At 43.3% G+C, this 72,089-nt stretch overlaps 1 protein-coding gene across 1 annotated transcript; it reads left to right on the top strand.

Moving 5' to 3' along the window:
• Positions 1-12,858: 12,858 nt before the first annotated feature.
• On the top strand, positions 12,859-68,946 carry LOC140069254 (NACHT, LRR and PYD domains-containing protein 12-like). The gene is made up of 12 exons (XM_072114738.1): positions 12,859-12,920; positions 34,598-34,649; positions 40,520-40,683; positions 43,751-43,922; positions 44,608-44,673; positions 45,582-47,277; positions 48,995-49,165; positions 54,944-55,114; positions 56,187-56,357; positions 61,295-61,465; positions 63,436-63,606; positions 68,322-68,946. Exons 2-12 carry the CDS (start codon positions 34,625-34,627, stop codon positions 68,407-68,409), a joined length of 3,066 nt encoding a protein of 1,021 aa, XP_071970839.1. The 5' UTR covers positions 12,859-12,920; positions 34,598-34,624; the 3' UTR covers positions 68,410-68,946.
• The last annotated feature ends 3,143 nt before the right edge of the window (positions 68,947-72,089 follow it).

The following is a 72,089-nucleotide window of genomic DNA, read 5'->3' as shown; positions in this document are numbered from 1 at the left end:
AAGCTGCAGGGCTGACCCTGGATCTCTCACTGCTGGCTAGTAGCAGGTGTGCTTCTCTGTCAGAAGCTGGATCCTAAGAGCTTGTGTCACTTCCTGTCTAGGGGTTTTGTTACTCCCTCTGGTCAGGTGGTGGCTCACTCATCAATCACACTCCAGTTCACAATTAAATGCATTGAGGTATATCATTGGATGACAACATTAAATAATGTTAACCTTTTCCTATCCAGGCAGTATCTACCGCTGCACAATTACCTCTTTATGTACTGTATGGTACAAGGGGCTTATTCACAACTACTCCTCTGCCTATGCATTGGCAGGGGTGTTCCATTATCTCCTGCATCTGAGCTCTGGTGCTGTTTGCTCTACATTCTGGATACAAAAGTTTCCCAGTTACTATCCACCAGCCAGTTACACCTTCAATTGCCTTGTATGGGGACAGAACAGAAACATAATTTTTCTCTTCCTGTAACACCTTCATGAGATGTGGATTACTAGTACTTGACAGTGCCTTTTCCAAATTCGTTGGGTTTTCGTATGGCCACGCCCCCCCCCCCCCCCCCGATTTCCGCCGCGCAAAATGGAAAAATTTGCGTACCCGACGGAAAACTGCGATTCGGACCCTTAGTAAATGACCCCCACAATGTCAGCACTACTACATCTCTGCTATTCCACAAAACACTACATCTGCTGTGGCTTCCTGCCATGCCTCTCCAGATAAACAATTTATCTCTCATTAGCTTGTAGTAGTTCTCCTCTTGCTGCTGCCCGCAGGAGCTCAAGATTCTGTGTAAGTAAGATATTGTCAAATTGTACACAGGACTGTGCTTAAGGGAAGTACAGCTACATGCACATGAACATGTGTAATGGATGTGTGCCAGCATGACAGTCTACTTTGCTTTTATGGGACTGCTGCCTCTTCCTCTATGTCAGGGAGTCATACATAAAGTATAGCACAAGTATGCACACAAATAAAACGCAATGGGAGGGAAACGACAATGCAAAACACTGGTGATCATTCCCAATCACTAGCATTTAGGTCTAGTCAGGCACATATACATTTGGGAGTAACCTCTACCCCACAGACGTGGCATTTGTATTGCATTTCAAAAGGCAAATCAAAGGCTATGCATGAAAACAGCCTTATAATAGTTATATTCTTGTACATAGGGGCAGTATTCTAGTAGTTATATTCTTGTACATAGGGGGCAGTATTATAGTAGTTATATTCTTGTACATAGGGAGCAGTATTATAGTAGTTATATTCCTGTACATAGGGGGCAGTATTATAGTAGTTATATTCTTGTACATAGGGGCAGTATTCTAGTAGTTATATTCTTGTACATAGGGGCAGTATTCTAGTAGTTATATTCTTGTACATAGGGGACAGTATTATAGTAGTTATATTCCTGTACATAGGAGGCAGTATTATAGCAGTTATATTCCTGTACATAGGGAGCAGTATTATAGTAGTTATGTTCTTGTACATAGGGGGCAGTATTATAGTAGTTATATTCTTGTACATAGGGGGCAGTATTATAGTAGTTATATTCTTGTACATAGGGGGCAGTATTATAGTAGTTATATTCTTGTACATAGGGGGCAGTATTATAGTAGTTATATTCTTGTACATAGGGGGCAGTATTATAGTAGTTATATTCTTGTACATAGGGGCAGTATTATAGTAGTTATATTCCTGTACATAGGGAGCGGTATTATAGTAGTTATATCCCTGTACATAGGGGGCGGTATTATAGTAGTTATATTCGTGTACATAGGGGGCTGTATTATAGTAGTTATATTCTTGTACATAGGGGGCAGTATTATAGTAGTTATATTCTTGTACATAGGGAGCGGTATTATAGTAGTTATATCGCTGCACATAGGGGGCGGTATTATAGAAGTTATATTCCTGAACATAGGGGGCGGTATTATAGCAGTTATATTCTTGCACATAGGGGCGGTATTATAGCAGTTATACTCTTGTACATAGGGGGCGGTATTATAGCAGTTATATTCCTGTACATAGGGGGCGGTATTATAGTAGTTATATTCTTGTACATAGGGGGCAGTATTATAGTAGTTATATTCTTGTACATAGGGGCAGTATTATAGTAGTTATATTCTTGTACATAGGGGGCAGTATTATAGTAGTTATATTCTTGTACATAGGGGGCATTATTATAGTAGTTATATTCTAGTACCTAGGGGGCAGTATTCTAGTAGTTATATTCTTGTACATAGGGGGCAGTATTATAGTAGTTATATTCTTGTACACAGGGGGCAGTATTCTAGTAGTTATATTCTTGTACACAGGGGCCAGTATTATAATAGTTATTTTCTTGTACATAGGGGGCAGTATTATAGTAGTTATATTCTTGTACATAGGGGGCAGTATTATACTAGTTATATTCCTGTACATAGGGGGCAGTATTATAGTAGTTATATTCCTGTACATAGGGGGCAGTATTATAGTAGTTATATTCCTGTACATAGGGGGCAGTATTATAGTAGTTATATTCCTGTACATAAGGGGTCAGTATTATATTAGTTATATTCTTGTACATAGGGGGCATTATTATAGTAGTTATATTCTTGTACATAGGGGGCAGTATTATAGTAGTTATATTCTTGTACATAGGGGGCAGTATTATAGTAGTTATATTCTTGTACATAGGGAGCGGTATTATAGTAGTTATATCGCTGCACATAGGGGGCGGTATTATAGAAGTTATATTCCTGAACATAGGGGGCGGTATTATAGTAGTTATATTCTTGCACATAGGGGCGGTATTATAGCAGTTATACTCTTGTACATAGGGGGCGGTATTATAGCAGTTATATTCCTGTACATAGGGGGCGGTATTATAGTAGTTATATTCTTGTACATAGGGGGCAGTATTATAGTAGTTATATTCTTGTACATAGGGGCAGTATTATAGTAGTTATATTCTTGTACATAGGGGGCAGTATTATAGTAGTTATATTCTTGTACATAGGGGGCATTATTATAGTAGTTATATTCTAGTACCTAGGGGGCAGTATTCTAGTAGTTATATTCTTGTACACAGGGGGCAGTATTATAGTAGTTATATTCCTGTACACAGGGGTCAGTATTATAGTAGATATATTCCTGTACATAGGGGGCAGTATTATAGTAGTTATATTCCTGTACATAGGGAGCAGTCTTATAGTAGTTATATATCTGTACATAGGGGGCAGTATTATAGTAGTTATATTCCTGTACATAGGGGGCAGTATTATAGTAGTTATATTCCTGTACATAGGGGCAGTATTATAGTAGTTATATTCTTGTACATAGGGGCAGTATTATAGTAGTTATATTCTTGTACATAGGGGGCAGTATTATAGTAGTTATATTCTTGTACATAGGGGGCAGTATTATAGTAGTTATATTCTTGTACATAGGGGGCAGTATTATAGTAGTTATATTCTTGTACATAGGGGGCAGTATTATAGTAGTTATATTCTTGTACATAGGGGGCAGTATTATAGTAGTTATATTCTTGTACATAGGGGCAGTATTATAGTAGTTATATTCCTGTACATAGGGAGCGGTATTATAGTAGTTATATCCCTGTACATAGGGGGCGGTATTATAGTAGTTATATTCGTGTACATAGGGGGCTGTATTATAGTAGTTATATTCTTGTACATAGGGGGCAGTATTATAGTAGTTATATTCTTGTACATAGGGAGCGGTATTATAGTAGTTATATCGCTGCACATAGGGGGCGGTATTATAGAAGTTATATTCCTGAACATAGGGGGCGGTATTATAGCAGTTATATTCTTGCACATAGGGGCGGTATTATAGCAGTTATACTCTTGTACATAGGGGGCGGTATTATAGCAGTTATATTCCTGTACATAGGGGGCGGTATTATAGTAGTTATATTCTTGTACATAGGGGGCAGTATTATAGTAGTTATATTCTTGTACATAGGGGCAGTATTATAGTAGTTATATTCTTGTACATAGGGGGCAGTATTATAGTAGTTATATTCTTGTACATAGGGGGCATTATTATAGTAGTTATATTCTAGTACCTAGGGGGCAGTATTCTAGTAGTTATATTCTTGTACATAGGGGGCAGTATTATAGTAGTTATATTCTTGTACACAGGGGGCAGTATTCTAGTAGTTATATTCTTGTACACAGGGGCCAGTATTATAATAGTTATTTTCTTGTACATAGGGGGCAGTATTATAGTAGTTATATTCTTGTACATAGGGGGCAGTATTATACTAGTTATATTCCTGTACATAGGGGGCAGTATTATAGTAGTTATATTCCTGTACATAGGGGGCAGTATTATAGTAGTTATATTCCTGTACATAGGGGGCAGTATTATAGTAGTTATATTCCTGTACATAAGGGGTCAGTATTATATTAGTTATATTCTTGTACATAGGGGGCATTATTATAGTAGTTATATTCTTGTACATAGGGGGCAGTATTATAGTAGTTATATTCTTGTACATAGGGGGCAGTATTATAGTAGTTATATTCTTGTACATAGGGAGCGGTATTATAGTAGTTATATCGCTGCACATAGGGGGCGGTATTATAGAAGTTATATTCCTGAACATAGGGGGCGGTATTATAGTAGTTATATTCTTGCACATAGGGGCGGTATTATAGCAGTTATACTCTTGTACATAGGGGGCGGTATTATAGCAGTTATATTCCTGTACATAGGGGGCGGTATTATAGTAGTTATATTCTTGTACATAGGGGGCAGTATTATAGTAGTTATATTCTTGTACATAGGGGCAGTATTATAGTAGTTATATTCTTGTACATAGGGGGCAGTATTATAGTAGTTATATTCTTGTACATAGGGGGCATTATTATAGTAGTTATATTCTAGTACCTAGGGGGCAGTATTCTAGTAGTTATATTCTTGTACACAGGGGGCAGTATTATAGTAGTTATATTCCTGTACACAGGGGTCAGTATTATAGTAGATATATTCCTGTACATAGGGGGCAGTATTATAGTAGTTATATTCCTGTACATAGGGAGCAGTCTTATAGTAGTTATATATCTGTACATAGGGGGCAGTATTATAGTAGTTATATTCCTGTACATAGGGGGCAGTATTATAGTAGTTATATTCCTGTACATAGGGGCAGTATTATAGTAGTTATATTCTTGTACATAGGGGCAGTATTATAGTAGTTATATTCTTGTACATAGGGGGCAGTATTATAGTAGTTATACTCTTGTACATAGGGGCAGTATTATAGTAGTTATATTCTTGTACATAGGGGGCAGTATTATAGTAGTTATATTCCTGTACATAGGGGGCAGTATTATAGTAGTTATATTCCTGTACATAGGGGGCAGTATTATAGTAGTTATATTCCTGTACATAGGGGGGCAGTATTATAGTATTTATATTCTTGTACATAGGGGCAGTATTATAGTAGTTATATTCTTGTACATAGGGGACAGTATTATAGTAGTTATATTCCTGTACATAGGGGGCAGTATTATAGTAGTTATATTCCTGTACATAGGGGGCAGTATTATAGTAGTTATATTCCTGTACATAGGGGGGCAGTATTATAGTAGTTATATTCTTGTACATAGGGGCAGTATTATAGTAGTTATACTCTTGTACATAGGGGCAGTATTATAGTAGTTATATTCTTGTACATAGGGGGCAGTATTATAGTAGTTATACTCTTGTACATAGGGGCAGTATTATAGTAGTTATATTCTTGTACATAGGGGGCAGTATTATAGTAGTTATATTCTTGTACATAGGGGGCAGTATTATAGTAGTTATATTCTTTTCACATCAGCAAAAAAGCCAGAATCTTCCCGGTGCAGCCAGTTATTCATGATTATTACTTGCTGCATGGGTTCAGACAATTTCCATAATCATTATTGTGGTCTTGTTTGTACGCTGCATTGTAGTCTGCTCTGGGGTCTATGTTACTTGTTGTACAAATACAGTATTATGCAGTAGTGGTTTCTGGGGGAAATTCGCTCTGTACTGAGGGGTTTGGAGGAGGAGGACAGAGGGGTCTGGAGGAGGAGGACAGAGAGGTCTGGAGGAGGACAGAGGAGTCTGGAGGAGGAGGACAGAGGGGTCTGGAGGAGGAGGACAGATGGGTCTGGAGGAGGAGGAGGACAGAGGAGTCTGGTGGAGGAGGACAGAGGAGTCTGGAGGAGGAGGACAGAGGGGTCTGGAGGAGGAGGACAGAGGGGTCTGGAGGAGGAGGACAGAGGGGTCTGGAGGAGGAGGAGGACAGAGGAGTCTGGTGGAGGAGGACAGAGGAGTCTGGAGGAGGAGGACAGAGGGGTCTGGAGGAGGAGGACAGAGGGGTCTGGAGGAGGAGGACAGAGGGGTCTGGAGGAGGAGGACAGAGGGGTCTGGAGGAGGACGACAGAGGAGTCTGGAGGAGGAGGACAGGGGTCTGGTGGTGGAGGACAGAGGGGTCTGGTGGTGGAGGACAGAGGGGTCTGGTGGTGGAGGACAGAGGGGTCTGGAGGAGGAGGACAGAAGGGTCTGGAGGAGGAGGACAGAGGGGTCTGGAGGAGGAGGACAGAGGGGTCTGGAGGAGGAGGACAGAGGGGTCTGGAGGAGGAGGACAGAGAGGTCTGGAGGAGGACAGAGGGGTCTGGAGGAGGAGGACAGGGGTCTGGAGGAGGAGGACAGATGGGTCTGGAGGAGGAGGAGGGCAGAGGAGTCTGGAGGAGGAGGACAGAGGAGTCTGGAGGAGGAGGACAGAGGGATCTGGAGGAGGAGGACAGATGGGTCTGGAGGAGGAGGAGGACAGAGGAGTCTGGTGGAGGAGGACAGAGGAGTCTGGAGGAGGAGGACAGAGGGATCTGGAGGAGGAGGACAGAGGAGTCTGGAGGAGGAGGACAGAGGGGTCTGGAGGAGGAGGACAGAGGAGTCTGGAGGAGGAGGACAGAGGAGTCTGGAGGAGGAGGACAGAGGAGTCTGGAGGAGGAGGACAGGGGGGTCTGGAGGAGGAGGAGGACAGAGGAGTCTGGAGGAGGAGGACAGAGGAGTCTGGAGGAGGAGGACAGAGGGTTCTGGAGGAGGAGGACAGAGGAGTCTGGAGGAGGAACAATGTGGTTTTGTTATTGAGGATGTGTGTTTGATATATGTGGGGGCACAATATGGTCAGTTGGTGGGTGGGTATTATTTAGGAGCACATTTTGGTACATTGCAGTGACATCCAGGTGATATTATACTGTAAGTGACTGCACAGATATGTGGAGCTTTGGAGCCGAAAACATCAAGACAATTGGTGGAAAATTCTGCAGCCAGAATAGGGAGAAGTCATCAGCACTTCTGGACCCAAAGGATAAGACGTATCACCTGTGAGGTAACAGATCCGATTGGAGCTGACACTTACATCCCTGAACACAGCCCGGCACCTAGCAGGATGCCCACAATATCAGGGGTAACTGTTATAATATCCCCAACATTAATGCCCTGACATATGGCCCCTGCAGCCTCAGTTGCAGCCGAGCCGAGCTCTGAAAGAGGGGGAAGGAGAACTTCTATATCCGTTATTTCATTGCCGCCCAACTAGTACCTAAATATTCCCAGACTCTTGCAATGTAGGTAAGTAGCATGAGGGTGGGCCCCCGAGAATCAATTCCTCTGGTGGGCCCCAGGCAGCCCAGTCTGACCCTGTATCTGACACATCGAGTCATGACATGGATATAAAAGACAATGACATCTCTACTCACCTCACCTAATGAATCAAATTCATAGTCAGCACTGCTATTCCCTCTCCCTTGGATCAAGACCTTATCGTGTGTAGAGCTCTAGAGTTTGTAGGTCTCCTCTACACACTGCTGGACAGAGAGTGCTTCAAGCTCTAGTGCTCTCTGACTCCTGACCCTCCCCCTGCAGTGTAAGAGAAGCTATTCATGAGAGAGGACCAGACACAAACATCTGCCCGATCATCAGGACTGAGTTGTTACTGACTAGTAGTTATAGTCTTGTACATAGGGGGCACAAACAGGCATTCACCACGACTTCAGCATTCTGTGGACACGGCATGGATCTTACACATAAACGTGTGTGATACATATGCAACATCCCCCACCGGGGCCTAGCCTTTTCTTGGTGGCCTGGTGGCAGCGGGGACCAAGATTACCAGAGTGGCTGGCTAGTGCGTCCTTAGGCATGCTGTGGTCATGGTGCTTGGTAAGGGGACAGGAGGGCTGTCCTACAGCCTGGCAGGTCTCCAGCAGGTGGTGTGTGCAAAAAATATGGAGGGAGAGGCTGATGCAATGGTTTCTCCCTAGGTGATGGATGGGGGAGCCTGTGGTAGTAGGCAGCCGTATCCAGGGATCAGACGGAGGGAACGTTGTGCAAATAAACTTACAGTTCTTTATCGAACAACAGGCAGTAGGCAATGGCCAAAACAACAACAGCAGATTCTTAAGCTATTAGCGTCATGGAGAGCCTGTCCACAGGAAGGTTACACGCAGCCTGATAGTAGCTTCAGGCTGTGCTGTTGCAAATGGAACTCAGTCCAGGTGGTGGATCTCAGTTCTGGGCTTAAGTCTCCGGCAGAAATGCTAGACAGTAGGCCTGAGGCACCTGAAGTTGGAATTAGGAGAAGAGCTGTGGTTGACAGACCTTGAAGTCTGGTTCTGACTGCAGACTCTAGCAAGAGACTGACTCCAAGATGGAGTACCCTTACTCTGACCATGTGCTTATGCCCTGCAGGGGTTTATATTCTCCCTGGTCAGGTGGTAGCACTTCTCCAATCACTTCCAGCTTGCATTACAGAAACACATCACACATCACAATGTTAACTTTTGCCTTACCAGGCAGTAGCTACAGCTGCAGTTACACAATATCCCAAGTTCTAAAAACATCCGAGAGGGTTCATGACTCCCCCTAACAGCTTCTGACCTGGAAGCTCCCTCTATTCGCAATTAACAGCCTGCCTATGCATTAGCAGGGGTGTTGCACATATATATCACACATATGTGTATGTATGAGTAAACTGTAATTGCATGATGTGTGTCTGTGTATTATATGCATATGTGTATGTATATTTGTGCAACATCCCCCACCGGGGCCTTTTCTTTGGGGCCTGGAGGCAGCCGGAGCCCAGAATACCGGAGTGGCAGGCAGTTGCGGCCTAGGCATGCTTTGGTCACAGTGCTTGGTATGGGGAGCGGAGGACTGTCCTACAGCCTAGCAGGTCTGCAGCAGGTAAAATGTGCAAGAAATATGGAGGGAGAGGCTGAAGCACTGGTTCTCTCTGGGGCAACTCCTGAGTATCTATAAGATAAGTCCCAGGGTTATGGATCGGAAAGCCCGTGGTGGTAACAGCCGAATCCAGGGATCAGATGGAGGCAATATTGTGCAAATCAACTTACAGTTCTTTATTGAACCTCAAACAGCAGGCCAAACGCGATTAACATCAGTAACATTCTGGTTACTGGAGCGATCATGGATAGTGGTCCGCAGGAATGGTGCACACAGCCTGGTAGTAGATGCAGGTTGGGATAGTTGAGGTGGAGCTGTGTCCAAATTGTGGAAGCTGCAGCTCTGAGCTAGAGTCTCCTGACTCAGTTCTTGGGATTAGACCAAGACCAAAGGACCATGTGCTCTCACTGCATAGGGATTTTATACTCCCCCTGGTCAGGTGGTAGCACCTCTGCAATCACACTCCAGCTTACAATACAACCATATAATTGGATAATTACTTACACCCATTTAACTGTTGCCTTTCCAGGCAGCTGCAATTTAACTAAGTTCTTCTAGCATTATACTCTGGGTGAGTTGCACAGCCTAACCAGATAGATCCTGACAGGGAGAGGGCGCTATTCGCAACTACCACCTTGCCTATACGTTGGCAGGGGTGCTGTATACCCCCTGGGGGGGGGGGAATCAAAAAGCAGCAAATGTCATATTTACGTCCTGATAAAGGGCTTCAGCCTATCAGGGAGTTACTCACTGTCTGAGTCAGCAGAAATCGGCTCCAGATCCCTCAATGGTGCTGCAGCCAGCTGGGGACACCCGATGGTGGTTTCAGGAACTTCAGGCCCCTCAAAGTCATCACTGGTCTCCTATAGCTCAGGAGCGGGAACGCTGACCTCCAGAATGTCATCCTCACCAGCCGGTTGATCTGCAAGACCCGGGACCATAGTCGGGTCTAGGAACAAGTAAATGGGAGCTTGTGGGAGCGCTGTAGCTTCCTCCTCCTGCAAATCTTCTTGGGCCGGGTCATCACCCCATTGGTATGCAGCTGCTGGAAGGGGGTCCCTTGCCGGGAGAGGCTCAACCGCTGGACTGTCTCCCGCCACAGAGGACCCAGGGGATTTGACAACAATGGGGGCTGGGGAAGAGGCGGCGGGTGCTGCCCTGGACCAGGACTGGTCCATGGATGGTGATGGGACCCACACTGACGATCACAGTAGATGGAGCACATACGTGGGTCACCACCTGGGCAGTTCCAGCCTGGGAAGAGATGGGAGCCTCCAACCAGAAGTCCTCTGGAGGGTGGCTGTAAAAGAGTTGTTCCTTGGGCAGCCCAGGGCTCCCATGGCCCCTCTTGCAGGCTGAACTCGATCCACTCCCCTGGCTTGAGATTGTCACTCCAGGAGGTCGGATCGCTTGAAAGAGCATCAGAGGATGAACACCTCCCACCCGGTATAGTCCTCGGTGGCGAACCTGTACCCCTTCTTGATGTCAAAGGCCCTTACTTGTCCCATTGTATGGTCCTGCTGCACCCAGGTGCCTTTGGATCGACCAGCCATGAAGCATCGGGCCACCTGCTCTAGCTGACGCTGGTCTGAGATGGCATCTTGCAGGTTCCTGCGGATGGTCTCCCTGCACCAACATGGCTGCTGAGGTGCTGGGTGTGATTGCTGGGCTGTAGGCTTGGGCCTTGCAGGTGTGGGGACAGGGGCTTCCACCGGTGGATCGACAGTCGGGACTTGCTGCGGGCCTACCAAAGGCTTTGGCACCTCAGGGGTGGCTTCCAGCTTTGAAGCAGGGGTCACGTCTGCTGTCGCTTGTCGGAGCTCTTGCCGGAGGACTCCAGCCCCAGCGTTTCTGGGAGAGGTAGCAGGAACCGCCCAGGCAGGGAACCCTGTTCCGTCACTGACCGCAAGTAAGTATTCGGGACAGAGGCCAGGGTTAGTCCTCTCTGAAAACGGTGATAGGCGGATGGCCGCAGGATGGGTTGGGCAGCCAGCACGATGACCATTTAAAAGTCCTCAAGGAATTTAGGAGTGTCTTACAGGGAGAGGAGTCGTGGTCTAGCCATGATGCAAACTTCCTGGTCACTGCACGTGGCACGCTGGAGCTCCTCTCTTGTATCGAGGTAGAGCAGAAGGTCCTCCCACCAGGGGGTGGAGCTTGGGTACTTCCGCCAGGAGCTATGGCGGGCTCAATTTTCTCCTACGGCACAAAGTCCTCATGCAGGATTCACGCCATTTGTGCAGGGGGTGGAGCTTAGTGAACAGCCTGGGTTTACCGCCGGTGAGGATTTTGGCGGGCTGGAATTCTTGCTGTGCCACACAGTCTTCCAGAGGTAAATGCCTTAGGCACTGCAGTGCCGGATGTAGCAGACTTAACACAGTTCTTTTGCAGGGAACAGCACTCGACAGAACGTGGCGATAAATAACACAGTGGGGCAGATTTACTTACCTGGTCCATTCACGATCCAGCGGCGCGTTCTATGCGGTGGATTCGGGTCTTCCGGCGATTCACTAAGGCAGTTCCTCTGACGGCCACCAGGTGTTGCTCCTGCGCTGAAGTCCGCCGGAATGCACGAGCCTATACTTGGTGAAGGTAAGTGCGTGTCCCGCGACACTTTTTTTTTTTAATTCGGCGGTTTTTCCGAATCCGTCGGGTTTTCGTTCAGCCACACCCCCCCCCCCCCCGATTTCCGTCACGTGCATGTCGGCGCCGATGCGACACAATCAATTGCGTGCGCCAAAATCCCGGGGCAATACAGGGAAAATCGTCGCGATTCGGGCCCTTAGTAAATGACCCCCAGTCTGTCTTGTAGATCACAATTCTGGACCTTAACTTGGATGGCAGCAGGGTTTTTGTAAAAGGACAATTTAAAGTGCCAGTATAAGGCACAGAAGTAATAAACAGAAGCATAAACACACACCATACACTAAAATACACACATACTACCACATCCATATAACACACATACACACACAATGGGGCTCATTTACTAAGGGTCCGTGGGACTGCGATTCTGTCGAGTTTCCTGAATATTTCCATTTTGCCTTGAATTGCGCACGCGACAGAAATCGGGGGCGTGGCCGTCGGACAACCCAACGGATTCAGACAAACTGCGCAATTTAAAAACGGAATTGTGTTGCAAGATCAAGCACTTACATGCACCGGGAAGGGGAAGGTGAAATGCAGACAATAAGGGGGAGGAACCGACCGCAGCCAAGATAGACCTACCTTCTCTGATACAGCAGGGGAAGGCAAATTCTCTAACTAGATGTCTAGAACTTGCTTAACAATCATGGTGTAAAAAACATATCCTGCATATCCTGTCCTGTATTGTGCAAGTTTAGGTGTATTTGAGATAAGTGTAGATAATAACCCAGACTATACCCATCATTCATTCTACCTGCATAAAACCATTAAAAATAAATGTAAATAATGTCAGAAATGCAGAACAATAATAATAATAATAATAATAATAATAATAATAATAATGTGATTACAAATCATCTTCTGTAAGGACGCTCCAATAATAAACTGTGACATAAACCGTTCATGGTCCATGTAAAAGTTAAAGATTGATCTGAAGTGTAATTTATATGTCACTTCCTTGTAGAGTGAAGAGAAGATAAATCCCCCGAGTGTCCGGTCATTGACTCTGAAGACTCCAACAATCCAGGGAAGACGATTCCACAGGAAAACGGTAAAAACTTCTGAATCCTTTTCATTTAATAACAAAATCATCTTCATTCAGTGATCAGTCCGTGTCACTGGGGATCAGATCAGTAATTGTTGTTGTCACATTTATTTTGTAAATTAAGAAATTATTATCCAGAGGGGTAACTAGACAGTCTATACCGAGTGCTGAGATACATCCAGAGGGGTAACTAGACAGTCTACACCGAGTGCTGAGATACATCCAGAGGGGTAACTAGACAGTCTATACCGAGTGCTGAGAAACCTCCAGAGGGGTAACTAGACAGTCTATACCGAGTGCTGAGATACATCCAGAGGGGTAACTAGACAGTCTATACCGAGTGCTGAGATACATCCAGAGGGGTAACTAGACAGTCTATACCGAGTGCTGAGAAACATCCAGAGGGGTAACTAGACAGTCTATACCGAGTGCTGAGATACATCCAGAGGGGTAACTAGACAGTCTATGCCAAGTGCTGAGAAACCTCCAGAGGGGTAACTAGACAGTCTATACCGAGTGCTGAGAAACATCCAGAGGGGTAACTAGACAGTCTATACCGAGTGCTGAGATACATCCAGAGGGGTAACTAGACAGTCTATACCGAGTGCTGAGATACATCCAGAGGGGTAACTAGACAGTCTATACCGAGTGCTGAGAAACCTCCAGAGGGGTAACTAGACAGTCTATACCGAGTGCTGAGATACATCCAGAGGGGTAACTAGACAGCCTATACCGAGTGCTGAGATACATCCAGAGGGGTAACTAGACAGTCTATACCGAGTGCTGAGATACATCCAGAGGGGTAACTAGACAGTCTATACCGAGTGCTGAGATACATCCAGAGGGGTAACTAGACAGTCTATACCGAGTGCTGAGATACATCCAGAGGGGTAACTAGACAGTCTATACCGAGTGCTGAGAAACATCCAGAGGGGTAACTAGACAGTCTATACCGAGTGCTGAGAAACATCCAGAGGGGTAACTAGACAGTCTATACCGAGTGCTGAGATACATCCAGAGGGGTAACTAGACAGTCTATACCGAGTGCTGAGATACATCCAGAGGGGTAACTAGACAGTCTATACCGAGTGCTGAGAAACATCCAGAGGGGTAACTAGACAGTCTATACCGAGTGCTGAGAAACATCCAGAGGGGTAACTAGACAGTCTATACCGAGTGCTGAGATACATCCAGAGGGGTAACTAGACAGTCTATACCGAGTGCTGAGATACATCCAGAGGGGTAACTAGACAGTCTATACCGAGTGCTGAGACACATCCAGAGGGGTAACTAGACAGTCTATACCGAGTGCTGAGAAACATCCAGAGGGGTAACTAGACAGTCTATACCGAGTGCTGAGATACATCCAGAGGGGTAACTAGACAGTCTATACCGAGTGCTGAGATACATCCATAGGGGTAACTAGACAGCCTATACCGAGTGCTGAGAAACATCCAGAGGGGTAACTAGACAGTCTATACCGAGTGCTGAGATACATCCAGAGGGGTAACTAGACAGTCTATACCGAGTGCTGAGATACATCCAGAGGGGTAACTAGACAGTCTATACCGAGTGCTGAGAAACATCCAGAGGGGTAACTAGACAGTCTATACCGAGTGCTGAGAAACATCCAGAGGGGTAACTAGACAGTCTATACCGAGTGCTGAGATACATCCAGAGGGGTAACTAGACAGTCTATACCGAGTGCTGAGATACATCCAGAGGGGTAACTAGACAGCCTATACCGAGTGCTGAGAAACATCCAGAGGGGTAACTAGACAGTCTATACTGGGTGCTGAGAAACATCCTTTGAATCTTTGCTATGAGTGCACACAGGGAAGTATCTAGGTCATGTAGAAGCCCTCTGTCTATGGTGATAGTAGTACAGCCTCTCCTCTAGGTATAAAGGATGCCCCCTTTCTATGGTGATGATAGAACTGCCTCTCCTCTAGGGGTAGAGGATGGCCCTTGTCTATGGTGATGGTAGAACCTCCTCTAGGTGTAGATGATGTCCCCTGTCTATGGTGATGGTAGAACCTCCTCTCCTCTAGGTGTAGAGGATGTCCCCTGTCTATGGTGATGGTAGATCTTCCTCTCCTCTAGGTGTAGAGAATGTCCCCTGTCTATGGTGATGGTAGAACCTCCTTCTCCTGTAGGTGTAGAGGGTGCCTCCTATCTATGGTGATGGTAGAACCTCCTCTCCTCTAGGTGTAGAGGATGCCTCCTGTCTATGGTGATGGTAGAACCTCCTCTCCTCTAGATGTAGAGGATGCCCCCTGTCTATGGTGATGGTAGATCTTCCTCTCCTCTAGGTGTAGAGAATGTCCCCTGTCTATGGTGATGGTAGAACCTCCTTCTCCTGTAGGTGTAGAGGGTGCCTCCTATCTATGGTGATGGTAGAACCTCCTCTCCTCTAGGCGCAGAGGATGCCCCCTGTCTATGGTGATGGTAGAACCTCCTCTCCTCTAGGTGTGGAGGATGCCCCCTGTCTATGGTGATGGTAGAACCTCCTCTCCTCTAGGTGTAGAGGATGCCCCCTGTCTATGGTGATGGTAGAACCACCTCTCCTCTAGGTGTAGAGGATGCCCCTGTCTATGATGATGATAGAATCTCCTCTCCTCTAGGCGTAGAGGATGCCCCTTGTCTATGGTGATGGTAGGACCTCCTCTCCTCTAGGTGTAGAGGATGCCCCCTGTCTATGGTGATGGTAGGACCTCCTCTCCTCTAGGTGTAGAGGATGCCCCCTGTCTATGGTGATGGTAGAACCTCCTCTCCTCTAGGTGTAGAGGATGCCCCCTGTCTATGGTGATGGTAGGACCTCCTCTCCTCTAGGTGTAGAGGATGCCCCCTGTCTATGGTGATGGTAGAACCTCCTCTCCTCTAGGTGTAGAGGATGCCTCCTGTCTATGGTGATGGTAGAACCTCCTCTCTTCTAGGTGTAGAGGATGCCCCCTGTCTATGGTGATGGTATAGAGAGTAATGGTAAAGACAAAAAAGCGCTCATAGGATAGTATTGTTTGATTATGGATGTTTGATAGGTAAGGTAATTTGCTCACCTGATCGAGTTGTGCTCATAACAGGGCACAACTCCAGTGTAGGTATGTAGTGAAAGAGGTCTGTGGCAGCCTGTGCTTCAAAGTGGTCTCCAAGTTGGGCGACTAGACCGGTTGGAGTTAGGCAGTAGAATCGAAGGTAGGATGGAAGCGGTGGGCGCACAACAAAACTCGATGTAAGTATTCTCCAGGGAATTTTTATTTAGGATGAAGGAAATGGATCACAGGTCATCACAACGCGTTTCGGGGAACGCAAGTCCCCTTTTTCAAGTGAACAATTATCTAAAAAATGGTAAAAGAGCAAGTGTACATAAAAAGGGGAGGGGGGGGGGATATGTAGAGTGGTACATGGGATAAAGTAATTGATAGTAAAACCAAAACTAAAGCATGAGTTGGTGTGTGCATTAATGTAGGAAACTAATGCATGAGTTGGTGTATGCATTAATGTAAACATGAATAATAATTAATTTAATGACCTATTTGGTCAGAAATAAATAAATAGATAGTTAAAAATAGGATCAATTAATTTAGTGGCATATATGGTCAGATTATGAATAAATAGATAAATGTGTTGAGAGGATGGAATTGCAAATGTATATCTATGAAGACAAAAGGAAATATAGCATAAAAGGTGTTACAAATGTGGCATAACATATGTAAAGACCCGATTCAAAGATAAATACTTAAAAGTTGTGAGGGGCACATGACAAAAAAGAGAGAATGATAACATGGAATCAATTCATTTAAACATACATTTGAAAACATATTAAAATAGAATCAGAATTCATTTGAAAATACATTTGAGAACATATTAAGTCAATATAAAGGAGGTGGGATGATGGGAGTAGGCCAATTATGAAAGATATATAATTGGTACAAAAGTAGCAAGAGCGTATGTGGAGACACGATTACAAAGAATTAAATAAATAAATACATAAATAGATAATTTCAATTAATTGAATGAATATTACACAAGGAATTACTGTGTGTCCGAATATAGATTGTGTCTTACCGGTCTCCGGGGGTTGAGGGGAGAGCGTCCGGAGGCTTTGGCGCGCGTTGTGGCGCTCGTGTTTAAATGCCCGCCGGAGTGTCAGTCTGACAGGGATGCGCGATGTGTGCGCATGCGCAGTGGATGTCGGGAGCGGGTGACGTCAAGGGGAACCCGAGAGTCAGATGGACCAATGTGAAAATGGTCTGGGAAAGTTGTCTGAGGTATCTTATGTATGCAAAAGTTGGGACTTGTATATGGATCATCGCTGGATATGAGGGGGAAAGTCTGGTGATTGTTGGAAAAGGGATGACTATGTGGTAAGGGGGGATAGGGAGAGGTTTGCTATTAGAGGTGATGGGGATGGGAAAGGGGAAGGGGGGAGGGGGAAGGGGGGAGGGGGCGGGGGGGGGGAACTTGAGAGACTCCATAAAAATAAATAGGTTGGATATATAAAAAAAGGATAGTAAAAAATGAAAATTGAGATTAAGAATTAAAAATTGAAATTGAAAAATTAGAAATTATCTTCAAACATTTCGTTCAAGCCTGCTGGGTGCAGACTGTTTAATTTGAATATCCAGAACATTTCTCTTTTTCTTAACCGTTGAAAACGGTCGTGTTGTGTTTCTGTGATTTGTTCAATAGGTGTGATAGAAAAAGTTGCAAAATCTTTATTGTGACATGCTAAAGCATGTCTGGAGACACTATGTTTCGTGTATCCATTGGTTACCTTACTTCTGTGTCCGTTCATTCTTATGTGTAAGCTCTGGCAGGTTCTGCCGACATATTGGAGTCCACATGGGCATTCCAGAAGGTAGATTACAAAGGTGGAGGCGCAGTTGATAAATTGTTGAATTTTGAAAGTTTCCCCTGTCTGGTTGCTGATGAAGGTTTTTTTCTTATGTTGGATATTGAGACAGCATTTACAATTTTTGCGGCCGCATTTGTAGCTGCCTGTTAAATGTGGAAGAAGGCTTGTCTGTCTGGCTTTTTCCTTTTTGATCCGAAGCTTGGTCGGGGCTAATAGGCCTTTGAGTGTTTGGGATCTTCTGTATATAATCTTTGGTTGTTTTGGTAAATCTTTTTTCAAGAAGGGATCATTGAGGAGGATAGGCCAGTGTTTATTGAGAATATTGGTAAGCGTATGATGGTTCATATTGTAGTTTGTGATAAAGGTTGGGATATTAGTAGTAGTTGTGGAGTCTCTTTTTGGTTTGGTAGATGGTTTTAGACATTCTGCTTGAGAGAGAGAAAGGGCTCTGTTGAACGCTGCTTCGACTAGAGGTTGAGGAAAGTTCTTCTCTTTAAATCTCTTTTTTAAAAGTTGACTCTGGGATTTATACATGTTTATATCTGTGCAGTTTCTGCGGATCCTCCTGAATTGGCTGAATGGGATATTTGTTTTCCACTTGTTGTGGTGTGAGCTCTTGTAGTCCAAATAGCTGTTTGTGTCAACTGGTTTGAAGTATGTGCTGGTCGAAATTCGGTTATTTTCTGAGGAGAGATGGAGGTCCAAAAACTCAAGTTCTATGGGAGAAAAGTTCGCCGTGAAGGATAGGCCGCAATTGTTGTTATTGAGGTATTTGATGAATTCTTCGATGGAGGTTGGGGAACCTTTCCAGATTAGTAGAAGGTCGTCTATGTACCTTTTGTATAAGACTATGTTTTGTTCCCATAGTTTATTGTTGTAAATATATTCTTCCTCAAACCTCCCCATGTACAGATTGGCAAAGCTGGGGGCAAAACGTGTCCCCATAGCCGTTCCTTTCACTTGCCGATAGACGGTGTTCTGGAATGTAAAATAATTGTGGGTGAGTATGTAGTGGATGGCTTCAAGGATGAAGTTACTTTGCGTCTCAGGCATAGTTGGGTCATTGTGAAGATAGTACTTGACCGCTTCGATGCCTTTTTGATGGGGAATATTAGAGTATAGTGCCGCTACATCGAGCGATAGCCACACAAAGGAAGGTTCCCATTCGATTTCTTGGAGTGTTAACAGGACACTTGTGGTGTCACGGAGATAAGATCTGAGTTTGGTGACATGTTTCTGAAGCAGAATGTCTACATAATGAGATAAATTACAGGTGAGGGACGATATTCCCGAGATGATCGGTCTGCCGGGTGGGTTGGTGACATCTTTATGCACCTTTGGAAGGTGATAAAAGGTTGGCGTAACTGGGGCTTCTATCCATATGTAAGATTTTTCCTTTTTGGTGATGATGCCCAACGTTAGGGCTTTGTCTAACAGGGTTTTCAATTCTGTGGCATATGTGTTGATTGGATTGCATGGTAATGTTTCGTAATACTCCGTATCTGAGAGGATTCTGGAGGCTTCAGATAAATAGGCTTCTTTGTTTTGTATAACGACACCCCCGCCCTTATCTGCATTGCGGATGACTAGATCAAGATTGTTGGTGAGATTTTTGAGGGCTAGTCGTTCTGAGGGTTTTAGGTTATGGCTCGTTTTTGGGTTCCTTTTGGTGTTGTTGTTCTTGTTAATGTTCCTGAACTCGTTTTCCACCATAGAAAGGAAAGTCTCGATATGACTGCCTCTATGGTGTGTGGGGTAAAATTTTGATTTTGGTTTGAGGCCTGTTTGTATCATGGGGACATCAATCGGAGTTATTGTAGCGGTTTCGGTCGGATTTACTTGTGAGGGAGGATCTAATTTAGATGCTCTGTTTGCTTCAATGTTGAAATGGCGGGTAAGGGTGAGTTTTCTGATATAGGAGTGGAGATCGTTGAAAAGGTCAAATTCACTGAACTTTGTGGTAGGGCAAAAGGATAAACCTTTAGTGAGGAGGGAAATTTCGTTTGGATTTAGTGTGTATGTTGATAAATTGAAAATCTTTACTTTAACTTCTTGTTCTTTTTGGTTTTCTGTATGGGGACTTGTGGTTCTGGCGGTATGAGAATTGGATTTGGATTGGCCTCCTCTACATCCTCTTCTACATTTTTTCTTTTTTGGCTTTTCATGGAGCCCTGGTGAAAAAAATGGTGGATGGTATTTTGTCTTGGTGGGCTTTTTCCAAGGAGATTTTTCGGAGTTATGGATTCTGGCAGGGGTATATAAGGAGCTGAATTCGGAGTTAGTGGAATGTCGAGGTCTATTTCAGTGTCATCAGATGGAGACTGGGTTATTGGGATGGTGACTTCATGGGTGGTGAAGTCTAGGGGGGTAATCTGATCAATGTGGCAGAAAGTTGTGGGTGGTAGGCCTAGGGGTTGGCCGGTTTCTAAGCGGTGGGATGTGTTGGAGATGGGGGGAGTGAAGAATAAAGGGGTGTCCTTGTTGTCGCCTGAGGGAGTGGTGGAGGTGAAGCAGATGGCGTCAAACTGTGTGGAAGTATGGTGTTGGATCTTGGGTGGTTCAACTGAAATGGAGAGCACGGGGCGTGCTTGGGGGTTGACCATGGACATTATTGTAGGTCCAGTGTGCGTATGTCTGGGTTTTTTGTTTCTGGTGTTAATAAATATATTTCTAGGTTTGTTCTGGTGGGGATGCGAAGGTGGTTGATGATGGGGGGGTGGTGGGCGGCCACTGTTTGTGTGGGTTGTGGTCTGTCGTCTATTGGATTGATTGGATCTGGTGGAGTTGTGAGCTGTATCGCTGTTGGAGGTATGGCAATTTGTAATTGTGGAATCAGTTTTGGTTGAAGTCCAAAATTTGATGTTACCTGTCTGGAAATCATTCCTATCTCTTTTGAGTTTTTTGAGTTTAGTTTCGATTCCCTCTTTTTCAAAGGAAAGGATTCTATTGGTGATGAGTCTGTCAAATTTCGTAAATTCAGGGTGTGTTCGATGGGTCTCGAGAGTTTGGTGGCAGAAGGATATCTCTCGGTTGAGGGTATTGGTGAGTTCTTCCCTCTTTGAGATTAACATATCTATTAGATTGTTGGCACAATCCAAGAGATAGGTGTCCCATTCTTTTTGAAAATGCGTGTCATTTTTAAAACAGCATTCAGTTCGGATTCTGAGACCGCGAGGGACCAAGCCCTCTTTGCGGTACAGTCTTAGAAATAGTGCATCTAGATGATGTTGGATCTCGTCTTTCAAGAGTTTCTCCAAATGGTGGAATAGTTTCAGGAGTTCTGGGGTGGAGATCCCTGTTGTGTTCTGGATGTCGTTTTCATGGGTTGATTTCGGTACTGGTTTGTCGTTGATCCATTGAGCTATGAGGAGTTCTCTTTGTTGGACTCTCTGGATACAGTAGTCCATCTTGTTGGTGTTTTCAGTGCAGGATGCCTAGAGCAGCTAGAAACTGGGTGGAAGCCAGTGATAGATCCGGTGCTCAGTTGGGAGTGCCGGTAAGGTATAGAGAGTAATGGTAAAGACAAAAAAGCGCTCATAGGATAGTATTGTTTGATTATGGATGTTTGATAGGTAAGGTAATTTGCTCACCTGATCGAGTTGTGCTCATAACAGGGCACAACTCCAGTGTAGGTATGTAGTGAAAGAGGTCTGTGGCAGCCTGTGCTTCAAAGTGGTCTCCAAGTTGGGCGACTAGACCGGTTGGAGTTAGGCAGTAGAATCGAAGGTAGGATGGAAGCGGTGGGCGCACAACAAAACTCGATGTAAGTATTCTCCAGGGAATTTTTATTTAGGATGAAGGAAATGGATCACAGGTCATCACAACGCGTTTCGGGGAACGCAAGTCCCCTTTTTCAAGTGAACAATTATCTAAAAAATGGTAAAAGAGCAAGTGTACATAAAAAGGGGAGGGGGGGGGGATATGTAGAGTGGTACATGGGATAAAGTAATTGATAGTAAAACCAAAACTAAAGCATGAGTTGGTGTGTGCATTAATGTAGGAAACTAATGCATGAGTTGGTGTATGCATTAATGTAAACATGAATAATAATTAATTTAATGACCTATTTGGTCAGAAATAAATAAATAGATAGTTAAAAATAGGATCAATTAATTTAGTGGCATATATGGTCAGATTATGAATAAATAGATAAATGTGTTGAGAGGATGGAATTGCAAATGTATATCTATGAAGACAAAAGGAAATATAGCATAAAAGGTGTTACAAATGTGGCATAACATATGTAAAGACCCGATTCAAAGATAAATACTTAAAAGTTGTGAGGGGCACATGACAAAAAAGAGAGAATGATAACATGGAATCAATTCATTTAAACATACATTTGAAAACATATTAAAATAGAATCAGAATTCATTTGAAAATACATTTGAGAACATATTAAGTCAATATAAAGGAGGTGGGATGATGGGAGTAGGCCAATTATGAAAGATATATAATTGGTACAAAAGTAGCAAGAGCGTATGTGGAGACACGATTACAAAGAATTAAATAAATAAATACATAAATAGATAATTTCAATTAATTGAATGAATATTACACAAGGAATTACTGTGTGTCCGAATATAGATTGTGTCTTACCGGTCTCCGGGGGTTGAGGGGAGAGCGTCCGGAGGCTTTGGCGCGCGTTGTGGCGCTCGTGTTTAAATGCCCGCCGGAGTGTCAGTCTGACAGGGATGCGCGATGTGTGCGCATGCGCAGTGGATGTCGGGAGCGGGTGACGTCAAGGGGAACCCGAGAGTCAGATGGACCAATGTGAAAATGGTCTGGGAAAGTTGTCTGAGGTATCTTATGTATGCAAAAGTTGGGACTTGTATATGGATCATCGCTGGATATGAGGGGGAAAGTCTGGTGATTGTTGGAAAAGGGATGACTATGTGGTAAGGGGGGATAGGGAGAGGTTTGCTATTAGAGGTGATGGGGATGGGAAAGGGGAAGGGGGGAGGGGGAAGGGGGGAGGGGGCGGGGGGGGGAACTTGAGAGACTCCATAAAAATAAATAGGTTGGATATATAAAAAAAGGATAGTAAAAAATGAAAATTGAGATTAAGAATTAAAAATTGAAATTGAAAAATTAGAAATTATCTTCAAACATTTCGTTCAAGCCTGCTGGGTGCAGACTGTTTAATTTGAATATCCAGAACATTTCTCTTTTTCTTAACCGTTGAAAACGGTCGTGTTGTGTTTCTGTGATTTGTTCAATAGGTGTGATAGAAAAAGTTGCAAAATCTTTATTGTGACATGCTAAAGCATGTCTGGAGACACTATGTTTCGTGTATCCATTGGTTACCTTACTTCTGTGTCCGTTCATTCTTATGTGTAAGCTCTGGCAGGTTCTGCCGACATATTGGAGTCCACATGGGCATTCCAGAAGGTAGATTACAAAGGTGGAGGCGCAGTTGATAAATTGTTGAATTTTGAAAGTTTCCCCTGTCTGGTTGCTGATGAAGGTTTTTTTCTTATGTTGGATATTGAGACAGCATTTACAATTTTTGCGGCCGCATTTGTAGCTGCCTGTTAAATGTGGAAGAAGGCTTGTCTGTCTGGCTTTTTCCTTTTTGATCCGAAGCTTGGTCGGGGCTAATAGGCCTTTGAGTGTTTGGGATCTTCTGTATATAATCTTTGGTTGTTTTGGTAAATCTTTTTTCAAGAAGGGATCATTGAGGAGGATAGGCCAGTGTTTATTGAGAATATTGGTAAGCGTATGATGGTTCATATTGTAGTTTGTGATAAAGGTTGGGATATTAGTAGTAGTTGTGGAGTCTCTTTTTGGTTTGGTAGATGGTTTTAGACATTCTGCTTGAGAGAGAGAAAGGGCTCTGTTGAACGCTGCTTCGACTAGAGGTTGAGGAAAGTTCTTCTCTTTAAATCTCTTTTTAAAAGTTGACTCTGGGATTTATACATGTTTATATCTGTGCAGTTTCTGCGGATCCTCCTGAATTGGCTGAATGGGATATTTGTTTTCCACTTGTTGTGGTGTGAGCTCTTGTAGTCCAAATAGCTGTTTGTGTCAACTGGTTTGAAGTATGTGCTGGTCGAAATTCGGTTATTTTCTGAGGAGAGATGGAGGTCCAAAAACTCAAGTTCTATGGGAGAAAGTTTATCTGAAGCCTCCAGAATCCTCTCAGATACGGAGTATTACGAAACATTACCATGCAATCCAATCAACACATATGCCACAGAATTGAAAACCCTGTTAGACAAAGCCCTAACGTTGGGCATCATCACCAAAAAGGAAAAATCTTACATATGGATAGAAGCCCCAGTTACGCCAACCTTTTATCACCTTCCAAAGGTGCATAAAGATGTCACCAACCCACCCGGCAGACCGATCATCTCGGGAATATCGTCCCTCACCTGTAATTTATCTCATTATGTAGACATTCTGCTTCAGAAACATGTCACCAAACTCAGATCTTATCTCCGTGACACCACAAGTGTCCTGTTAACACTCCAAGAAATCGAATGGGAACCTTCCTTTGTGTGGCTATCGCTCGATGTAGCGGCACTATACTCTAATATTCCCCATCAAAAAGGCATCGAAGCGGTCAAGTACTATCTTCACAATGACCCAACTATGCCTGAGACGCAAAGTAACTTCATCCTTGAAGCCATCCACTACATACTCACCCACAATTATTTTACATTCCAGAACACCGTCTATCGGCAAGTGAAAGGAACGGCTATGGGGACACGTTTTGCCCCCAGCTTTGCCAATCTGTACATGGGGAGGTTTGAGGAAGAATATATTTACAACAATAAACTATGGGAACAAAACATAGTCTTATACAAAAGGTACATAGACGACCTTCTACTAATCTGGAAAGGTTCCCCAACCTCCATCGAAGAATTCATCAAATACCTCAATAACAACAATTGCGGCCTATCCTTCACGGCGAACTTTTCTCCCATAGAACTTGAGTTTTTGGACCTCCATCTCTCCTCAGAAAATAACCGAATTTCGACCAGCACATACTTCAAACCAGTTGACACAAACAGCTATTTGGACTACAAGAGCTCACACCACAACAAGTGGAAAACAAATATCCCATTCAGCCAATTCAGGAGGATCCGCAGAAACTGCACAGATATAAACATGTATAAATCCCAGAGTCAACTTTTAAAAAAGAGATTTAAAGAGAAGAACTTTCCTCAACCTCTAGTCGAAGCAGCGTTCAACAGAGCCCTTTCTCTCTCTCAAGCAGAATGTCTAAAACCATCTACCAAACCAAAAAGAGACTCCACAACTACTACTAATATCCCAACCTTTATCACAAACTACAATATGAACCATCATACGCTTACCAATATTCTCAATAAACACTGGCCTATCCTCCTCAATGATCCCTTCTTGAAAAAAGATTTACCAAAACAACCAAAGATTATATACAGAAGATCCCAAACACTCAAAGGCCTATTAGCCCCGACCAAGCTTCGGATCAAAAAGGAAAAAGCCAGACAGACAAGCCTTCTTCCACATTTAACAGGCAGCTACAAATGCGGCCGCAAAAATTGTAAATGCTGTCTCAATATCCAACATAAGAAAAAAACCTTCATCAGCAACCAGACAGGGGAAACTTTCAAAATTCAACAATTTATCAACTGCGCCTCCACCTTTGTAATCTACCTTCTGGAATGCCCATGTGGACTCCAATATGTCGGCAGAACCTGCCAGAGCTTACACATAAGAATGAACGGACACAGAAGTAAGGTAACCAATGGATACACGAAACATAGTGTCTCCAGACATGCTTTAGCATGTCACAATAAAGATTTTGCAACTTTTTCTATCACACCTATTGAACAAATCACAGAAACACAACACGACCGTTTTCAACGGTTAAGAAAAAGAGAAATGTTCTGGATATTCAAATTAAACAGTCTGCACCCAGCAGGCTTGAACGAAATGTTTGAAGATAATTTCTAATTTTTCAATTTCAATTTTTAATTCTTAATCTCAATTTTCATTTTTTACTATCCTTTTTTTATATATCCAACCTATTTATTTTTATGGAGTCTCTCAAGTTCCCCCCCCCCGCCCCCTCCCCCCTTCCCCCTCCCCCCTTCCCCTTTCCCATCCCCATCACCTCTAATAGCAAACCTCTCCCTATCCCCCCTTACCACATAGTCATCCCTTTTCCAACAATCACCAGACTTTCCCCCTCATATCCAGCGATGATCCATATACAAGTCCCAACTTTTGCATACATAAGATACCTCAGACAACTTTCCCAGACCATTTTCACATTGGTCCATCTGACTCTCGGGTTCCCCTTGACGTCACCCGCTCCCGACATCCACTGCGCATGCGCACACATCGCGCATCCCTGTCAGACTGACACTCCGGCGGGCATTTAAACACGAGCGCCACAACGCGCGCCAAAGCCTCCGGACGCTCTCCCCTCAACCCCCGGAGACCGGTAAGACACAATCTATATTCGGACACACAGTAATTCCTTGTGTAATATTCATTCAATTAATTGAAATTATCTATTTATGTATTTATTTATTTAATTCTTTGTAATCGTGTCTCCACATACGCTCTTGCTACTTTTGTACCAATTATATATCTTTCATAATTGGCCTACTCCCATCATCCCACCTCCTTTATATTGACTTAATATGTTCTCAAATGTATTTTCAAATGAATTCTGATTCTATTTTAATATGTTTTCAAATGTATGTTTAAATGAATTGATTCCATGTTATCATTCTCTCTTTTTTGTCATGTGCCCCTCACAACTTTTAAGTATTTATCTTTGAATCGGGTCTTTACATATGTTATGCCACATTTGTAACACCTTTTATGCTATATTTCCTTTTGTCTTCATAGATATACATTTGCAATTCCATCCTCTCAACACATTTATCTATTTATTCATAATCTGACCATATATGCCACTAAATTAATTGATCCTATTTTTAACTATCTATTTATTTATTTCTGACCAAATAGGTCATTAAATTAATTATTATTCATGTTTACATTAATGCATACACCAACTCATGCATTAGTTTCCTACATTAATGCACACACCAACTCATGCTTTAGTTTTGGTTTTACTATCAATTACTTTATCCCATGTACCACTCTACATATCCCCCCCCCCCTCCCCTTTTTATGTACACTTGCTCTTTTACCATTTTTTAGATAATTGTTCACTTGAAAAAGGGGACTTGCGTTCCCCGAAACGCGTTGTGATGACCTGTGATCCATTTCCTTCATCCTAAATAAAAATTCCCTGGAGAATACTTACATCGAGTTTTGTTGTGCGCCCACCGCTTCCATCCTACCTTCGATTCTACTGCCTAACTCCAACCGGTCTAGTCGCCCAACTTGGAGACCACTTTGAAGCACAGGCTGCCACAGACCTCTTTCACTACATACCTACACTGGAGTTGTGCCCTGTTATGAGCACAACTCGATCAGGTGAGCAAATTACCTTACCTATCAAACATCCATAATCAAACAATACTATCCTATGAGCGCTTTTTTGTCTTTACCATTACTCTCTATACCTTACCGGCACTCCCAACTGAGCACCGGATCTATCACTGGCTTCCACCCAGTTTCTAGCTGCTCTAGGCATCCTGCACTGAAAACACCAACAAGATGGACTACTGTATCCAGAGAGTCCAACAAAGAGAACTCCTCATAGCTCAATGGATCAACGACAAACCAGTACCGAAATCAACCCATGAAAACGACATCCAGAACACAACAGGGATCTCCACCCCAGAACTCCTGAAACTATTCCACCATTTGGAGAAACTCTTGAAAGACGAGATCCAACATCATCTAGATGCACTATTTCTAAGACTGTACCGCAAAGAGGGCTTGGTCCCTCGCGGTCTCAGAATCCGAACTGAATGCTGTTTTAAAAATGACACGCATTTTCAAAAAGAATGGGACACCTATCTCTTGGATTGTGCCAACAATCTAATAGATATGTTAATCTCAAAGAGGGAAGAACTCACCAATACCCTCAACCGAGAGATATCCTTCTGCCACCAAACTCTCGAGACCCATCGAACACACCCTGAATTTACGAAATTTGACAGACTCATCACCAATAGAATCCTTTCCTTTGAAAAAGAGGGAATCGAAACTAAACTCAAAAAACTCAAAAGAGATAGGAATGATTTCCAGACAGGTAACATCAAATTTTGGACTTCAACCAAAACTGATTCCACAATTACAAATTGCCATACCTCCAACAGCGATACAGCTCACAACTCCACCAGATCCAATCAATCCAATAGACGACAGACCACAACCCACACAAACAGTGGCCGCCCACCACCCCCCCATCATCAACCACCTTCGCATCCCCACCAGAACAAACCTAGAAATATATTTATTAACACCAGAAACAAAAAACCCAGACATACGCACACTGGACCTACAATAATGTCCATGGTCAACCCCCAAGCACGCCCCGTGCTCTCCATTTCAGTTGAACCACCCAAGATCCAACACCATACTTCCACACAGTTTGACGCCATCTGCTTCACCTCCACCACTCCCTCAGGCGACAACAAGGACACCCCTTTATTCTTCACTCCCCCCATCTCCAACACATCCCACCGCTTAGAAACCGGCCAACCCCTAGGCCTACCACCCACAACTTTCTGCCACATTGATCAGATTACCCCCCTAGACTTCACCACCCATGAAGTCACCATCCCAATAACCCAGTCTCCATCTGATGACACTGAAATAGACCTCGACATTCCACTAACTCCGAATTCAGCTCCTTATATACCCCTGCCAGAATCCATAACTCCGAAAAATCTCCTTGGAAAAAGCCCACCAAGACAAAATACCATCCACCATTTTTTTCACCAGGGCTCCATGAAAAGCCAAAAAAGAAAAAATGTAGAAGAGGATGTAGAGGAGGCCAATCCAAATCCAATTCTCATACCGCCAGAACCACAAGTCCCCATACAGAAAACCAAAAAGAACAAGAAGTTAAAGTAAAGATTTTCAATTTATCAACATACACACTAAATCCAAACGAAATTTCCCTCCTCACTAAAGGTTTATCCTTTTGCCCTACCACAAAGTTCAGTGAATTTGACCTTTTCAACGATCTCCACTCCTATATCAGAAAACTCACCCTTACCCGCCATTTCAACATTGAAGCAAACAGAGCATCTAAATTAGATCCTCCCTCACAAGTAAATCCGACCGAAACCGCTACAATAACTCCGATTGATGTCCCCATGATACAAACAGGCCTCAAACCAAAATCAAAATTTTACCCCACACACCATAGAGGCAGTCATATCGAGACTTTCCTTTCTATGGTGGAAAACGAGTTCAGGAACATTAACAAGAACAACAACACCAAAAGGAACCCAAAAACGAGCCATAACCTAAAACCCTCAGAACGACTAGCCCTCAAAAATCTCACCAACAATCTTGATCTAGTCATCCGCAATGCAGATAAGGGCGGGGGTGTCGTTATACAAAACAAAGAAGCCTATTTATCTGAAGCCTCCAGAATCCTCTCAGATACGGAGTATTACGAAACATTACCATGCAATCCAATCAACACATATGCCACAGAATTGAAAACCCTGTTAGACAAAGCCCTAACGTTGGGCATCATCACCAAAAAGGAAAAATCTTACATATGGATAGAAGCCCCAGTTACGCCAACCTTTTATCACCTTCCAAAGGTGCATAAAGATGTCACCAACCCACCCGGCAGACCGATCATCTCGGGAATATCGTCCCTCACCTGTAATTTATCTCATTATGTAGACATTCTGCTTCAGAAACATGTCACCAAACTCAGATCTTATCTCCGTGACACCACAAGTGTCCTGTTAACACTCCAAGAAATCGAATGGGAACCTTCCTTTGTGTGGCTATCGCTCGATGTAGCGGCACTATACTCTAATATTCCCCATCAAAAAGGCATCGAAGCGGTCAAGTACTATCTTCACAATGACCCAACTATGCCTGAGACGCAAAGTAACTTCATCCTTGAAGCCATCCACTACATACTCACCCACAATTATTTTACATTCCAGAACACCGTCTATCGGCAAGTGAAAGGAACGGCTATGGGGACACGTTTTGCCCCCAGCTTTGCCAATCTGTACATGGGGAGGTTTGAGGAAGAATATATTTACAACAATAAACTATGGGAACAAAACATAGTCTTATACAAAAGGTACATAGACGACCTTCTACTAATCTGGAAAGGTTCCCCAACCTCCATCGAAGAATTCATCAAATACCTCAATAACAACAATTGCGGCCTATCCTTCACGGCGAACTTTTCTCCCATAGAACTTGAGTTTTTGGACCTCCATCTCTCCTCAGAAAATAACCGAATTTCGACCAGCACATACTTCAAACCAGTTGACACAAACAGCTATTTGGACTACAAGAGCTCACACCACAACAAGTGGAAAACAAATATCCCATTCAGCCAATTCAGGAGGATCCGCAGAAACTGCACAGATATAAACATGTATAAATCCCAGAGTCAACTTTTAAAAAAGAGATTTAAAGAGAAGAACTTTCCTCAACCTCTAGTCGAAGCAGCGTTCAACAGAGCCCTTTCTCTCTCTCAAGCAGAATGTCTAAAACCATCTACCAAACCAAAAAGAGACTCCACAACTACTACTAATATCCCAACCTTTATCACAAACTACAATATGAACCATCATACGCTTACCAATATTCTCAATAAACACTGGCCTATCCTCCTCAATGATCCCTTCTTGAAAAAAGATTTACCAAAACAACCAAAGATTATATACAGAAGATCCCAAACACTCAAAGGCCTATTAGCCCCGACCAAGCTTCGGATCAAAAAGGAAAAAGCCAGACAGACAAGCCTTCTTCCACATTTAACAGGCAGCTACAAATGCGGCCGCAAAAATTGTAAATGCTGTCTCAATATCCAACATAAGAAAAAAACCTTCATCAGCAACCAGACAGGGGAAACTTTCAAAATTCAACAATTTATCAACTGCGCCTCCACCTTTGTAATCTACCTTCTGGAATGCCCATGTGGACTCCAATATGTCGGCAGAACCTGCCAGAGCTTACACATAAGAATGAACGGACACAGAAGTAAGGTAACCAATGGATACACGAAACATAGTGTCTCCAGACATGCTTTAGCATGTCACAATAAAGATTTTGCAACTTTTTCTATCACACCTATTGAACAAATCACAGAAACACAACACGACCGTTTTCAACGGTTAAGAAAAAGAGAAATGTTCTGGATATTCAAATTAAACAGTCTGCACCCAGCAGGCTTGAACGAAATGTTTGAAGATAATTTCTAATTTTTCAATTTCAATTTTTAATTCTTAATCTCAATTTTCATTTTTTACTATCCTTTTTTTATATATCCAACCTATTTATTTTTATGGAGTCTCTCAAGTTTTATGCTATATTTCCTTTTGTCTTCATAGATATACATTTGCAATTCCATCCTCTCAACACATTTATCTATTTATTCATAATCTGACCATATATGCCACTAAATTAATTGATCCTATTTTTAACTATCTATTTATTTATTTCTGACCAAATAGGTCATTAAATTAATTATTATTCATGTTTACATTAATGCATACACCAACTCATGCATTAGTTTCCTACATTAATGCACACACCAACTCATGCTTTAGTTTTGGTTTTACTATCAATTACTTTATCCCATGTACCACTCTACATATCCCCCCCCCCTCCCCTTTTTATGTACACTTGCTCTTTTACCATTTTTTAGATTATGGTGATGGTAGAACCTCCTCTCCTCTAGGTGTAGAGGATGCCCCCTGTCTATGGTGATGGTAGAACCTCCTCTCCTCTAGGTGTAGAGGATGCCCCCTGTCTATGGTGATGGTAGAACCTCCTCTCCTCTAGGTGTAGAGGACGTCCCCTGTCTATGGTGATGGTAGATCCTCCTCTCCTTTAGGTGTAGAGGATGCCCCCTGTGTATGGTGATGGTAGAACCTCCTCTCCTCTAGGTGTAGAGGATGCCCCCTGTCTATGGTGATGGTAGCACGGCCTGTCCTCTAGGTGTAGAGGATGCTCCCTGTCTATGGTGATGGTAGAACCTCCTCTCCTCTAGGTGTAGAGGATGCCCCCTGTCTATGGTGATGGTAGAACCTCCTCTCCTCTAGGTGTAGAGGATGCCCCCTGTCTATGGTGATGGTAGAACCTCCTCTCCTCTAGGTGTAGAGGATGCCACCTGTCTATGGTGATGGTAGAACCGCCTCTCCTCTAGGTGTAGAGGATGCCACCTGTCTATGGTGATGGTAGAACCGCCTCTCCTCTAGGTGTAGAAGATGCCCCTGTCTTTAGTGATGGTAGAATTGCCTCTGCTCCAGGGGTAGGGAATGCCCCGTCTATGGCGAGGTTCGAACCGTCTCTCCTCTGGGTGTCGAGGATGTCCCATGTCTATGATAATGGTAAAGCCTCCTCTCCTCTAGGTACAGACCTAGGTATAAATAGATCTTTGGAGAGATTCTTGTGCTGCCTGTTCAGGCATTTGTATATTGTAATGAGGTCTCCCCTCCACCTTTTTGTTAAGCTATATAACCCCATGTTTCGTATCTATCATTGTGTTTGAGTCCCCCGATTCCCCTAATAATCTTGGTTGCTCTCCTCTGCACCAGCTCCAGCTCTACTACGTCCTTTTTAAAAACTGGTGCCCAAAACTGTACACTATGGGGCACATTTACTTATCCGGTCCTGTCGCGATCCAGCGGCGCGTTCTCCGTCAAGGATTCGGGTCTTCCGGCGATTCACTAATGTCGTGCACCTGATGTCCACCAGGTGTCGCTGCTGCACTGAAGTCCGCCGGAGTTCACAATCCTCTTCCTGGTGCAGGTAAGCATGTGTAAAGCAACAATTTTTTTCTTCAATTCCGCGTTTTTACCGAATCCGACGGGTTTTCCGATGGACATGCCCCATGATTTCCATTGCATGCTTGCCACCGCTGATGCGCCACAATCCAATAGCATGCACCAAAAACACGGGGCAATTCAGGGAAAGACGGCGCAAATCGGAAATATTCGGGAAACCCGACGAAAAATAGCGATTCGGGCCCTTCGTAAATGACCCCCAATATTCCCTATGTGGTCGGACCAGGGATTTGTATAAAGTCAAAACTATGTCCTTATCATCATGTACTAATCTATTCCTCCCCTAATACATCCTATAATTTTATTTGCTTTAGTAGCAGCCTCTTGGCCCTGCTAACTAAAATGTAAGTTTACCATCCACCAACACCCCCAAGTCTTTTTCAGCTCCATTTTTATCAAGTAATTGACTGTTAAGAACATGATTGTTTTTGTTTCCATGGCCCAAGTGCATAACTTTACATTTATCTACATTAAACCTCATCAACCATTTCTCCGCCCACTCCTCAAGCTTCTACAAATCCCTATAATGCTAAACTATCAACCTCAGAATTTATTACTTTACAGAGCTTAGTATCATCTGCAAATATTGAAACTCTACCATGTAAACTATGTGATAAAAATATTAAAAATAAGGGGGCACTGTATATGTTGTAATTAATTTGGAGGGAGCAATGTCTAAGCTATCTTAGTGGGATAGTTCTGCATATAGTATAATCCATACAAAAATGCATGTCTCTAATATTTGTAATGTGTGGGGGGCTGTTTATGCTAAAAAATTGGGGTGCATTGTATATATTTTAATTAGCTCAGGGGTGGGACATTTTTTGTGATTCGGTTCTGAGATTCACCATAGACGCTGACCTCTGAATTCAACTATATTCGGTATTCTATGTTTACCCCACGGTCATTTACAGTCACGGTATAGCGGATGGGATTTATACAAAGCCTAACAATGAAATGGTTTCATGTAAACACTATGGGCCACATTTACTTAGAAAGTCCAAAACTGCACTAAAAGTGCTCTTTCTGTGTATAATGGTGCGACCGATTCATTAAGAATGTGCACCAGAAATCATGAATCTGTCGCTTCCCGGCACTGACCTGACGGAGTTCACCATCTTTTTTGTGGTGCACCTTTAACATAGGGCGTGCAACAGAATTTGCATTTTAAATATGGCGCAGCTGGAACACCCCCTAATTTGTGTCGCATGAAAGCAGCGCAGCTGTGCCCCTATATGAATCCGTCACTTAATAATAATTTGGTCATTAATTATCAACACAATGCGTATCATGGCCCCTCCGTGTATCTCTACCCTAACGACGTAAGGCACAAAAGAAAAATCCTGCAGCAGAAACTTACTGATGCTGTGGGTTAAGAATCTGTAGTATAGTAATTATTCCTATAGATTATATAAGTGATATTCAACCTTTGACCTCCATCCTCTGACCCTGAAATATCACTTACAGCCATGGCAACAACCAGCATTTTTTCGCCTGGTTTCTGGAGTGCTTGGAAACCGTATCATACATCCTGCAGCCATACTCATACGTTTTCCCCAACCCAAATGAATAAGGGGGCCCTGATAGGCATCAATAGACCCGGGGCCGGATCTCAGGGCATAGGCTGGTTACGTTATAATATTGATGTTAAATGGTTGAACTTTAAATTACTTATGGGCATTTTCGCAGCAACATGTTTCCCTGTAGGTTGCACCATGTCATCTCCACATAGCGGATTCTCCAAAATGATCTGTAACTACACGTCACTGATTTTCATCTGTTTCATTATTATCCACAGGTGTAACTTGGATTTTATGCAGATTCATGGAAAAAACTTTTGCTGATTTTTAGTATTTTTTACTAGATAAATGACTGAATGTATGTAATGCAGGTTTTTGATCTTGCAGGTTTTGTATTATCTATCAGGCTCGAGAATGAGTATTGTGACTCCTAGTGATGGTAAGGATGGCTCATTACTTCCCTTCTTACAACAATCATTACTGTATTTAGTAGATACCTCTGTACACTGATCTGACCGGACTCTGAATAAGTCTAGGGGCATAGGAGTCAGTTTTTCCTGATTACCTCGTTACATGGGAGTTACCATTGCAGTTACAAATTTGCCGGGTACTTCTGCCACCAGCCTATTGTTAGCTATAAGCTCAGCCTGTAACAAGATTATATTGGGCCAGGAGCCAGTCCAGGTAGCGTATATATTAGACCAGCGGTCCCCAATCGCCTGGTCCAGGTCTGCGGCCAAAAATTTAAACTTGAGTAAAAATAAATTGTACTTGCCTCCGGCCCTCCTCTTTACCCCCTGGCTCTGACTTCTTCTCTCCTCAGGTTCCGACCAGAGGCACATCTCTGCTGTCTGCTGGCGCGCACCCGCTATAACGTGGCCACGTCGTCTGACTCCATCATAACAGGTGCGCATCAGCAGGCGGCAGAGACGTGCCTCTGCCCAGAACCTCAGGAGAGATGAAGACGGAGCTGTGGGGTGAAGAGAAGAGCTGGAGGTAAGTGTTGTCTTTGTTATTTTTATGGAGCCTCCGCTGTGGACTTTTCATTAGGGGTGGGCACTGCTGGGGGAAATATGGGGGGAGCACTGCTGAGGGAATTATATGGGGGGAGCACTGCTGGGGGAATTATATGGGGGGAGCACTGCTGGGGGAATTATATGGGGGGAGCACTGCTGGGGGAATTATATGGGGGGAGCACTGCTGGGGGAAATATGGGAGGAGAACTGCTGAGGAAATTATATGGGGGGAGCACTGCTGGGGGAATTATATGGGGGGAGCACTGCTGGGGGAATTATATGGGGGGAGCACTGCTGGGGGAATTATATGGGGGGAGCACTGCTGGGGGAATTATATGGGGGGAGCACTGCTGGGGGAATTATATGGGGGAGCACTGCTGGGGGAATTATATGGGGGAGCACTGCTGGGGACATATTATTAGGTAGGGGGAAGCAGTGCTGTGGACATTCCATGGGGGGGAGCATTGCTGGGGGCATTATATGGGTGAGCACAGATCAAGGAATTTTATTAGGGGGAGAACACTGCTAGGGACATCTCATTAGGGGTGGGGAGCACTTCTGGGGACATTTTCTGGGGCCTCTGCTGTGTACACTTCATGGGGGGGCCTGCTGGTGGCATTACATTAATGGTGGTAGCACTGTTGGACTGTTGGGGCCATTTCATTAATGTAAGAGCACTGCTGGGGACATTGCATAGGAAAGGGCTCAGCTGGAAGTATTTCATTGGGTGAGCGACTCTGCTGGGGACATTTCATTGGGTGGGGGGAGCACTGCTGGGAACATTGCATTTGGGGGGAGCTCACCTGCTGACATTGCATTTGGGGGAGCACAGCTGGAGACATTGCATTTGGGGGAGCACAGCTGGGGAATAGGGTTACAAAAATGGGCACTATGGAGGGGGGGCTGCAGGAAAAGGGGCATTATATGGGTTGGGGTTAGCTATAGAGTATTTGTGCTGTTTTCCAATGACACATTGGGGCTCATTTACTTACCTGGTCACTCGAGATTACCGAGTGTGTTGTCCGTGTATAATGCACATCTGCCGCGAGTCACTAAGATTGTGCGCCCGATATCCTGCATGTGCCGCTTCCCTGCTCAGGTCCCCGGAGTTCACCTTCTTCTTCCCGGTGCATGTAAGCGCTTGACTTGCGACACAATTTAAAGTTTAAATCTCGTGCTCAGTCCACCCCCCAATTTGTGTTGAATGGAAGCAGCGCAGCTGCGCCGCAAAAGGGTCATGTGCGCCACAATCCCAGCACACACTTCTTAAATATCTGTGCAAGCCATTTTAGCGCCGAAAATAATGCACAGTCCGAAAAAAGTGTGCGCGCGCCCCTTAGTAAATGAGCCCCACTGTACTTCATGTTAGTTGAAAAGTTTTAGTGATAAGTTTTGTGTTTCATACTGATTAAAAACACTGAAATTTCTCCATTTTCAAAAGTTTGAAATGTTCTTCTATCCAGACATTTAGTCAGATCAGCCAAATAGCTCGATAACTGATAACTCATAAGGTCATAACTAATAACTAATAGCTTAATAACTAATAGCTTGATAATCTGCTTTATGTTGGCATGGGTTTTTTTATTTGGCTTCAACCTTTACTTGCGATTTTTCTCATTTTCATGAATATCACCAAGACTCACATTTTGAGGGCCTCTGTTTTCAAGTGACTTTGAGAGGCAAAAATAATAGTAAAACCCTGAGGTTTTCCACTCCCGGGTGTTAGTGCCAGGACTGGACTGTGATAACAGCAGGACGTGATGAAACTGGTCCAGGAGGCCCAGGCACATAGATCACCAATCACCTTTTAGTCAAATTTTACAGGTGGGAAAACTGTGAAATAAGTAGCGATTTTTGCCGTTGGATTTGTCTTTTTTGCTTTGGTGTTCACCATTTGGAATAGTGCTGCGCCAGATCTATCAATATGATGATGAATTCTGGTGCGGGATAAGACTGTTGGTTTCTACTTTAGACCTACTTTTAGTTGATGTAAACTGTGAGCCAGAATTTTGGGCACTCGGACGATTTCCCGCAAGCCACGCCCATCTCCCAGAGGCCACTTCAAGTCGGGAAAGTGCCAAAAAAAGATTTAAAAGCCTAGATAACTGTGGTGCAAGGAATTTTAGTCACAAAACCACCAGAATTGTGGCGCAAGTGCGTTTATAAATCCCCCTCTTTGTCTCTAGCTGAAAAACACTTGGCTATTGCTGCGCCAGATTTATCACAATGATGAATTCTGCTGCAGCACAAGACTGTCAGTTCCTACTTTATACCTACTTTTAGCTGGTCTAAACTGTGCACCACAATTTTGGGCGCACAGATAAGCTCCCACAAGGCACGCCCCTTTCTCAACAGATTTATGTTGTGGCATTTTAAACAGTTGGGGGCGCAAAACCACCAGAATCATGGCGCAAGTTCGTTAATAAGTTCCCCCATAGGCCCAGATATATGAAAACTTGTGCAAAGTGCCACATTATATATTAGTGTCGGATGCTCTTACTTGATCCGGTCTGTTTTCAAGAAATGACACAGTTGCTTTTTTTTTTTTTTGTCTTACTTTGCTTCATGCAGCTACGACAAAATTGTGGAGGCCAGTAATAAATGTGGAGCAAACCATTAACACGCACATTTAGGTGCACAGAATTCAAAAGTGTTCGACAGAATGTAACCGCGACACAATTGTGACGCAAATGCATAATAAATACCTGTACAAACTCCGTAGACACTTTTTTCATGCAAACATAGACAAAGATTTGGCCCAGACATAATAATATATCTGGGCCATTGTCCTTCCTAGTGACAGCAATTCATATTACTTAACATGTACCAGGAAGCTGGAAGAAACTTTCAAATGCAGTGAAATTATAGAATAAACACATTTGCGACACTTTGTTGTGCTTAGAGTTTTTATGGCTTTCACTGTGTGCTCCAAATGACACGTCCCATGTATTGTTTGGGTCAGTACAATCACAATGACACCGAATTTATAGAGGTTTTTATGATGTTTTAATAGGTTTTAAAAAATGTACTAAAAAAAATTAATTTCGGCAATAACTTTTTTATACTTCACCGTACGGAGCTCTTTTTAATTTATTCTAAAATAAGATTTAGAATGCTGAAAACTTGGCGATTTGGACATTTGTGCACTATTTTCCTTTATGGGGTTCAGTGACAGGGATAACAGTTTTGATATTATGATAGATCTGGACTTTTGGAACATGGGAATACTTTACTGGTTTACGATTTAATTTGTTTATTTTTATATCCGTTCTAGGTAAGGGGGAGGGATTTAAAATTTTGGGTTAGTTTTTTGCTTTACTGTTTATTGCTTCACAATATTGCAGTATATGGTCTGCCATACACAAACTGCTACAGATCTGTATAAATGACCATCCTTAGAGTCTCAAAGAGACATGGAGATGGATCGACACTTTGCAACATCATTCAAAATTACTACCCACAATCAGTGCCAGCGTGTTTGCTGCATAATTCATCAAACACTCACCATGTATGAATAGTTCTCAGCCCATGAGCCCTCTTCATATAACCATAACAGTATCATGGGGGTCAGGAACCTTTTTTGGCTGAGAGAGCCATGAATGTCACATATTTTAAAATGCAGTGGAAGCCTGGGATCGAGGGACTCTGGGGGCAAGGCTCCAGGTCCCAGAAAGAATGACAGGAGGTAGAGACAAAGGAAGAGAGGCGCAGCTATCGTGTGATATCGTAATGGTCAATTAATGTAGAAGAGTAAGTGAAGACTCTCACCTTGATGAAGATGGTATAGGCATGTAATGAAATAGCTACCAGCAGCTGCCACTCCTGGGAGACCACGTTTGCCAAGGACCAGGATCCTGGAACGATGTGGAATGGAGGAAGAGCCCGACGAGAGGTTCAGGAAGGCGCTTGGTGCCTGATGAAAGCTCTAGTCCAGAGCTGAAACGCGTCGCACTGTATTTTTAATACGTTATGCATATGCTCATTTTATGAGATAAATATTTTTAACAATAATAAAAGAGATTCCTTTATCCATTGGATCTCTACGTCTGCTGTTTGCACCAAGCGCCTTCCTGAACCTCTCGTCGGGCTCTTCCTACATATTTTAAAATGTTATTCCGTAAGAGCCGTACAATATGCACATGCCTCCAAATACCACCAGTAGAAAGGTAGCCACAGCACATGCCTCCCAGTAGATGTGTAGCCACAGCACATGCCTCCCAGTAGATGTGTAGCCACAGCACATGCCCCCAGTAGATGTGTAGCCACAGCACATGCCCCCCAGTAGATGTGTAGCCACAGCACATGCCCCCCAGTAGATGTGTAGCCACAGCACATGCCCCCCAGTAGATAGGTAGCCACAGCACATGCCCCCAAGTAGATAGGTAGCCACAGCACATGCCCCCAAGTAGATAGGTAGCCACAGCACATGCCCCCAAGTAGATAGGTAGCCACAGCACATGCCCCCAAGTAGATAGGTAGCCACAGCACATGCCCCCAAGGAGATAGGTAGCCACAGCACATGCCCCCAAGGAGATAGGTAGCCACAGCACATGCCCCCAAGGAGATAGGTAGCCACAGCACATGCCCCCAAGGAGATAGGTAGCCACAGCACATGCCCCCAAGGAGATAGGTAGCCACAGCACATGCCCCCAAGGAGATAGGTAGCCACAGCACATGCCCCCAAGTAGATAGGTAGCCACAGCACATGCCCCCAAGTAGATAGGTAGCCACAGCACATGCCCACAAGGAGATAGCTAGCCACAGCACATGCCCACAAGGAGATAGCTAGCCACAGCACATGCCCACAAGGAGATAGCTAGCCACAGCACGCCCCCCCCCTGTATATAGGTAGCCACAGAACATACCCCCCAGTAGATAGGTAAAAATTAATATTCACCAACCTGCGCTCCCTGCAGCCAGCTCCTCATCGCTCCCACGCTCTTCTCTTTGACCCAGGCTTAGACGATGGCAGCGATGGCACCTGGGTCGCACAAAGGACATAGGTAGCGGTAACATTGCTGCCTGTGTCCAGTGATAAGTCTAAGTCTGAGAGCAAGATGCAACCATCAAAATAGCCACATCTGGCTCCCGAGCCATAGGTTCCCTACCCCTTGTGTAAGGTGTCAGGGTATAAGTTATGTTTTGGTTTATTGATTTCTGCCATTTTTCTTTCCAAAACTGTAGTTTCAAAAACACTACAAAAACTAAATAAAAAAATATACAGTAAATACTCTAATTATGCTAATAATTTAAAGAGGAATGTGAAACCTTTTGTGTCTCCTTCACTTCCTAGATGATGAGACCCGGCAGTTTTACCAGCAGCTTTGTCAGTATGAAGATCACGTCCTGAGGATGACGTATGAATATTTCCACGAGGATCTGCTCTACATTGTGGAGAACCTGAGGCCCAAATCTATCCTTAATGAAATGTATTCCCGAAACATCAAAGATGTTGAGGTGAGAGGACACGTGGTGGCAATCCGGTACACAAGCGCCCTGTGCGGTATCATGTGTTGTAAAAGCTTTATACTATTTGGTTGTCTTTAAAGGGAGTCTTCCACCTCCCTCAAGCTTCTAATTCGGCTTCCATACAGTAATGTGGAAAGTAACTTGCTTATGCGTTATCAGTGTCTTATAGATAGACAAATGAAGACCTTGTTGCTCCTGGACCACTCACATCAGCTGCCGGCACCAGGCCGTTCTTCTTAGAGCTGACCTTCCCTCTGCTTAGCTTTATGATTTCCCAGTCTACAATCTCGCACAGCTATGGCACTTACCGAAGCTTGCGCATGCGCGGCACAGCCAGGTTCTCCACAGCTACTGAGAATATGCAGCCTTAATAGAAGTTAATTTTTTTTGGACACTAATAACAAAAATTAAGATCCTGTCTGAATATTATGGGCCTAGTAACCAGATGAGAGACTAATAACGAATTTAATTGAGTTGGTAGACTGCTACCTGCTTTAGCTATTAACAATTCTCAAATCAGGGGTGCGCAATCTTTATCGATCCTACGGGCCGCAACTTCAAGGGGACTGCAATAGTAACCAGCAAACCAGATATGCAAAAATCACAGTACAACACAAATACCACAGTATAGAAATACCACCCCAGAAACCAAGACAAACAATTCAGACTGCAGAGCAGACAATAAATACTGTGCAATAAGATAAGATAATCCTTTATTAGTCCCATAGTGAGGAAGAGAGACTAAAGTACAATAACGGAACAATAATATTAGACATAAACGAAAAAAATTATAAAAATGACAAAAGAAGAAGAAAAGCAATGATCTACAGTTTGGTATTCAGTCTGCGGATGGGACCTGCAGGACTGGTTAGTTGCTGAGCACAGGTGACTTCCATTTGGTTGAAGAGCCTGATGGCAGCGGGGAGGAAGGACTTACGATAACGCTCCCTCTCACACTTGGGGTGAAGCAGTTGGTCACTGAAGGTGCTCCCCAATGCCACCGCAGTCTCATGCATGGGAGGGGGATATTCTCCAGAATAGAGGTCACCTTACATAGTGTCCTCCTCTCAGCTACCACCTGCACTGTGTCAGGAGGACCCCCAGGACAGAGCCGGCTTTCCTTATCAGTTTGTCCAGTTTCCTCCTCCCCTTAGCTGAGATGCTGCTTCCCCAACAGACTACACCAAAGAAGATGGCTGGTGCCACTACAGGGCTGAAGAAGGTCTTAAGAAGAGCTCCCTGCACTCCGCATGCCCTCAGCCTCCTCAGCAGGTGTAGCCGGCTCTGACCCCTCCTGTGAAGTGCGTTTATGTTCTCTGCCCAATCCAGATTATTGTTGAGGAGGACACTCGAGTTACTTATAGGACTTCACTGCCTCAATATCCGTCCTCTAGATGACCCCTGGTTGAGGACTGCGTTACGGAAGTCCACCACCATCTCCTTGGTCTTCCCAGCATTTTTGCTGGCACCAAGCCACAAATCCCTGAATATATTTTCTATACTCCCTGTCATTCCCGCTGGTAATGTAGCACATAATAATGGAGACCTGCCATCCACAGCAGATGTATGTTACTTGAGACTCGAAGAGTAGATTATAATTCTTAGACACCCGAAGAGTAGATTATAATTCTTAGAGACCTGCAGAGCAGATTATGATACCAGAGACCCGCAGAGCAGATTATAATGCAGGAGACCCAAGAGCACACTATAATGCTGGTGACCCCCAAGAGGAGTATAATACAGTGGACCCCAGCAGAAACCCAAAATAAACAAAACAAATACTCCTGGCTCCTCTTCTGCTTGCAGCGGTATACCAGAGCTCTGAATGCTCTTCTTTGTCTTGATGCTGGTTGTATGACCAGGTGTCAGATCCCAAAGGAGAGAGGTGGCCCATCAGGAGAGGACCGACAGCACTGAACCGTCCATGACTGCTCCCAGGTCGATCCTCTCCTGATGGGCCACCTCTCTCTCTCTCCTCTACATCTCCACAGTCTGCTCTTCTCTAGGTGCGTACGAGTCTCATACAGCCAGCGTCTGGCAGAGTGCAGACCGGCAGAAGAGGTCCTGGGAGCGGTGTGTACAAGCTGTACTCACCACTACCCAGCTCATGCACCAATAAGCACTTCCATTGGTGATGAAAGCACTCAGCCTACAACAAGAGGCTCTACGGGCCATATGCGGGCCACAGGTTGGGATCTACCATCAAAATCAAGAATGATAGACCAGGGAGACTTACTTCCCAGCACCATAACTGTGGTCATCTTCTTATATATTCATGGCTTCCTTCTTACTCAAATCAACTTTTTAGATGATGCTAATGACCCAGAAGTGCTCTGGGGGTTGTTATCAGAGCCCTTGTGACTGTAGCATCCTTCTGTCAATTAGCATAATTTTAAAAGTTGCTTTCAGAAGGAAGGAGGTCATGGATGATAAATATAAGAAGATTACCACAATCACAGTGCAAGGATCTATGGGTAAGTGGCACTGAGATTTCCTTTAAAATAAAGTGACCCCTGGACCTTGTTAAAGAAACATTGCATTGTCCTTTGATCTCTTGAACTCTTCTCTCTTGATCTCTTCTGATCCTGGGATCAGAAACATGGTTAGTTTCCAGGACAATATGTGCTGTAATTCGAAGAAAAAGAAAAAAGGTCAAAGCACCTTGCACTACATTTAGAGTCCATGCACCCAAACGTATGGAGGACGTATTTACGGCCGCTTTTACGTCCCCCACTTATACGTCTATGGCGCCCATGCTCGGTACGGTGAGCACAACATGTACTTACCGTAATGCGGCCTCAAAAAAGATAGAGCATGCTCCATCTTGCTCATTAGAACGGCCGGTCGTCTCTATTCTCTAAGGGGAGAGGAGGGGCGAGAAGCTCTCGCTTCTCCTCCTCTCCAGTGCACCCGACGTGTGCCCATACGGCTTTGGCCAGGGGCGGGCACACTTCAGTGTGCATGAGCCCTTATATAGTATTTTACACAGTTTATAGACTTTGCCGTATCCATTTTTGGTGTTTGTTTGCTGCATTATGACTTTGTTGTGTTTTAGAAATACTTGAGTCTAGAACATGATAGAAAAACTTTGGCCCGGACTTTACTCCAGGAGATTTTCGGGAGAGGAAGAGAAGCTGTGATAACATTGTGGGTCAGTCTCCATGCATTACGGAAGGATTACGGCTCCCCCAGCCTGGACGCTGTACTGGAGGAGCTCGGCCACAGAGGTAACATTGTGGATACTGTGCCAATTAGATCTCCTCTAGAAGGAAAAAAGACTTCTCTAGAGATATCCTGTATGTCTGTCATGGTGATGAAACTCACACTGACGTCACGGGGTGCACTTACACTTCAAAGTCTCAACTCTGGAGGTAGATTCCTCCGGCTGCCTCTGCCCTAATCTGTAATTTATTAATCCTGGAGCCTAACCTAACTTGTTAACAACTTTATTTTAGTAATTTGTAGGCAGAGGCATGCAGGAGCGATCTACCTTCAGTTACTTCCTTTATAGTAACTGTACTTGTGTACTATTTTGCTTTTAATCTTTAAGAGGACAGTATATGCAAGTATATGCATTATAAGTGTTCAGTATGAATACCAAAATGTACCAAAACAAAACTACCGAAACTATTGACTGACGTGGACATACAGATTCTTTTACAGGAAGAGTTTAGAGATAGATGTCAAACCCGGGACCTACCGGTAGAGGGTTCAGTGTTGGAGTTCCTGCTTCTTGTCTTCACCTTCATGACTCTGTACTCCTGAAAAGTTGGTCTGCAAAGACAATATACAGAATTAATTCCTGAGTCTTATCTGTAGAGGAAGGATTTGAATCTTTCAGTCAGATGTTTTTGGTGCATCTGCTGATGTTTGTATCCTACAACATTGTTCAAATCTGTCATTTCTTACTAGGTAACACTCTGGTGGAGCAAATCCAACTGGATGAAGATGGCCACCAACTTTTCCCAGAATTAAAAGGCAAGTGTGAAGCATATAAACTTTTTACATTGAAGACAAGTCTCTGTTTACCTACTGGATGGTGTCCTTACGGAAGTATACCATGGTTATCAGAGTGCATGTAGAAAACCTCTGCAGGGGATTTATCAATCACTGGTGCCTGATGTTATCTACACCCTGAAGCTCATGCAGGGCTCCTTCACATTGACGTTGGTGCTCAGTTGTGCATCTGTTGTGTTTTGTCTCCACTGTGTCTCCTTTTTTCTTTGTTTTTTTTTTATCCGTGATGCATCAGTTTTGTCTCTGTGTCCGAAAAAAAACTAAAGATGTGGCTTTGAGAACATCACTTCTGGTTTTTCAGCCTCATCAGTTAAAAAAAACCTGATGTTTCATCTGGTTTTTCTTGCGGACCCATAGACTTCTATTGCCTTCCATAATCTGCATCCGCGGTCAACAGACCAGCGAAAATACAAGCCAATGTGAAAACACCCATAGAGAACAACGGCTTTGAGAGTAACATGCGGAAATCACTGAACCACAGACGTGAAAAACAACGCCAATGTGAAAGAGCCCTTAGTATATTGGGCACACATCTAGAATTGAGTTATAACTTGCACCAGGATCTGAAGTTCTGGCGAGGGTTCTGCCATTTTTATCTCTTCACTTTGTACTTCTTTTCTACTTTGCATCTCTATTTTTAAGGAGTCTGTTCTGGCTTTTTATCTGTTTGGGGAGTGTAGTGCAGACTTAATTTCTGGTTGCACAGAAGCTACTGAATTATGGAATTTTTGGTGTTTCCATTCAGCACAGATATTGAGTATATGGAAAAAACCATGCAGTATATATATGAGAGGATCACACCACAACCCTAATATCTAAATGCATTGTCTTTATTTTTTTAATGTTTTTTCATATTTTATTTTCTATAGACATCCAGAACTGTCACAAAAAACATTTAAATGAAAAAACTGACAAACTGATAGAGAACAAACCTCCAAAATGTAACCAGGAGGAGGAAAGTTTTTCATTCAATAAACGTTATGTGAACCTCATCATTGTCTCCACTCATCACTTTTGGGAACGCTCTGAGAATGAGCTCAAAGAGACCGGGGCAAAACATGAGGAATATTTGAAGAAAAGACTAAATGTTTCACAACACATTTCCCCCAACAAGATGTTCTGCTGGTGCCACCGGTCCAGACTGGTACCACGTATGGTGATGGTGGTTGGAGTGCCCGGGGTAGGGAAGACCACGCTGATGCAGAAGATTGTCTATGACTGGGTGAAGGGGGATCTCTATCAAAGATTCTCTTTTGTCTTCTTCTTCAAATTCCGGGAACTGAACAGATGGGATACGGTTAGTCTGGAGACCCTGATCCTTCATCATTACCCATATCTGTGGCCGCAGCTCGAGAACATCCTACAAGATCCAGAGAAACTTCTCTTTATATTTGATGGATTAGATGAAAGCAATCAGACAATGGATTTCACATCCCGTCACTTGTGCTCTGACCCTAAACAGCCGGAACGTTGTGGTCACATTGTGGTCAGTTTGGTGAGAAAGTCTCTTCTTAATGGTTGTTCTGTTCTGATGACCAGTCGCCCGACCAGACTGGCATCAATGGATTGTAGGGTTTTCCAGCGAATGGTAGAAATCAGTGGATTCTTCACAGAAGAAAGAAAGATTTACTTTGAGAATTTCTTCCGTGACCCTGAACTGGCAGAAAAGGCTTTTACCTATGTGAGGCAGAATGACACATTGTACACGTTCTGTTACCTCCCGTCCTACTGCTGGATCATCTGTACAGTATTATCCAGGAGCTTCCAGACCACAAGTAGTGACCAGCAGGTCTCATTATTACCCAGAACCGTGACCCAGCTCTTTGCCATATTTGTCGCCAACATCCTGTCCAATCACAGCCTGGAGAAAAGTGGCGCCCAGAAGCTCCTGCAGTCCATCGGATGGATGGCAGAACATGGGGTCATGAATCACACGATTATATTTGATGATCGAGATCTGGAATCGTTCTATGTCACCAAGTCCAAGCTCTTATCAAGTTTCCTGATGGAATCGGAGGAACCTGTGTCCTATTCCTTCTTACATCTCACTGTCCAGGAATTCTTCTCTGCCTTTGTGCATTATGCCAATTATTCTCCTGAGAAGTTACAGGAATCTTTAAAAAGAACTAAATACTATCCCGATGAACGTGGTGAGATATTCCTGCGCTTCCTGTGTGGTCTATCAGATGCCACCACCAGGTCACTACTAACCGGATACCTGGACACACAAGCAGCTCAGGCCTCCAGAGAAGTCATCATGTGGCTGAAGAACTTCATTTTAGAAGAACATAAGTGGGAAGAAAGTAAAGACAAAAAACAACATATTCTTAAGACCTTCTTCTATCTGTTTGAATCTCGGAATAAGGTTCTGGTGCAGGAATCATTACAATTATACACAGTATTTGACTTTTCTGGTGTTCACATGTCGGCTCTAGACTGCACAGTGTTGGCATTCATCATGAAAACCTACAGCAATATAGAAGAACTTAATTTATCTGAATGTTCGTTAGACACTGAAGGATTAGAAAGACTTTCACAAGTATTACATAATCTTCAGTATCTAAGGTAAAATATTGATTAGATTTTATATTTATTTTGCATTCATGTTCTCTGAAGAACATGTAATAAAAATATGTAAACACTAAAAATATGTAAATATACCCGTCGTTACAGTGTGACCAATCCCCTCATCTACTAACAGGCGATTCTATTAGAGATGAGCGAGCACTAAAATGCTCAGGTTCTCGTTATTCGAGTCAAACTTTTCCCGATGCTCGAGTGCTCGTTTCGAATAACGAGCCCCATTGAAGTCAATGGGAGACTCGAGCATTTTTCAAGGGGACCAAGGCTCTGCACAGGGAAGCTTGGCCAAACACCTGGAAACCTCAGAAAATGATGGAAACATCACGGAAATGGACAGGAAACAGCAGGGGCAGCATGCATGGATGCCTCTGAGGCTGCTTAATCGCACCATTATGCCAAAATTATGGGCAACAGCATGGCCATGACAGAGTGACAGAATGAAGCTAGATAGCATCTAAAACATCCAATAATTGACCCTGACACTATAGGGGACGGCATGCAGAGGCAGCGGCAGCAGCGGCAGGCTAGAGAGTGGCATGGCGACATTAGGGTTCAGAAAGCAAACTGAAATGCGGATTGCTGAATTTCCCGGTACTAATGTGAACAAAAAAAACGTATTAGATTATGCCACAAGTGACGTGCAGTACGCTTTACCAGCAGAGAGAATGTGGATTGGGATTTCTGGAGACTAGCTTGCTAAACAGTAGAAGGCAGACTAAGCTAGATGAAATTGCATTTGCACCACTGACAGCACACAACAGGATTTTGTGCTGTGACTTTCACTTTTGAAAAAAAAAAAAAAAATCGTCAGACTCTGTTTAATTCAATCAAACCCCCATTAAATTGTCCCACTTTGGTGTTTGAGGTGGATATGTGTGTCACTAAGAGCCAAAAATAACGTTTGCAAGTCTCCCTGCAAATTCAACACAATATGGTACTAGCTGCACTACTAATGGCAGCAAGCCCAGCCACAAGCAAACCAAAAAAAATAAAATATAACTCTATTGTAGCCCTAACAAGGGCTGTTGGGTTCTTGTAGAATCACTCCTGCCTAACACTATTCTAATAGAACAGCCTAACGCTTTCCCTGACCAGCAGCAGCTCTCTCCCTAGCGGCATCCAGACACAGAATGATCCGAGCAGCGCAGGCAGGGGCTAGTCTATCCCAGGGTCACCTGATCTGGCCAGCCAACCACTGCTATCGACGTGTAAGGGTACCACGTCATGCTGGGTGGAGTGCAGAGTCTCCTGGCTTGTGATTGGCTCTGTTTCTGGCCGCCAAAAATCAAAACGCCATTTTCTTGAGCTGGCGAAATATGTTCGCTCATCTCTAGATTCTATCAAATATAACATTCAACCTTCCTCTTCTCCGAGATCATGTTCTATATCTTTCCCTCATTACGTAATAATGAACACTAAAGGGGGATTCCAAATATAACAGCAGTATATGAAAAGAAAAATATTATCTTGTCATATTTTGAGTGATCCTGGAGACAGAAATCAATATATTCTTTTCTATCTAGCCAAAACATTAAAGGGGTTTTACCACGAACAAAAGTTAGTCCCTATCCATAGTTTAATTATTTTTACTGCAGCAAAGTCTAGTACACTGGACATTTTCTACCCAAATTCTCAATGTATAGATTTTTTACTAATATTCTGGATTTGTTACCCACATCTTACCTTCTTATTCTTACAGTCTGTCCTATAATAATCTCCCAGACACGTCCTGCATCCAGTTGGCCTTTATAATAAGGAATAATCCTGAACTGAAGAAACTTGACCTGTCTGGTAACCGTCTGTTTGGTCCTCACTTCAGTGACTTGGTGGAAGCTCTGTCCAGTCCAGATTGTAGGATAGAGACATTACAGTAAGTAAAAGAAATTTGTAATTGTTACAGGGCAATTGTAAGGGCCTCTGTCCCCAAAAGCAATTGCAGAGTGTAGTGGTTGATAGTGTGAGGGATTGTACAGTGACACTCCCAATTTCACTTGTCTCAGGTTTCTTCAGTTGGAAAGTAAGAACTGTCCTTATGGAGACTTTGCCAATTAAGAGCACCTTGCAGGCATGTGGAGACTTATAGCCATTGATGCTCCACTAGGGGATTCTGTGAAATATGCAAATGTCTTTTCCAGGATGGAATAACAAAGTATAGCCTATTAGCAGTAGCTTGTTACAAGCCCCATTAACATCAAGCTTGACTTTTGGGAAGCCTAATGACATGATGCAGGATAAGAAGAGATGCAACTAGATGGAAACAGTGTTGTCTACTATTTTGAAATAAATATGCCATGTAACGATAGAGAAAGAGGGGAAGGCCCCACAAACCCTCTCACCTATGTAACAAGCATCACACACCCTATTGGTTCAGGACTACTGGTCGACAATCCCAACACTGAATAAGTGCAGTAGGGATGACCAGACATAGAAGGACAGATAACAAATAACAAACATACAATTGAAGTCGGACAAAACCGGATCAAATTAAAGATGGGGGTGAAGCACAGAATTGAATAGCAAGTAAATGATCAAAATAACGTAGCAGAGGTCAGATACACAGTATAGCAAAAGCAATAGCAAGGGAAAAGGACAACAAGTGTCAGGAGACTAGTAAAGCCAGCAAGGTATAATGGCACTGGGCAGTAAAATAAAGGAGTTCATGGACGCCACCTCCAGCAGCTGACTGGATCGGCCGTCCATTCTTCAAGTCACATGTGAACACACAACTGAATTCTAAATGACAGCACCCAGCTTTCCAAGGCAAAGCATACTGGATGAATTTCTGGAGAGAAAAAATATCACGGGTTATGGGGATAAAACATTTATTTAATTCTTAAAGGTTGGACTTGATGGACTTGCATCTCCTTCCAGCCTTATATACTATGATACTATGATACTCTACTAAGCATTTGTTAATCAAGGCTTCCAGCAAACAGTCTAGGGTACGGCTAAAACTCTGCACTGCAGCAAATATTAGCGGGTTCTTACATATTAGTTTAGCTTTTATTCCGCAGCATGTCATTGGCCTTCCAGAAAGTCATACTTGATGTTCAGGGAGCTGTCTAACAGGGTAGTTAAGGGGCAATGTTTACCTGGTCCATCCTGGATAATGTGTTTTAATATTTCTCAGTCTTCTTGATCACAATGGAGTAGATTTATCTGGGCTTGTATAATACTTTTGGTATACAAGCCCTGAAATAGGTGCAATTCCTGCCCGTGTGTCACCTTACACTAAGTGGGCATGGAGGGGTGTGAAGAGAAGTGTGCCCAGAGGCTAAGTGTGACTTTGCACCAGCAATAGCCTGCATATAGCAGGCCAGGCACAGGCTATAGCACGATGCTTGCCAGGCCGTCTGGTGTAGAATTGCCCTGCAGTGCAGCTATCAGAGCCTCTTGACAAATTTGGCATGGGGGAGGGGTAAGGGCATATATCCTACAAGGGCACAACTAGTGCCAGCATATCATACCCAATATGTTTATTCCAGGGAGATGGTTCCCAGGTTATGTGAGGAAGATTTAAGATTTATAGAACAACCCCTCCAACCCCTCCAGGCAGATAGATTTGCCATCTAAATAACTTGCTGAATAACATTTCCCATTTGTCTACTTTACATTTTCATCATTTTTGAAATGTCTGGATAATTTATTTTGATGTCACGCGGCTTACAAATCGAATAGAGATTTTCTGGATTTTCTGCACCCTTCAAACTATCAGAAAAAGATTTTGGGAAGATTGTTAACCCCTTGAGATCTTAATAGTAATTACATGAAAATGGAGGCGAAATTTAGAATGGTCAAATTGTGTCGGTTATACGTTCATTTAGCCCTAAAATTCACACATTTCCAAAAGATAAAAATACAAAACTCACCATAAAATTTGTTCTGCTATTTCTCCCGAGTGCAGAGACCCCCCACGTGGTCGTTACTTCTCCCGAGTGCAGAGACCCCCCACATGTGGACGTTACTTCTCCCGAGTACAGAGACCCCCCACATGTGGCCATTACTTGTTTTATGGGCGCACAGCAAGGCTCAGGAAGGAAGGAGCGCCCTGCAGCTGCCAGGATTTTACTTTCCTCATTGACCCCTTTTGTAGGCTATAAAATTTTCGCTTTTTCATTATTGGGGCCATGTGACGGCATTTTTTTTTTTTTGGGACAAGATGTTTTTTCCAGTGTTACCATTTTGGGGTTGGTATCTCCTATTGTTGAAAATTTAGGAACTTCTTTTTGAGGGCAGGAGTAGAAAAGCATCAATTCTCTACTGGATTTTTGACTTTTTTTTTTTTTCATGTTCAACGTATAGCCTAATAATCATGTTATCTTTATTCTATGAGTCGATACGATTACGGGGACACCAGACACGAATATATTTTCTTACGTTTTACTAAATATGTCAAATAAAACCCTAATGTGGGGGAAATCTATCATTTTTGTATTGCTGTCTTCCAAGTGGCATAACATTGTTACTTTTTTGGCTACGGAGCTGGTTGATGGCTTGTTTTTTGCGGGACATGTTGTACTTTGCACCAGTATTATTCTGGAGTACATATGTTTTTTGATCACTTTTTATAGCATTTTTTGTGGGATTGAATAGGTAAAAATCATAATTTTTGGAGGGTTTATAACAGTTTTTTTTTTACGGTGTTCATCGTGCGGGTTCAATAATGATTTACTTTTATGCTACGGATTGTTACAGACGCGTTGATACTAGATATGTGGGGTTTGTGTTATGATTTACACTTTTTTTTAGCGTTATATGTCTCTTTATATGTTTTGGGGCTTTTGGGCATTTTTAGTGATTTATTACTTTATTTTTTTATTGAATATATATATTTTTTTTTACTTTTTCACTTTTTTTACCATGGGACATGAACAAGCAATACTGATGTATTGCAGGGTATTAGCAGTGTCAGCCTATGCACATGCATAGGCTGGCACTGTGCCTGTAAGATGACGTCACAGAGGGCAGTTCCTGCAGGTAACACTGGGGTCCAGATCGGACCCCAGTGATGCCATAGCAATGATCGGTGCTCCCCCCCAAAACGATTCGGGAGGGCCGGTCGTGGGGGAAAGACCCCCCAGATGCATGTTACATTGGGGTGCCGGCTATCAGTCACAGCCGGCACCCCGTGTTTCCCGATGCCGGTTCGGCTCAGATCTTGAGCTGAACCGGCATCGGCTCAGCGTCCGATATATCGGACGCTGCGCGCTAAGTCACTGAGCTCAGCACCCGATATATCGGACGCTGAGCGTTAAGGGGTTAAATATATGCATTTACTTCTACACATTTTGTATTGGCTATGCTAGACCTACTTAAAACCACCAAGGCCCATAGTCGAACCCAGACTGGAGCTACTCTCCAGACTATTAAATCTGTTGTTCGTGCTTCCAGAATGATAATAAGCGGAGTAAGGGCAGGGCTATTCACGTACAGAGAGGTGTCTGTATCAGGTGCCTGTTAGAGTACTACAGAGGAATTAGAGTATTGCATTAAGAGTTATTGAACACTGTCCCACATGAATTCAGCTTCATACTCATTGAAATAAATTTTTTTGTTACAAATGTTGGCCCTGCCGGGCGTAGAATTGCGGTATAGCCTGCACCGCGACCTGGCACCGCCCCCACTCTGCCCAACTGGCGTAGAGGGGGTGATAGTTACTTTTCATTATTGTCGGTTTTGCTACTATCTTTCTGCCAGGTCTCATTATTTACATAGTGTCTGATGCTTTACCCATTGGCTTGTCAGTACATTTTATATCTCAGCCGTTCTTTTTACAGTGTGAATATGTTTACAATATTATAATCACCCTGGGATGGTGAGGGTCACATTTGACCTTAATAGGAGGTGTTTTGTTGCTCTGTATACCCATTCAAAGCAACTTGTGTTTTTGGAGGTACTTCGCTACGTTTTAATTGTTTTCATTATTGCCCGTGTGGTGTGTGTTTTTTCTCTTTAAATCAGTGGTTCTCAACCTGTGGGTCGTGACCGCAGCAGGGGTCGAACGACCAAAACACAGGGGTTGCCTAAAGCCTTCGGAGCCACGATTTTATTGTGTTTTTACTGCAAATCGCATGGTTTGGGGTCACCGCAACATGAGTAATTGTATTGCGGGGTCACAGCATTACAAAGGTTGAGGACCGCTGCTTTAAATAAACTTCCTTATTCTTTGTTTGCCATATAACACATAGCGTTTTCTCCTGTGTTTTGATGGGAGACTACTGGACATTTTATTAAAGAGGAGAGACTACTGGACATTTCATTACTGAGAGGAGACTACTGGACATTTCATTACTAAGAGGAGACTACTGGACATTTCATTACTGAGAGGAGACTACTGGACATTTCATTACTAAGAGGAGACTACTGGACATTTCATTACTGAGAGGAGACTACTGGACATTTCATTACTGAGAGGAGACTACTGGACATTTCAATACTGAGAGGAGACTACTGGACATTCCATTAATGAGGGGAGACTACTGGACATTTCATTACTGAGAGGAGACTACTGGACATTTCATTACTGAGAGGAGACTACTGAACATTTCATTACTGAGAGGAGACTACTGGACATTCCATTAATGAGGGGAGACTACTGGACATTTCATTAATGAGAGGAGACTACTGGACATTTCATTAATGAGAGGAGACTACTGGACATTCCATTACTGAGAGGAGACTACTGGACATTCCATTACTGAGAGGAGACTACTGGACATTTCATTAATGAGGGGAGACTACTGGACATTTCATTAATGCGGGAAGACTACTAGACATTTCATTAATGAGGAGAGACTACTGAACATTTCATTACTGAGAGGAGACTACTGGACATTTTATTAATGATGGGAGACTACTGAACATTTCATTACTGAGAGGAGAGTACTGAACATTTTATTAATGAGGGGAGACTACTGGACATTTTATTAATGAGGGGAGACTACTGGCTATTTTATTAATGAGAGGAGACTACTGGAAATTATATAATTGAGGGAAGACTACAGGCCATCTTTTTTTTAGAGAGTAACTAGTGTAATTCCCCCCTAGATTTATACTCGAGTTAATGAGTTTTTCCAGTTTTCTGTGTTACAATTAGGCACTTCAGCTTATACTAGGGTCCAGGGGCATAACTAGGAAATGCTAGGCCTCATAGCAGGCTACTGAATGGGGCCCCCCGTCCCACTTAATATACATATTTGAATACTCACATATGTGAGTGACAATCACACATTAAAACACTCACGTGCTTCCATATAGCACAAATAAGCACACATATACATTCAACATTAATACATGCATACACTATATACGCAGATCATATACACATCACAGATACAGTATATATAAATAACATATTTGTTAGTATACAGATTATACTGTACAATTGTAGAATGTGTAGCATAATATGTATATAATGGTACACATCCTCCACTTGTTAGATGACAGGGCCCCCTACACCGCGGGCCCCATAGCAGCTGCTATGGCTGCCATTGTAGTTCTGCCCCTGCTTGGGTCGGCTTATACTTGAGTATATACGCTATTTAAGTGGTGGATTTTACAGCTGCGGACATTTCTCTCTAAACTCATAATTAACAAATTTTACACATTTTAGAATCATCCCCCACCTCTCAACTTCTGATTCTTGCAGGCTGTCCAATAATACACTACCAGAGACGTCCTGCATCCAGTTGTCTTTTATAATAATGACTAGTCCATCCTTGAAGATACTAGATTTGTCTAATAACCATCTGTCTGGACCTCACCTCAAAAACTTGATGGCAGCTTTGTCCAGTCCGGTCTGTAAAATAGAGGAATTACGGTGAGTACAAGAGACACAATTGTTATATATTGTTATCTGTACATTATATCCTGTTGGTCATGTGGCTATATATTGATGTACGCTGTATATCAGGTAATTTATAAAAGCCCCCACACTGTCTCTAGATCTTTTCTAGCTTGGAGAATAAAGTTTGCATGTTATTTATATTGCAAGTAAATAAAAAATGTTACAAAGGAACCCAAATTACAGTTTTCCCAAATTCACAAGAAATAAGGGATGATTCAAAATTATTAATAAATCTCAACAAGCTCTCCTACAGCTATGAGGTTATGGCTTTAAAAGGATGAGGGTGAAAAATAAAAATGGTCACTACAAGGTTAAAAGCACTATGTTGCCCCCCAAATTTTAAAAACTTGCTAACATATAGAAAAAAAAATCAAATTATTTTTTGCATGGGATTAAGCATTCAGACCCTTTGATTTGTTGTTAGAGACTTTTCAGGGTTAATCTCACCTATGATTATAATTTTTTACATTTTAAAATGTTTTAAATAATTTTGTAAAGTTTTTTCAATTTATGTTTATTACCGTTTTAGGTCTCCCAGGGTGTTTGAACCTTAGGGGGTCTGATGGCCTATGCAATATATTGTGACTATACCGAGGCAGGCTATAGAGAGTGTTAATTGGCTCCCATAGGCTATAATGGCAACCACTAAGTGACCCTTGATGAAGTCAGGGGGGTTCTGATTGACAGCAATATGGTGGCGTTCATGTAAAGCCACTGTTTAGGTGAAATGGTAAGCCTTGGCTACAGCACATAACAAGTTAAGGATTGTGATTGTTGCAACCGATGTAGCAGCAGGTGTTTGCTGTATAATGCTGCCTTATATTGAGAGGGCTCCTTCTCTATACAGCCATAACATCTTGAGGGTGTATAGATACTATGGGCAGGCTCCAAATAGTTAAATTCAGTTCAGGTAAACCTTGTGGACCAAGGGACTTAGTAATTTGTTCTCCAAATGTATAATTTACAAACTATACAGATTGAATTAGTAGATTTATCTACTAATGTTCTATGAATGTATGATACACATTTCATTTTATTCTTACAGTTTGGATTTTAATAATTTATCAGACACAAGCCACATTGAGTTGGCATCTGGAATAAGAAATAACCAGTCTCTGAGAAAACTTGACCTGTCTGGCAACCATCTGTCTGGTCCTCACTTCAGTGAGTTATTGGAAGCTCTGTCCAGTCAGACCAGCAGGATAATGGAATTAAAGTGAGTATAAGAGTTGGTTATGTGTACAGGAGGAGACATTACTGTGAGTATAAGAGATGTGTACAGGAGGAGACATTACAGTGAATATAAGAGATGTGTGCAGAAGGAGACATTACAATCAGTAAAAGACATGTGTACAGGAGGAGAAGACATTACAGTGAGTATAAGAGATGTGTACAGCAGGAGACATTACAGTCAGTAAGAGATGTGTACAGGAGGAGACATTACTGTGAGTATAAGAAATATGTACAGGAGGAGACATTACTGTGAGTATAAGATGTGTACAGGAGGAGACATTACAGTACATAGCACAAAAACACAGTTGTTCGTGGTGCAGTTTGCCCCTTAAGGAGCTACTCACGGTATAAGACCGGTCCACACAGTCTTTGAAAAAGTCCACAGAAATAGAGAAAATAATTTCACTATGACCGGAGCTCCAAAAATTCTTCTTCTCCCTCTTATTCTATCTTAAAACATTGATGAACAGCACCAATCTTCAGTTTCTCCTGCTTAAAGTATGTCACCATTCAGACTAGCACCATCGCACTCTCATTCTCCTCCTTTAATTATATTGTAGCTGGAAGAAAATATGCAGGCAGATGGTGTGGTACGTTCCAATAAAGTTAAAATTTATTTCAGTTCATCATACTCACAAAAATCTATAAAAAATGTGCATATCACAAATTCACATAACGGGACGCTAGCTTTCCTATCCGCCCGACCCAGGGTTTTGCCGGCAAGGCTTCTTCCGAGAGAAACCAGATGTGCACTCTGGGGCATTTTGTATCTACTAGGACATCTGTCTAATATTAATTATTTCCTGTGTTGGTGTTTTATTTTTGGTAATTTATTTTCACCTCCAGATGCTCCCATGGCCATCCCCATTTCCTCTTCCTCTAACCTACCATATTTCCTGGACTATAAGACGCACTTTTTAGCAAGAAAAAATCTTGCTAAAAAGTGGCTGCGTCTTATAGTCCGGAGGTCAGGAGGATCCAGCACTGCCAGACCCTCCTGACCGCTGTAATGGAGATCGGGTGATGCCCTGATGTAGAGCAGCACCCGATCTCCCAGAGAGGAGAGGCTCCGTACTACTCTCACCTCTCCCCGATTTCCTACAAGTCCAGGACATGCGGTGATGTCAGAATCATGTGACTGATCACATGCTTCTTACATCACCACAGGTCTCATACTGCCATGCTGCACTGGGACAGGGTAAGAAGGGAAATGGGGGAAGTATGTGTGTGTATGTATATGTGTGTGTGGTTGTGGGTGAGTGTGTATCACAAGCCGGGAGGTGGGAGGTAGACCCACCTTCTATAAGTTATGGACCTATGGTTTGTACATTGTCAGACTTGGTAAATCCATCTTCCCTGGTAGCCTGCCCGAATTCTCTTTGCGGAGTTTCCCAACCTGAATAATTCTAACTATTTTATAGGAAGGTTATTTCATTTTTTTTAACCTGTGTACTTTCATAACTGTTTATGTATGTAGTGTGTGTATATTTTGTAAAACCTCTTTTTTCCTTATCTGACAACTGCATATTTTATGATTGCACTGCACACATGTGTATTACATTTTAAAACTTAATAAGCCTCTGCTTGTAATCTCAAAAAAAAAAATTTCTGAAGATATTTACATTACCAAGTTTACCAAGTACAGTATATTTACTTATTGTATATTCTGTGTGATTTAACATTTTGAGTTGTCTGCGTAAATGTGGTGCCTACGGCCTTCTTAGTATAAGCGAATTGTGGGTGCTGGCAGCTTGTGAGTGCTGAGAGTACTAGGGAGTAGATTAAGCATAAATATGCCATCTTGGATAGTTGGGCAGAATTTATGTTATGAATCGGGAGGTTACCTATTGTAAGTGTACTCTGTGACTGGATTCGAGAGGGGAGGTTCATCACACTTTCCATTAACCTATTTTCTTCTAACTTGTTTTTGGCAAGTCTTTTTTTAAGTGTTCACCATGCCAGTCCAATAATAGTTGAGCTTAATGGTAAAAATAGCATATGTAGAATGGAATAACATATGTGTGAGCCAAACAGTTAGATCCTGCCTCTGGAAGAAGGAACTAGCAGGTAATGACATTGGGCAGTTCTGGATCCTGACTGGACCCCAGGTTAGCCATAGCAATAATTGTATCCCTATAAAAGTGTCCTGTGGGGTCCAATCATGCGGGGAATTCATGGAACACCCCCTCAAGAATGACCAAAAAGTTACAAGCTGTTGTGAATGGCACAGGCTTTACTTTTATGTCGATGCCATAAACACATCATAATATTAAATTTTGGGGAATTCAATTTTACAAACCATGTAGAGAAAGTGTTAATTAACTGTTTCGATGACTTAAGAAATGTTATTTTAATATTAAAAATATATTATTATATTTTACATATCTTACTTCCAGGCATTTAGTCAGGTATATCATTAATTGTCACGGGTGACCCCGCGATCCATGTTGCGGATGAATTCGTGCTCTGCTGCCGCTGCCCCGTTCCCCTCGGGTCAGTACTTACCTGTCCTGGCTCCTGTTGGCTCCTTCGCGGTCCTGTCCAGGCTGCAGGCCTGTCTCCTGTGTAGGCCGCGCGCTCCCGCTGCTGGGGCGCGCGCGCACCTACACTCTAAGAATTTGAAGGGCCAGCGTCCTCCTTATTGGCGCTGGCATTCCCTGCTCGGCTATATAGCCTGGCGACTCCCAGCATCCCCTGCTGGATCTTCAGCTCATTCTTCTGTGGAGAAAGCCTTCCTGAGCGTTTCCAGACGCCTCTGAGTTCCTGCTTTTCGTGGTGTTCCCTTGTTCCGTGGTGTCCTGTGGCGGTCCTGGTGTCCTGTCAGCCATACGTGGTCCTGCCTGCCATCCGTGGTCCCCGTGTCCCTACCTTGGCTGCCGCCGCGGGACTAATAGCACCCGCGGAGCGACCTGGTGACTCCTTGCCGCAGCAAGACCATCCCGCTTTGCGGCGGGCTCTGGAGAAGACCAGGAGTTCACTTAGACTCCGCTCCCGGATTCTTACCAGCTACTGGCAGACCTTCCCAGCACTATTGCCCAGCAATCCCAAGAGATTGCTGCGCAAAAAGAACTCCTGGACAAACTCACTGCCACTTTACAGATGATTGCCTCCCAGCAGCAGGCTCCCGCGACTCCTCCCGTTGCTTCAGTCACCCCATGTTTTTTGGCAAAAAAAAAATTTTACTGGACAAATTTGATGGCGACCCCAAATTATGCAGGAGATTCATTTTCCAGTGCTTGCAGCACGTTGAACTGTTGTCCTCCCAGTACCCCACCGAACGCTCTAAGGTGGCGTTCATCTACTGTCTGCTCTCTGGAGAGGCCCCTCCTGCCTGGTCCCAGTGTCCCCGCAGCTTCCCAGAGCTGCTCCCGTGACTCCGCAGCTTACCAGAGCTGCTCCAGCGGCACCCAAGCCTCCGCAGCTTCCCAGAGCTGCTCCAGCGGCACCCAAGTCTCCGCAGCTTGCCAGTGCTGCTCCAGTGGCGCCCCAGACTCCGCAGCTTGCCAGTGCTGCTCTAGTGGCGCCCCACAATGCAGCTTCCCACGGGTGCTCCGGCCTCCCCTGAGGCTGCTCCAGAGTCTCCACCTGCCTCCCCTGAGCCCGCTCCGGTGTGCCAAGAGACGACCCAGCCTGCGGCTTCCCAGGTCTTCTCGGTGCCTGCTCTCCCCCTAAGGTGTCTTATCACCAAGAAGAATTGGAGGAGGCAAAGACGGAAGAACAGCAGGCTGGAGAAGTAGAGAAGAGGGGCCCTAAGGGGGGGGGGGTACTGTCACGGGTAACCCGCATCCTCGCTCTGCTGCTGCTGCCCCGTGCCCCTCGGGTCAGTACTTACCTGTCCCGACTCCTGTTGGCTCCTTCGCGGTCCCGTCCAGGCTGCAGGTCTGTCTCCTGTGTAGGCCGCACGCTCCAGCTGCTAAGGCGCGCGAGCCTACTCTCTAAGAATTTAAAGGGCCAGCATCCTCCTTATTGGCGCTGGCATTCCCTGCTCGACTATATAGCCTGATGACTCCCAGCATCCCCTGCCGGATCTTCAGCTCATTCTTCTGAGGAGAAAGCCTTCCTGAGCGTTTCCAGATGCCTGAGTTCCTGTGTTTTGTGGTGTTCCCTTGTTTTGTAGCGTCCTGTGGCGGTCCTGGTGTCCTGTGGCGGTCCTGCCTGCCATCAGTGGTCCTGGCTGCCATCCGTGGTCCCCGTGTCCCTACATTGGTTGCCGCTGCGGGCCTAGTCGCACCCGCGTGACTCCCCGCCGCAGCAAGACCATCCCGCTTTGCGGCGGGCTCTGGCGTAGACCAGGAGTTCACTTAGACTCCGCTCCCGGGTTGCAGCTAAGGTTGTTATTCCCCGCGGTGGTCCAGGGAGTCCACTGTCTATTCCCCTGAGACTGTGGCATTAATGATAATATTACATATTTCTATGAAACCTAAAGTTTAGCAATATTACTTGTGGGATTTTCTTTTGGTCCCAAAATGTTCCATATAAATAAAACTGTGACAATAGTCTGATGCTGATCACCTGTAGATTCCTTCAGCTTCTTTGAACCACATTCAATTACAGGATACAGGATTTCCATAGGATAAATTATATATTTCTGACTGGTCCAACAACAGTTGGACCCTTGATGATCTGCAGAACAAAGGACTACTTATCCCCTTTAGATGTCCTGTGTTGCCAAAGTGTCCTGTGAGCCAAACCAAAAGTCCTATAGAAGACAATGGAAAAGAGACCAAGTTTTCCTGTGGATATAAGATAAATATTTTAAATATTTAAATGTTTAAATGTTTGAATTATCCCTAAAATCTTTTTTACTCAACTTTTGTCACTGGGCTCCTGTCTCTTTGTAATTTTAAGACCTTCACTGACAATCTTACAATCTACTATCTCCAGTTTAAGCATCACCTACATCTCATCCTTCACTTACAGCTTGGCTCACAATGACCTACAACACACATCCTGCATCCAGTTGGCATCTCTAATAGTGAATAACCGGCTCCTGAGGATACTTGACCTGTCTGAAAACCATCTGTCTGGTCCTCACTTCAGTGACTTGATGGAAGCTCTGTCCAGTCCGACCTGCAGGATAAAGGAAATACAGTGAGTATAAGAGATGTGTACAGGAGGAGACATTACAGTGAATATAAGACATGTGTACAGGAGGAGACATTACAGTGAGTATAAGACATGTGTACAGGAGGAAACATTACAGTGAGTATAAGAGATGTATACAGGAGGAGACATTACAGTGAGTATAAGAGATGTGTACAGGAGGAGACATTACAGTGACTATAAGAGATGTGTACAGGAGGAGACATTACAGTGACTATGAGAGATGTACGGGGGAAACATTACAGTGAATATAAAACATGTGTACAAGAGGAGACATTACAGTGAGTATAAGAGATGTGTATAGGAAGAGACCTTAATGTGAATATAAGACGTGTACAGGAGGAGACCTTACAGTGAGTATAACAGATGTGGCCTGGTAGCTTTTTATGCGTTTATGCATATGGCCACGTTTCCACAGACCTGTGTATAAGCAGACTGACCAGGTTGAAAATTATATAGCAGGTGCTATTCCTGCCTGTGTTCCGGGCAGTCATGGGCCACTCCCATGGGACTAGGGACTTAGCTCTGCATACAGAAAGGTAAACTTTCATCTAACTTCACTTTTTTTTTAGGAAAAAAGATAGAAAATGGCTCCCCATGATAGGTTCCCTTTAAATACCATGCACCAAGACCAAGGCAGTTTGCCTTACTTTTGATATATCTGAGCCTATGTGAAAAGACAGCCTATGGCACAGTTCACATCTCATCATCAAGTTTTTCCTAGCCACTATCTAGATGCAAGTTATATAATACACCTTTTCAGTGTGTTTGAATACATCTGATTTTGGTTCACAACAACTGAAGATCTAATGGATATGTGAACTGGACATAAGTTTGTTGCTGTAAACTTAAAAGTTGTAGGGGCATGAATACTTTTACAACTCACCGTATAGAAGCTGCATGACAAGACAGGAGGTTTCATGTAAATAATGGGTCATACAAGGGCCATCCCTGACCATATGTAGACAGGTTTGGAGCATTTCTTGGTGATTTGCACATTTGCAGCAGTCTCGGATGGTTCCTGGACTACCTTTCTTTCTCTAATGATAACTTGCTCCTGTTTTCTAGCCTGTACTAACAACCATTTATAATTTTACTATAAGTATAAGAAGCAGAGAACACCCCCGAATATGTACATCTTATTAAAAAGATAATAAATAAATACATATATATTATGCTGTTATACAGATAAACTCATACTTTAATATACAGAGTACGAATGAAACCCTATAAAAGGGAAATATAGACCATGAATATTGCAAATATACCATTAGTATGAAAAGAGTGTAAAAATGTGATTAAAAAAAAAAAATTATCTACTTTTACATTCTTTTTTTTCACCTGTAATATGAATTTATGTTCAATTTTTACTATTTTTTACACACATTTTTTACATTCTTTCACACTAATGGTATATACTCATGGTCTATATTTCATTTGTACGCTGTATATAATAGTATGAGATTATCTGTAAAACAGCATAAAATATATTTATTGTATGTATTTAATAAGATGTACATTTTGGGGGCATTCTCTGAATTGTTATGCTCATAGTGCAATTATAAATAGTATTAATGCTTAATATAACATGACTGTTTAGGAAAAGAAAGGGGCACAGGCCCTGAAATCACTCACAATTCGCTCCCTAATAGGAAGAGTTACACAGAATAGCAAAATAATGAGCAGATGTAGGCGCTCAGAACTCTGTAGCAAGAACCATCCAGAGAGACACCTACATTTTTTAACTTTTGCAGGACTGGTAGTTGGATTTTCATTTGTTACAATATTGGTTGATATGTCCCATCTTGGTCCTGTAGCTGTACTACATATGTTACAATACAGTTGCTATACAAATGTATGAATAAGATAATAACCTCCAGCATCTGCTGTGATTGGTGTAAAGGTTTTGTACTAAAGTTCTGAGGACTTGTCAACCACATCTCATCTTATTGTTACAGGTTGTCTAGTAATAATCTGACAGAAAAGTCCAGCATCATATTAGCATCAATGATATGGAAAAACCAGTCTCTGAAGAAACTTGACTTGTCTGACAACCATCTGTCTGGTCGTTACTTTGCAAACATAATGAAAGCTCTTGCCAATCCAGGGTGTCAGATAGAGGAATTACAGTGAGTATAAAAGAAGTGTATAGGAGGAGACATTACAGTGAGTATAACAGATGTATACAGGAGGAGACAATGCAGTGATGATAAGAGATATGTACAGGAGGAGACATTACAGTAAGTATAAGAGATGTGCACTGCAGTATACTTTACAGTGAGTATAAGAGATGTGTATAGGAGAAAACATTACAGTGAGTCTAAGAGATGAGTACCGTAGGATACATTACAGTGTGTATAAGAGGTGTACAGGAGGTGACATTACAGGGAGTATAAGAGATGTGCACAGCAGGATACATTACAGTGAGTCTAAGAGTGGTGTACAGGAGAAGACATTACAGTGAGTCTAAGAGATGAGTACAGCAGGAGATATTACAGTGAGTATAAGAGATGTGTACATGAGGAGACATTACAGTGAGTATAAGAGATGTGTACATGAGGAGACATTACAGTGAGTATAAGAGATGTGTACAGGAGGAGACATTACAGGGAGTATAAGAGATGTGTACAGGAGGAGACATTACAGGGAGTATAAGAGATGTGTACAGGAGGAGACATTACAGTAATTATAAGAGATGTGTACAAGGGGAGACATTACAGTGAGTATAAGAGATGTGCACAGGAGGAGACTTTACAGTAAATATAAGTAATGTAAACTGTAGAAGGGGAAAATGGGTTTCATGTTTCAAACCATGGTAGTGCTAGAAGAATCCCCCAAGGTTTCCATGAATGAATCCAGAGTAGGATGTTTTCAAGAAAATGTTCACTATTTAAAAAGTGAAAAAAAGTAAACATACACTTTTTTGGTGTCTCCACAATGACCCCACCCCAAATAAAATAATTTCCATAACCTGTACAAGGAGCACAGTAAAAATAGCCATAAAAACACAAAAAATTAAATTTTTCCTTCCACGCCTAGCTAATAAAAATGACAATCAATAATTTAAATACAGAAAAAGTATAATAAATAAAAATGATTTTAATGTCCAAATGAGAGTTGGTTCGATGCCAGAATTTGGAATTTGATATAAATACTGTGCAGTATCACCATTTTAAAGTTGTTTAGCATATTATCCCCTTCAGGATGAGGCCCTTTGGGAGGCAGACTGTCACAATATGCTTCAATACAGGAGTATTGCAGTACTTCTTTGGGTTCAAGTAGCAGAAATTATACTTTTGACACTTTTCACTTTTTTGCGTACTATGAAAATCTGAATCAAAAGATCGAATAGTTCACAAAATGTATAAATGAAAACATCTCCTACCACAAAATAAATTATACCTTGGTCAGCTCTGCACAACCAAAGAATGAAAAAGTCAGAAGTAAGAATATTCCGATTTATATAAAGGTTTTAAACTATAACCAAACTATGTAAATTTGAAATCTCCTCATACTGACCAAAGAATAAAGAGGATTTCTGAATTGGGTTATAAAGTCCAGATGAAAATGGTCCCACTTGGATTTTATGACAACGCCACCAAATTTGGATTTTTTTTCCAGCTCCCCAGTACATGGCACAGGATATTAAATGGTGTCACTAGAAAATACAATTCGTCATATAACAAGCCCTAATAAAGCTTTGTAAATGGAAATTTTTTAAAAAAAGATATGGCTTGTGGGAGGAGAGGAGTGAAAAAGCGAAAATGCCAAGTCTTGATCTGAAAGTGTTAAACAAACTTTATGTACAACAAATAGAACTCCATTCTAAACACTAATGTCCTGCAAAAAATACAACCCCCCAACATAAAACTAAAAAGTTATTCGACTAGGAAGATGGCAATAAAAAAAATAAAAAATTCTCGGTTATTAAGGCCCAGTGTAAAATGGTTAATAATACTAACTAAATCTGATTTAAATGAAAACAAAAGGCAGTTTTTCAATAATTTATATTACATATTTACATATACAATATATTACATGTGCTCTTGTATTTTTTAAAGCTTTTCAAATAAATCAGAAAAGTTCTGTAATATCCTAACTTAATATATTATTAAAGGAAACAGACCATCTCGGATCTACCTATTAAGGTAGATCTGGTGGCAGGTTCAACTAATGAATGACATGGGTGCCCTTTTTAGGGCTAATCCTTGAGTGGCCTCTAACTTTATAAATCTTTTATCACCTATTATGCAAATATCTGAAAGAGGCTACTGGGGCGTGGAGTAGCCGGAGCTGAAGCTACACGGTCTGGTTACTCCACTCCCCAGTAGCCTCTTTGGATCCTCTTACTACAAGATCTTCAACGCACAGCTCCGGATAGCTGCACGCAATCGTCCCCGCTCTGCATAGACACTCTATGTAGAGCCAGCGGCTGTGCATACTGTGCTCCAAACCCGCATACTGTGCATGCTTAATTTTTCACAAATTATTTGGAGAAACTGCATTGAAAATACATCAAAGTGGAGGTTTTACGCAAAATAGGGATGTAAAAATAATACGTCAAAGTGAGCAGATTTTATATACGACAACACACAAAACCGAAAAGAATGTACACTCCCAAAAATACTAAACCAAAAACTATATCTGGTTGCAAAACTATATAACATACAAAGTAAACCGCTCCTATTCTGTCAAAACCCTTTTTTTCTGAAAAAACAATCTTCCATGTATACAAAAATTAACTTTTTAATTAATGACCACGACCACCTTCGCAACTTTGCAGTAAACAGTGATAAAATGCAAAAACTACATGAAAATTCAAAATTTCCACTAAAATATGTGCAAACGCAGAATACTCCTATATAGAAAATCTACTTTCCTAAAAAAAACAGCAAGATGTGAGGAGTTCATACTTACCCCACATGTGTATATTCACCAAAATATGCAGCAAAGGAAGCATTATATCCACAGGCGCCATACAATTTTTGCAGAAAATTTTCACCGAGCTTCACATATGTATTTTATTGCACTCTCTCTCTCCCTTATACAAAGGTAACTCAAATTAAAATATATATATATATATATATATATATATATATATCCATAAACCAAGCTGACGAGATAATAAAGGTCACTTTAAGATTGGTGTAATATTGTATTACAAGTGCAATTGTGGAACCTTCCGTGGTTCATAGTAAATTGAGCAAGAACGCCATAACCTAGGTATAAGTAATGGAGGGATGGTGTGAAATAAAAACTTTATTCAGAAATGTATGATTTTCATGCTATATATAACTTTTTGGAAAAGTTCTCAGCGTTAATATGTACCTTATATACTCGAGTATAAGCCTAGTTTTTCAGCACAAAAAATAGTGCTGAAAACCCAAACTCGGCTTATACTCGAGTAAAAAATATATATGTTTTACCAGGTTTTTGTGGTAAAATTAGGGGCCTCGGCTTATACTTGGGTCGGCTTATACTCGAGTATATACGGTAACCACATTAGGTGAAGAGTATCGAATGTTCATCCTCTCGTTCAATGTATGTAAAAATAAACAAATACGCAATATATGAGCTCTCAGATTGTTCTGGGTAGGAGAGGGTTAATAATATGAACATTAAAGAGAACCCGTCATGCAAAATAACCCCCCTAAACTAAATATATTGTCATAAACTGCCATTAGAGAGCATTGCCTCTATCCCTTCATTGTCCCTCTACATGCCTGTAAACCTAAGCAATGAGGTCCTAAAGCTGTATGCAAATGACCTGTGAAATGTCCAATGAAGCATTAGCATATTCAAGCTGTCCACTCTATTCATGAGTGGGAGGCACAGCCACACCCCCAGTGCATGACTGACAGCCTGTATAATGATGTGAGGCTGTACAATGATGTGCTTCCTGGTGCTGGTGGCCACGCCCCCTGCAGCCTGTGTGTGCATGTGTGTGTGTATAGGAGAGATACAGCAGCTCCAGGCAGCCATGTTATAGCAGAACATGTCAGATTCATGTGTAGCTGATGTATGTGTCTCTCACCTGTATATTAGGAGGATGCAGCATGTCAGCAGATGCAGCACAGACACCAGCAATGCTTTACTATACATTACACACAGACATGAGCAGGGGGAGGAGAGGGGAGGGGTAACAGGGGTGACATCACTGCCTCTGACCATGTAACCAGCCTCATTTACATGATAAAGAATAGATGATTTTATAATGATTAATGTATGAAATAACTAGATAAAGGCTGGGATGGGATCCTTGTGATCTGCTCCAACAGGTAGAGGTGACAGGACTAGTGGCAGAGACCTGATGACAGGTGTCCTTTAAATGATGTGCTGCCTTATCAAAATTTAGCAACAGATAAGGTCAATATTTTCTTTATCTATGAGCAGCTCCTCAGTGCAACCCTCTATTTTTCCTTAATTCTGCCTGTCGGCTAAGAAGCTGGAGGGGGACACACTTCATAGGGCTATAACTCAAGAGAATTTCCCCTTTCATATGAATATTGGATTGTGTTTTTAGGTTCCAGGGATATTAACTCTTAAAGTGCAGTCAGAAGTGATTTGAATGTATAAAAATTGCACCTAAAATTTTTCATTTTGAATGTGAATTTCTCTGGATCCCTAGCGCCTAGAAACACAATTCTAGGACATTCTAGGTACCAGGGATCCAGAGTTATTACTCATAGAATCCAGGAGGATTTAGGATTTTGAGAAATCACATATGTCCTTGGCCATAGAGGTTTCATCCTGTGAGAAAGTATGAGATACATCTTTGGCAGGGAAATTACTGATCCATCCTCAGGCTGATCAGTCCATAATAACTTACTCATTTTTTTTGTAGCATGAAGGGCAACAATTTGTCGGAGAAGGAAGAGGAAGAAATAAGAACCCTTCGAATATTTAAACCAAAAGTCAACATACATTACTGATCAAGGAGCTGCACATCTAGAACCAATATTCAGTTTACACTTGTTAGGGAGTGGATGCTGAACAAGTTTGTCTGTGTGTACCTTTTTCTTCTTCTCTTCTCCTGCTCAGCAGCAAAACCTTTGTCTATGTCCATTAGTATTTCTAAAAACTGATTCAGCATTCACCAGTCAGCATTACCTGCATGTTACCCGGCTGTGCTGGGGGTATATAGCCTGCATGTTACCCAGCTGTGCTGGGGGTATATAGCCTGCATGTTACCCGGCTGTGTTGGTGCTATATAGCCTGCATGTTACCCGTTGCGCTGGGGGTATATAGCCTGCATGTTACCCGGCTGTGCTGGGGGTATGTAGCCTGCATGTTACCCGGCTGTGCTGGGGGTATATAGCCTGCATGTTACCCGGCTGTGCTGGGGGTATATAGCCTGCATGTTACCCGGCTGTGCGGGGGGTATATTGCCTGCATGTTACCCGGCTGTGCTGGGGGTATATAGCCTGCATGTTACTCGGCTGTGCTGGGGGTATATAGCCTGCATGTTACCCGGCTGTGCGGGGGGTATATTGCCTGCATGTTACCCGGCTGTGCGGGGGGTATATTGCCTGCATGTTACCCGGCTGTGCTGGGGGTATATAGCCTGCATGTTACGCGGCTGTGCTGGGGGTATATAGCCTGCATGTTACCCGGCTGTTCGGGGGGTATATTGCCTGCATGTTACCCGGCTGTGCTGGGGGTATATAGCCTGCATGTTACCCGGCTGTGCTGGGGGTATATAGCCTGCATGTTACCCGGCTGTGCGGGGGGTATATTGCCTGCATGTTACCCGGCTGTGCTGGGGGTATATAGCCTGCATGTTACTCGGCTGTGCTGGGGGTATATAGCCTGCATGTTACCCGGCTGTGCGGGGGGTATATTGCCTGCATGTTACCCGGCTGTGCTGGGGGTATATAGCCTGCATGTTACCCGGCTGTGCTGGGGGTATATAGCCTGCATGTTACCCGGCTGTGCTGGGGGTATATAGCCTGCATGTTACCCGGCTGTGCTGAGGGTATATAGCCTGCATGTTACCCCGGCTGTGTTGGGGGTTCACAAACCTCTCACCAAGCTAAACCAGTTCCCTACACTGTACGCTGTACCAGGTCAAAACAGCGCTGTATACAGCTGGGAATCTGTTCCTTCTGGAATATATAGACTGGTTTGGTTTTAATCCCACATCATGTCATAAGGCTTCTTGTAGGTCATATTTGGCTTCAAGGGAGCTGCCTTACAAGGTGGCAAAAAGAGGCGTGGTTTTCCTAATCCCATCCTGGAAAACTTTGCATATTTTCCCAAATTACCAAAGAAGCAGGCAGTGAAAAAAAACAGCCAAAACAAACAGAGATGAGATAAATGACCCCTATAAGTCTGGGAATAGTTGGGTACTTATGACACCTGTCTGCACATAGAGTGTTGGAGCTGACCATAGGGGAACCTGACCCCTGGATTTTCAGAGTTTTGTTCTGGTCTATGTTTTGATTATTTTTGTTGAAATAAAAATGAGCCTTTTTTTGACCAAAAGCCTAAGTGATGATTTTTGAATGTAGAACCTACATCTCAACAACACTCAATGTGAATGCGGGTGAGAATCTCAGTGCTCTTTACAGGGAACCTTCCCGGTACGTTGCCTGCTATGCACAGCCTGTAAACGTGTGTGTATGTATATAACCACAATGTACAGAATTCCTTTCAGCAGGAAGCGTGCTGACTTCCCTCTAGCTTCACAGACGTGGCGCTGGTCAGCAGGACTTGGAAAGGACCGTCGTTGCGAGGCTCCAGACTCTCTCTCTGGTGTCTTTACCACCACGCAGTCTCCAGGCTTTAGGTTATGCGTCCTGAGGTCTCTATCTGCATCTGAAAAAGGAATCAGAACACTTTTGCTGACCTTTCCCAAGGCCTGGCTCAACTGTGTGGCATGTTCCACCTGGTTTCCTGCCATCAGCTATAGGGTCTGTGGGAAGTAGGGGTCTAGTCTGGGTGCACAGCCAAAAAGTATCTCAAAAGGGGACAATCCTGTCTTTCTGTTGAGGGTGGTCCTAATTGAATAGAGGGCATCAGGAAAACACTTGGGCCATGGTTTCCATGTTTCCTCAATGGCCTTCCGGATCTCTAACTAAGGCTATATTCACACTGACGTATGGAGGACGTATATACAGCCAACGTATATACGGCTGATATACGTCCTCCATAGACGTCAATGGGCGCACGGCGCCCTACGGGAGCGGTACCGTGCCGCACCGTACCCGGAAAAAGATAGGACCTGCTCTATCTTTATCCGTAGTACGGCGCCGTGCGCCTTTAATTCCTATGGAGAGGGGCGGGGTGAGCTGCGCTCACCTCCTCCTCCTCTCCCCGTACACTGCCGTTGCCCGCTACGGTGCGGTACGGGCGGGCAACGGCAGTGTGAATATAGCCTTAAGAGTGCGTTTTTTTTCTTTCAACACTACCACTAGTTTGGGGAGGGTAAGGAGTGTGTAAGGCCTGCTCTACACCCAGGAGGGACAAGGTTTCAGTCTTTAACTGTCCAGTGAAGTGGGTTGTGCGACCGGACTCTATGGTCTCTGGAAGTCTAAACCTGCAGAAAAATCTCACTAACCAACTTCTCGGCTGCGGCTCTGGCAGTAGCCTTGGTCATGGGAGAAGCTTCTGGCCACCCTGGAAAGAGATCAATGCACACAAGCACGTACTCCTACGTACCACTTTTTGGTAGCTGGATAAAATTCATCTGCAGTCTCTGGAAGGGATACAGCGGCTTGGGTGTCACCTTCTGTGGGGTCTTTACCACCTTACCTGGGCTGTGGCGGGCACAGACTATACAGGCTTTCACTAGTCTAGTGACAGGGGAAGTAATGCCTGGGGAAACCACTGTTGGTTTATGAGCACTAGCATGGCCATTTTGGATGTGTATGTGTCTGTAGGCTACTTGACTTACTGTTGGGTGCAGGGCTCCGGGCAGGCACACCCTCTCTCCCAGCATCCAGGTCCCACCGGCATCTGGGCTCCAGCTTTCCTCCACACTTCCTTCACTTCTGATGACTCTCGGGCCACCAGGGACTGGAACACCTGTGAATCAAACTTTTAGCTCAGAACTCACCGCTGAGACTTCAGGACAGTCTCTGGGCTCCATCTGTGCAGCTGCCTGTCAGCCACATACTTGCCCTTGGCTTGTGGAGTTACCAAATTGTGTGTGCTTTTCCTTTTACTATCCTCATCTCTTGTGGAAGTAAGAGAGCATCCATGAGCTCTATAACCAGCGTGCCATGCTTAGAGGGGGTCCCTGCAGAGGTGAGGAAATCTCTAGGCTTCCATATGGGTTCATAGACGTGTTTAGACCCCAGAACTACACCTAGAGTTCCACCAGCTGTAGCACTTCCCTGAGTGCCGTCACTTCACCTCCTGCGCTGACCTGTGTGGAGGGAGTGGTTCTGCTTGTACTACCTCATGTGCGCCACTGACCACTGTATATCCAGTGTAGAACCGTCTGTCTTCTCCTGCAGACCTGGAGCCATCTATGAGAAAAAAAACTCAACATCTGGGTTAAGCGCCTTCTTTCCCTCCATTTTCTGAATCCTGTAAGGCTGGTGACAGAACGGCAGGATTCAGAGCTGTGCACCTTATCAGTGTGATCTGGGACATCAGGAGTGCACAC

The sequence above is a fragment of the Engystomops pustulosus genome, chromosome 7 (assembly GCF_040894005.1).
Source record: "Engystomops pustulosus chromosome 7, aEngPut4.maternal, whole genome shotgun sequence".
In the NCBI taxonomy this organism is placed as follows: Eukaryota; Metazoa; Chordata; class Amphibia; order Anura; family Leptodactylidae; genus Engystomops; species Engystomops pustulosus.
The sequence above is the reverse complement of the archived record's forward strand: the minus strand, read 5'-3'. Positions and strand labels throughout refer to the sequence as shown.

Bases quoted from the DNA above. Each gene is read 5' to 3' on its own strand.
- LOC140069254 (XM_072114738.1), top strand. From the start codon at position 34,625: ATGAGTATTGTGACTCCTAGTGATG. The intron at 55,115-56,186 runs GTGAGTACAAGA...TTATTCTTACAG, and splicing joins TGTAAAATAGAGGAATTACG to TTTGGATTTTAATAATTTAT. The intron at 56,358-61,294 runs GTGAGTATAAGA...CTTCACTTACAG, and splicing joins AGCAGGATAATGGAATTAAA to CTTGGCTCACAATGACCTAC.